This window comes from Bubalus kerabau, chromosome 15, assembly GCF_029407905.1.
Source record: "Bubalus kerabau isolate K-KA32 ecotype Philippines breed swamp buffalo chromosome 15, PCC_UOA_SB_1v2, whole genome shotgun sequence".
In the NCBI taxonomy this organism is placed as follows: domain Eukaryota; kingdom Metazoa; phylum Chordata; class Mammalia; order Artiodactyla; family Bovidae; genus Bubalus; species Bubalus kerabau.
Window position 1 is genome coordinate 80,036,266 of NC_073638.1, and position 72,089 is coordinate 80,108,354.

The 72,089-nt window shown below is 37.5% G+C and overlaps 5 protein-coding genes and 2 pseudogenes across 5 annotated transcripts in view; 2 read left to right on the forward strand and 5 right to left on the reverse strand.

The window, feature by feature from the left end:
• Window positions 1–696, forward strand: part of LOC129627910 (olfactory receptor 5T2-like) — a 1,054-nt gene extending 358 nt beyond the window's left edge. Inside the window, exon 1 of the mRNA XM_055547356.1 lies at window positions 1–696. This exon is cut by the window's left edge and continues 358 nt beyond it. Coding sequence (XP_055403331.1) covers window positions 1–696 — 696 coding nt within the window.
• Window positions 697–8,009: 7,313 nt separating this feature from the next.
• Window positions 8,010–8,968, reverse strand: LOC129628474 (olfactory receptor 5T1-like; annotated as a pseudogene).
• A 14,323-nt stretch (window positions 8,969–23,291) lies between these two features.
• Window positions 23,292–24,263, reverse strand: LOC129628475 (olfactory receptor 5T2-like). The gene has a single exon (XM_055547912.1). It carries the CDS (start codon window positions 24,246–24,248, stop codon window positions 23,292–23,294), a length of 957 nt encoding a protein of 318 aa, XP_055403887.1. The 5' UTR covers window positions 24,249–24,263.
• Window positions 24,264–29,134: 4,871 nt separating this feature from the next.
• Window positions 29,135–30,099, forward strand: LOC129628476 (olfactory receptor 5T3-like). The gene is given in 2 exon segments (XM_055547913.1): window positions 29,135–29,596; window positions 29,599–30,099. Coding segments are annotated over 2 exon segments (963 nt in total).
• Window positions 30,100–41,310: 11,211 nt separating this feature from the next.
• On the reverse strand, window positions 41,311–42,236 carry LOC129627911 (olfactory receptor 8H3-like; annotated as a pseudogene).
• Window positions 42,237–44,747: 2,511 nt separating this feature from the next.
• Window positions 44,748–45,686, reverse strand: LOC129628477 (olfactory receptor 8H1-like). Its single transcript, XM_055547914.1, has one exon. The coding sequence runs from the start codon at window positions 45,684–45,686 to the stop codon at window positions 44,748–44,750; it is 939 nt and encodes a 312-aa protein (XP_055403889.1).
• A 19,391-nt stretch (window positions 45,687–65,077) lies between these two features.
• LOC129628478 (olfactory receptor 8H1-like) lies at window positions 65,078–66,025 on the reverse strand. Its single transcript, XM_055547915.1, has one exon. The coding sequence runs from the start codon at window positions 66,023–66,025 to the stop codon at window positions 65,078–65,080; it is 948 nt and encodes a 315-aa protein (XP_055403890.1).
• Between the last annotated feature and the right edge of the window lie 6,064 nt (window positions 66,026–72,089).

The following is a 72,089-nucleotide window of genomic DNA, read 5'->3' on the forward strand; positions in this document are numbered from 1 at the left end:
GTCATTTCCTTCCTTGAATGTGCAACACAGATGTTTCATGCTGTTACTTTTGGGACCACAGAATGCTTTCTTCTGGCTGCAATGGCATATGATCGTTACGTGGCCATCTACGACCGCTTCCTGTATTCAGTCAGCATGGCTCCCAGAGTCTACGTGCCACTCATCATTGCTTCCTATGTTGGTGGCGTCTTGCATGCTTCTGTACACACAGTGGCTACTTTTAGGTTATCCTTCTGTGAATCCAATGAAATCAGACATGTGTTCTGTGACATCCCTCCCCTCCTCGCTATTTCTTGCTCTGACACTCACACAAACCAGCTTCTGCTCTTCTACTTTGCAGGCTCTATTAAGATAGTCACTGTCTTGATTGTCCTCATCTCCTATGGTTTCATTATGCTGACCGTTCTGAGGATGACATCTGCTGTAGGGAGAAGGAAAGTGTTTTCTACATGTGGTTCTCACTTAACTGGAGTATCCATTTGTCATGGTACTGTTCTCTTCATGTATGTGAGACCAAGTTCCAGCTATGCCACAGATCATGATATGATTGTGTCTATAATTTATAGCATTGTGATTCCAATGCTGAATCCCATCATCTATAGTTTAAGGAACAAAGATGTAAAAGAGGCAATGAAGAGGGTGTTTGTAAAAAAAAAATGCTTTATCAATAAAGTATATTATCAGAGTAAAAATTAACCTAAAAATATCGAGAGTGATGTTATGTATCATAATACCAAGAAGATATGATGAAAATGTTTCATTTTATCTTATTAATATATTTCTCTTCTTCCTGGATATTTTAATATAAACATCATAGCTAACCTTTTATCTATGTTATTTTTATATGCACAAAAATTGTAACATCCATTTGTGCCTTAATATTATCCCATTGATAGAGGTGTCCACACACACACTCAAACACACATGCACACACACCTATAAACGTTTGTATGTAAAAGCATGCTGATGGATATAACACAAACACACGCAGACATATGTGTATGTAAATTTTCTTTAGCATATTATATATTCTTTTCTTCTTTCATCTTGATATAACTTGAAAGTATAGTCCCCAATATTCACAACTGTAATTAACATTATATCTGACTAGCTTGATCAAATGCCAACTAATCAATAGCAAACCCACAGTCCATATGATCCCATACCCTGGAGTCATTGGTATCTGAATTCATTTCAAAGCATTCTGATCTATCCTTAGATTTATTCATTGGCAGCTATCTAATCCCAGTCTGTGGTTTGGGGACCACAGGTAACATGTTCAAATTCCTGGTGTTAACTACCATGCTGATTTGTAAGGATGTATTTCTACCATTTTTGTTATTTCATTCAGAGCTTGAGTGCTAAACAAATCTTTAATTTCTCACAGAAAATAAAGTCCAGGCATTGACATCTATCACGATCACACATTAAAAAAAGACAAACACAATTCAGAGAGTAGTGTATAACTGGCCTGTGTATTCGGTTCTTTCCACAGCTCAGCCCCAATCCACCTTTATGGATTTGACTACAGGTCTGGTGCTGACTCAGATTTTAGCTCTCTTTTTCTTGGATCGTTTCAACTCTGATATGCCTCTGCAGAAACCCCCACTCCTCATGTTCAGGCCCAAGAACCTCATTACAGAAGGGTCCCTCCTACATGCATGTTTAAGCCTTGTTTCCAATAGACCTCATTTTCATTGCGAGGACATGTGTCCTTCAGAGATAACTGTAAGATGTAGTGCTCTCCTTTCCTGCTTTCACTCATTTATATTTATTAATTTTAATCACAATTTTGCAAAAACTCTTTCTCTTCTTAAAGGAGCATCCTTATTTTTAAATCCAAGACAATTTTCTGAGATTTAGAGTCCCACCTAATGATACTTTTCTGAATTGGGATTAAGTTTAAATTATAATTCAACAGTTCTTGTGCAGAATTCCCTTACCTACGTTACCTGTATTTGAAAGTGCTAGTAGCTCAGTCTTCTGCATCTGTGCGGCTCCACGGACTAGAGCCTGCCAGGCCCCTCTGTCCATGCAACTCTAGGCAAGAATACTGGAATGAGTTGCCATTTCCTACTTCAGGGGGTCTTCCTGACCCAGGAATTGAACCTGGGTCTCCTGCATTGCAGGCAGGTTCTTCTTCACTGCTTGAGCCATCAGAGAAGCTGTTATTGTATTTATTCCTATGCAATATATCTGCTCTTATTTCTCCTGTTTGGGATACTCTCCTCACTGCTATTCATATGGTTTCTTCTACTAAATATCAAAACTAAACCATGTTCACATATTAGTTATAGTTGCATATCCAAACTATGCAAACGTGTTGTTGAATAGTGTGTGTGTATGCATGTGTGTGTATCATTCAGCATTGAAGAGATTCTTAAACATAATTCAATATCATAAAAATAAATTTTATGCTTTAAAATTTTAGTTTTAAAGAAAAATAAACACTAATATAGGAAAAAAAAAACTAACCATAAACAGAGAAAATAGATACAGTTATGCATCTGTTAAATTTATAAATAATAGACTAGAAGTACATAGAATTATGGTTCCCCACATGGTGCTATGGTAAAGAATTAGCCTGCCAATGCAGGAGACACTAGAAATGTGGGTTCGATCCCTGGGTCAGGAAGATTCCCTAGAGAAGGCAATGGCAACCCACTCCAGTACTCTTGCCCGGAAACTCCCATGAATGGAGGAGCCTGGTAGGATGCAGTCCGTGGGGTTGCGAAGAGTCAGACACGACTGAGCAACTTCACTTTCCCTTTTCACTTTCATGCATTGGAGAAGGAAATGGCAACCCACTCCAGCATTCTTTCCTGGAGAATCCCAGGGATAGGGGAACCTGGTGGGCTGCCACCTATGGGGTGGCACAGAGTTGGACACAACTGAAGCGACTTAGCAGCAGCAGCAGCAACAAAGGGACATAATCACAATAAAAATGGCTGATCACATTGGATGAACAATATGACATGGTAAACACACAGGAAAAATCATCAGTGCTGTGGTCAGACAGCAGACATGTATAAGGGCCACCAGGAGAAGGCAGATCCGTGGAGAAACCACCACCCGGTAGAGCAGGGGGCTGCAAATAGCCACACAGTGGTCATAGGCCATGGCAGCCAGCATGAAAATCTCAGCCACAACAAAAGCTATGAATCCACTCAGCTGGGCTGCACATGCATAGTAAAATATGGTTTTTTTGTAACCAAGAAGTTAACCAACATTTTGGGGGCAATGACAGAAGAATTGCCCAAATTGATGATAGCCAAGTGCTTAAGGAAAAAGTACATGGGAATTTGAAGCTGAGAGTCCACACTGGTGAGGATGACGATTCCCAGGTTCCCTGTCATGTTCATTTCATAGATGACCAGAAACACCCAGAAAAGAGGAATCTGGAGTTCTGGATGGTCTGAGATCCTCATTAGAATGAATTTAATCACTTGAGTGCAGTTCCCTGCAGCCATCTATATTGCTGATTTCTGCTTAGTGAGGAAAAAAGGCAAGAGAGCTCCAGAAAAAATATCTACTTCTGTTTTATTGAACATGCCAAAGCCTTCGATTGTGTGGATAACATCAAACTGTGGAAATTTTGTAAAGATGGAAATACCAGACCACCTGACCTGCCTTCTGAGAAGTCTGTATGCAGGTCAGGAAGCAACAGTTAGAACTAGACATGGAAAAACAGACTGGTCCCAAATCAAGAAAGGAATATTTCAAGTCTGTATATTGTCACCCTGCGTATTTAACTTTTATGCAGAGTACATCATGAGATATGCTGGACTGGATGAAGCACAAGCTGGAATCAAGATTGCTGGGAGAAATACCAATAACGTCAGATATGCAGATGACACCACCCTTATGGCAGAAAGTGAAGAAGAACTAAAGAGCCTCTTGATGAAAGTGAAAGAGGAGAGTAAAAAGTTGGCTTAAAACTCAATATTCAGAAAACTAAGATCATGGCATCTAGTCTCATCACTTCATGGCAAATAGATGGGAAAACAGTGGAAATAGTGACAGGCTTTATTTTGGGGGGCTCCAAAATCACTGCAGATTGTGACTTCAGCCATGAAATTAAAAGATGTTTATTCCTTGGAAGAAAAGTTATGACCAACATAGATAGCATATTCAAAAGCAGAGACATTACTTTGTCAACAAAGGTCCATCTAGTCAAGGCTATGGTTTTTCCAGTGGTCATGTATGTATGTGAGAGTTGGACTATAAAGAAAGCTGGATGCCAAAGAATTGATGCTTTTGAACTGTGGTGTTGAAGACTCTTGAGAGTCCCTTGGACTGCAAGGAGATCCAACCAGTCCATCCTAAAGGAAATCAGTCCAGAATATTCATTGGAAGGACTGATGCTGAAACTGAAACTCCCATACTTTGGCCATCTGATGCTAAGAACTGATTCATTTGAAAAGACCCTGATGCTGGGAAAGGTTGAAGGTGGGAGGAGAAGGGGTCGACAGAGGATGAGATGGTTGGATGGCATCACTGACTCAATGGATATGAGTTTGTGTAAACTCCGGGAGTTCATGTCAGACAGGGAGGCTTAGCATGCTGCAGTCCATGGTGTCACAGAGTCAGACACCACTGAGGGACTGAACTGATGGGAGCAGATGCCATCAACTTAGTTTTCTGAATGTTGCATTTTAAGCCTGCTTTTTCACTCTCTTCTTTCCACCGCTTTAGTCCCTGCTGGTTTTTTTCATTAGAATAGTATCATCTGCATAGCTGAGGTTGTTGATATTACTCCCTGCCATCTTGACTCCAGCTTGTGAGTTATCCAGCCCTGTATTTAATATGATGTACTCTACATATGAGTTAAATATGCAGGGTGACAATATACAACCTTAATACTCCTTTCTCATATTTGAACCAGTCCAGTGTTTCATGTCCATTTGTAAAATTTTCTTGGCTGCATACAGATTTCTCAGGCAGCAGGTAAGATGGTATGGTATTCCCATCTCTTTAAGAATTTTCCTGATGGCTTAGAGGGTAAAGAGTCTGCTTGCAGTGTAGGAGACCCGGGTTTGATCCCTTGGTCAGGAGGATCCCCTGGAGAAGGAAATAGCAACGCTTTCCAATATTCTGACCTGGAAAATTCCATGGACAGAGGAGTCTTGCAGGGTACAGTACATAGGGTGCAAAAAGCCAGACACAACTGAGCAACTTCACTTTTTTTAAGAACTTGCCACAGTTTGTTGCAATCCAAACAGTCAAAGACTTTAGCAAAGTCAATGAAGCAGAAGTAGATTTTTTTTTAATTCTCTTTTTCTATAATCCAACAGATGTTTGACAAGTTGACTTCTAGTTCCTCTTCATTTTCTATATCCAGGGTGTACATCTTCGGTTCATGCACTGCTGAAGCCTGACTTGAAGGATTTTGAGCATTACCTTGACAGCATGTGAAATGAAAGCAATTGTTTGGTAGCTTGAACATTTTTTGGCATTGTCTTTCTTTGGGAATGGAATGAAAACTGACCTTTTCCAGCCCTGTGGCCACTGCCAAGTTTTCCAAATTTCCAGGCATATTGAATGCAGCACTTTAACAGCATCAGTTTTAGGGTTTGAATTAGTTCAACTGGAATTCCATCACCTCCACTAGCTTTGTTCGTAGTAATGCTACCTAAGGCCACTTGACTTCATCCTCCAAGATGTCTAGCTCTAGGTGAATGAGCACACTGTTGTGGTTATCTGGCTCATTAAGAACTTTTTTGTATAATGTTCTGTGTATTCTTGCCACCTCTTCTTGATCTCTTCTACTGCTGTTAGGTCCTTGACGTTTCTGTTCTTTGCTGAGTCCATCTTTGCATGAAATGTTCCATTAGTATCTCCAATTTTCTTGAAGAGATCTGAAGTCTTTCTCCATTCTATTATTTTTTCTATTTCTTTATATTGCTCTCTTAAGAAGCCTTTCTTACCTTGCTATTCTCTGGAAATCTGCATTCAGTTGGGTATATTTTTCCCTTCATCCTTTGCCCTTTCTCCTTTTGCAAGTTCCTGGTCTATAAGTATTGTGGGATATAGAGTATGTCTAAATAAATTACCTTTGTATTAATAGCTTCTAAAATAAGCCCAAACTCTACTTTTGAACAATAGATGTTCAAAAGTTACTTGCTAACTGACTGACTGAAAGAGATGAATGGTGAATAAGTGAAGGAATGAATGTATACAATATCAATCCTGAAATTCTGAAATAAAGTATGAGATTTTTGTTCCAAGGCCCATAGTTTTATGGTAATATGATTATTTAAATCATTTTGACTTTGATAAAGAAACAGAGACAACCTACATATCATTTTCTAGAATACTCACTACTTTAGTGCAGGGCACAGCTGTTCTTTCTTCATCGACTTAGTCCTAAAATTAATAAAGTTATGGTATATTCTTGGCTCTAAAATTAACAAAATAACAGATAAATTGCGGACCATAGAAAGGAAGTTCCAAAGATTTTTTACCATGAAGTCACTTTTTACAATGATATAAAGTCTTGAATGTTGCACTGTTGCTTCCTCTGGTGTCCTTTGTATCTTGTCTGTCATGTAACCAGTGACACTGTCTGCACCATGCAGAGTTAACAAGACCTTCGTCTGTTCATAGCTCTGCCAACTTCTCCCCTGATTCAGTATTCCTATAACAATGTGGGGCTTTCAGGTGGTTCAGTGGTAAAGAATATGTCTGCCAATGCAGGAGATACAGGAAATGTGGGTTTCATCCCTGGGTCTGGAAGAACCCCAAGAGTAGGAAATGGCAATCCACTCCAGAATTCTTGCTGGGAAATCCCATGGACAGAGGAGCCTGATTGGCTAGAGTTCTTGTTGTCACACAAGTTGTTTCTGTTATCAGAAACAACTGACCACACACACACATAACATTGTTAAGATTCTCTAATTCTTTGTTTCTCAATTTTCCATTCTTACTGATGTGTTATTTTGCAACTTGATCTCTCATTTGAAGCTTATTATTTATTGTACAAGAGGGTTTTTTTTTAATTTCCTAAATCTTCTGTATGCTATATAATAAACATATCTTGGTCAGACAAAACTGTAACACAGTGGATCACTGGATCACAAAATCTCACCTTTCAAAAATATTTGTAAGAAACACACACACAGATACAAATATACAGAAAAATGGCATGAAAGACTCTACATTTCCATTATCCATGTTAAACAGTGGATTTATCTTATAGGATGCACTAATGTAAGGTAACATTTAACAACATATAAGCTAAATTTCCTTGGACTCAACTTCTTACATTCTCACTCATGTGTTTTCTTTTGTCATTTTTGAATGTAAGTATGATCTCTGTAAGTGTTAATGCATAGACTTTATTATCTGTGAGAAATCAAAGGTGGATATAATGCTTGTGCTTTGAAAAAAAATTAAAATAAGGAGGAACGGCTTCCTCAAATCAGTATGGTAGTAACACCAGGAATTTGAACATGTTATCTATGGTCCCCAAACCACAGACTGGGATTAGATGACTGACAATGTATAAATCTAAGAATGGAGGCCAAGTCAAATACCAGTGACTCCAGGTTATGAGGTCATTTCAGCTACGGTTTTGCTATTGATCAAATAGTATTTGATAAAGCTAGTCATTTATATTTATAATACTATTTATAATTGCAAATTGGAGGCTATATACCCAAGTTATATGGGGATAAAATAATAAACATAATAAACTAAAGATTATATATACATATGTCCTTGACTGTGCTAGTGTTCTGTCAGTCAGTACAGCTTCTGCATACATATATACACATATTGGTAGGAACACACTGAGAAGCACATGGGTGATAGCAAATGGGTTTTTCTGCATATAAATATAGTATAGATAGAGGGTTGATCTTTGTTTTAAAACATCCAGGGAGAAAAGAAATGCATTCATAATGTAAAAATATTTTCAGCATATCTTCTTGATACTGAGGCATAGAAGAACCTTACCCTCAATTTTTTTAACTTTAATTTTTACTGTGAAAATATGCTTTACAGCTAAATTAAATTTTCCAGAACATTCTCTTCATTGCCTCTTTTACATCTTTATTCCTTAAACTACAGATGATGGGATTCAGCATGGGAATCACAACTCTGTAAAAGAGGGACACAATCATGTCATGGTCCAAGGCATAGCTGGAACTTGGCCTCACGTACATGAAGAGGATGGTCCCATGAGAAATGCACACTCCAGTTAGGTGAGAGCCACAAGTAGAAAAGACTTTCCTTCTCCCTTCAGCAGACCGCATCCTCAGAATGGCCAACAGAATGAAGCCATAGGAGATCAGGACAATCAGGACAGTGACTATCTCAATGGAGCCCACAAGGTAGAGGAGAAGAAGCTGTTTTGTGTGAGTGTCAGAGCAAGAAATAGCGAGGAGGGGAGGGATGTCACAGAAGATATGCCTGATTTCATTGGAGGCACAGAAGGAGAGGCTGAAAGTAGCCACTGTGTGTACAGTAGCATGCATGATGCCAGCAACATAGGAAGCAATGATGAGTCTCCCACGTAGACTCTAGGAGCCATGCTGGCTGAATACAGGAGGGGATCGTAGATGGCCACGTAGCGATCATATGCCATTGCAGCCAGAAGAAAGCATTCTGTGGTCCCAAAAGTAGTGGAGAGAAACATCTGTGCTGCACATTCAGGCAATAAAATGATTTTGTTTTTTGACATAAAATCTACTAACATTTTTGGTGTGATTACTGAAGAATAGCAGGCATCAACAAATGACAGCACACTCAGAAAATAGTACATGGGGTTGTGGAGCCAGCAATCCCCAATGACCAATACAACCAGTCCTAAATTTCCAATCAAAGTAAAGGGATAAATTGCTAGAAATAGGAAGAATAGGATAAATTGTATTTCAGGATTATCTGTGAGATCTTTCAGTACAAACATAATAACTTCAGTGGTATTCTTCATGGTGACTCCTCATGGAACAAATTTAAACATAAAATTACAATTATTTTAAAATAATAAAAACACTGTGACTCAGTAATGTGGCTTAAAGGATTTTGACATATGCTCTCATATTTATTTTGGGGGATGTCTCATTTCCGAGTTGTTGATCAGAAGACAGTGACAAAGCAGTGAGTAAAGTGTCCATGCTGTTCACTGGAGAATCAAATACCAATATTTATGTGTTCACTTACTTCTTGAATCCATGTAATTTATAAAACCATCAGGCTAACTGGTTAATCTGTCACTGCATTCTATTATCTTTTCTCATACTAAATCACATTAAAACACACCAAATGATTGAATAAAATATAATTTCCCTCTGATATCCAAACACATAAGATAGCGTATCAGTGTACAGATCCCTGGAACAGAATAGTAGCATTCCACAACTTTCAGTTGTTGTGTAAAATGGCTTGCAATTACTATCTAGTCAACTGTAGAATCAGAACATTAGTATTTCTGATAATATTGAAATGATTATTTTTAAATGGGAGTTTGATTCACAAGATGATTAGGCCCATTATGATTCTTAACATCATTTCAATGATATAGTTCATTCAAGACAAATAACACAGGGTTAATAAATGAAAATATTTGTTCACAGGCCAGGCACATGATTAAGAGCCATGAGCAATGTGAATATTGCTCTCTAAAGTTTTCCCTCTTCAAAGTACTAATACATGTACATACTCAAGCAGATAAAATAATACACAGTCACACAGGCTAATTAAATATGCAAAGCAACAAATATAAATATGTAAAACAATTTCCTTTAAATATGTCTTGTTTGGTTACACATTTAAGATGACCATATAATTGAACTTTGATCACCAGATATATATATTTTTAAAACATTAGCAAATGCTGGATTACAAAATTAATACTATAACTAATAATTTTACAATATATGTGATCAGATCCTTGATCCAGATATTTTGTACTTTATCTACTTGTCATGTATTTGTTTTGTGATTTTTAATACATGCCGAAACAATATTCTGCTAGGAAGAAATGCAATGTATCATAATTTGATTTTGATTTTGATTCCCCTATTCACTCTTCATGCCTCTGGTATCTTCTTTAGAGAGTAAGGAAGCTTTGTAAATTTTGTATTCTGGTAATACCAAAACACACACACATATCACATAATTCTATTTTCTATGTTACAGTGAGTTTAAGTTTAGATAGTGAAAGACTTATGATGTTAAATGTGTGTGTGTGTGTGTGTGTGTGTGTGTGTGCTCAGTCATGTCCAACTCTTTGGGATCCTATGGACTGTAGCCTCCCAGGCTTCTCTCTTCATGGGATTTTCCAGGCAAGAATACTGGAGTGGGTTGCCATTTCCATTTCTCTGCAAACAGGCTTTTCTACTGGATGCCAAAATGAAAATCATACTGGGTACAACCGAGTCAATATTAGAATATATTGAAAGGACTCAGAATTTTAAAGAGGAAATGACTATTAGAATATATTGAAAGGACTCAGAATTTTAAAGAGGAAATGACTATGATTCTCAAAGGTTTTAATAATACAGGGTCAACTTCTAAAATAATCTAAAGCTTCTTCTGAAAATACAATGCTAATAGAAGGTAAATATTCCAACTATATTGATCCAGTCTTGAAACACAAAGCTTGCAAAGAAGATGAAAAATAATAACAGCCATGCACCGAGCACATGCAACAGTAATGGGCTTTTGTACATGTTACTTTTTTTCCCCTTTATTGAAGCTCTCATAACTGTCAGAGCCAAGATCCAATCCCAGGTATCCCCCACGATGCATCCACTTTTCATTATTTTTCACAACCTCCTGTAATACCATGGCTTCTTTCTGAAACTGACCTGCCACTTGCTCCTCTCAGTGAAATAAAACTTTCCATTTCTGAGAATTTTATTTATTTTATTATTTAACTTTTTATTTTTTATAAGTTTATAGCCGATTAAAGTTGCTGTGATAGTTTCATGTGAACAGAAAAGGGACTCAGCCATATGCATACATGTATCTGTTCTCCTACAAACTCCCCTCCCATCCAGGCAGTCACATAACATTGAGCTGAATTCCATGTGCTCCACAGTAGGTCCTTTTTGGTTATCCATTTTAAATATTGGTGTGTATACAGGTCCATTCTAAACTCCCTATCTGTCCTTTCCCTTCATTCTTAACCTCTCCAACAAATAAAACATGCTTTTTGATGTGCATTTTTCAAAAAGTGAAGTCGCTCAGTCGTGTTCGACTCTTGGCGACCCCATGGACTGTAGCCTACAATGCTTCTGTGTCCATGGGATTTTCCAGGCAAGAGTACTGGAGTGGGTTGCCATTTCCTTCTCCAGAGGGTCTTCCCAACCCAGGGATCAAACCTGGGTCTCCCACATTGTAGGCAGATGCTTTACCATCTGGGAAGTTCATTTTTCAGAGATTTTTCTAAATGTTAAATCTAGAGAAACATTCTGAAGCAGTAGTAATCTGATGTAGCTTGTACATCACAAAGGCAAAAATAAAAGGATAATTGTTTTCTTCATTATAGCAAAAGATAATCTCTCAGATAGTTTGATAGGACAAATGTTTTTTGAATAAGACATTTTCATGATTGTTTCTGGCTTAAACTGCTCTGTCATCTATCAAGTAAATAAAAGAATACACTCAGGTGGTGCAGCAATAAAGAACCTGACTACCAATGCAGGAGTTGCCAGAGGTGCATGTTTGATCCCTTGTTGGGAAGATCCCTTGGAGGAGGAAATGGCAACCCACTCCAGTACTCTTGCCTAGGAAATTCCGTGGACAGAAGAGCCTGGTAGATTACAGTCCATGGGGTTACAAAGAGTTGGACACAACTGAGCACAAATACACACATCCTTATTTAACTAAAACCATATAATGTCTTCTATTTTCTCTGTTGTATTTATTCACCTATGGGATAGGCAACAACTAACAGGATTGCATGTCATATCTGATACTGATATTATGTCTTATTATTATTCTGCAAATATTAAATTATTCTGCAAATGACCTGAAGTTTCCTCTTACCTGCGGATCAGCAAAGGCAGGTTTAGGTACAGTGTGAATAAAAGTAGCTCGAGGTTTTTTGTATTTCCATACAAACTGTGAAATTATTTGTTCTAGCTCTGTGAAGAATACTGTTGGTAGCTTGATAGGGATTGCATTGACTCTATAAATTGCTTTGGTAAAGTTAAAAAATAAAATAAAATTAAATTAAAAGTAGCTCGAAATGCTTATATCCACTTACTCAATTATTGATGAAACCACAGGAGATTCTCCAAGGGGAATATGTCCTAATTACCTCCTGGATCAAAATAGCAACATGACAATTTACTCAATAAAAAAGAAAACAGTCCTGGAATGATTGAATGCATGCTAATATTTGTTGAATAAATGGAGTCCTTTAGTCCCTGATTTATAACAAAATTTTAGATTTGCATTTCCACGATAATTATCGATGTTAATTATTTTTTCACACTAACCTGTTGTCTGTGTATCTACTTTGAAGAAAACATCTGTTCAAGGGGTTTGCAAATATTTTTCTCCCATTCTGAAGGTGCCTTCTTACTCTGTTTAACTCTTTCCTTTGCTGTATATATTTTTAGTTTTATGTATTCTTAGTTATCTAATTTTGCTTTTGTTGCCTGTGCTTATTGTGTCATATCCATGAAATTATTAATAAATACAGTGTCATGAAGTTTTACCCTTATATATTCTTCTGTGAGTTTTTAAAGTTCAGGTCTTAGGTTTAAGTCTTTTGATTTTCATGCCTGGTGAAAGATGAGGGTTGACCTTTATTCTTTTCCATGTGAATACCCAGTTTTCCCAGCACAATTTGCTAAAGTGACTATCCTTTCCCCTTGGTGTATTGTTGACACTCTTGTCAAATATCAATTGACTATATGTAAATTAATATGCAAGCTTCTTATTCTGTTCTATTGGCCTATACGTCTGTCTTTATACCAATACTATATGTAGTACAAACACACCATTATTTCTCTCTATTCTGTTTTGTAAAGTTACTATAATCTGGATCTCCTTTAATTTATTTTTTAATTTAAATTTATTTATTTTAATTGGAGGCTAATTACTTTGTAATATTGTATTGGTTTTGTCATACACCCGTGGCGGATTCATGTTGGTGTATGGTCTCCTTTAATGTGAAATGTTTGCTTCCATAGTAGTGGGATTCATCTAGTTACCAACTCTGGAATTTTATCTGTGTCACCACAGTTAATGACTTCGTGTGTGTGGTCCCCACAGATCCATGAATGAACTTTTCTGTGATATATTGGGTTAGTAAAAAAGTTTGTTTTTTTCCCATAAGATGACTCTAATACCACTTATTTAATTTCATTTGAAACAATTTGGTTAGATTGTATTCTCAGTTGAGCTCAGTCACTCAGTCCTGTCCGACTATTTCTGACCCCATGGACTGCAGCACAGCAGGCCTCCCTGTCCACCACCAATTCCTGGAGTTTACTCAAACTCATGTCCATTGACTCAGTGATACCATCCAACCATCTCCTCCTCTTTAATGACCATATGTGACCTTTATTCAACGTTGTTGCCTAGACTTTGCTGGTGCTCTAGCTCCTGGTCTTCCCACTGGGTAATCCGGGCTTGACTCAGAGCAGAGTGGAACCATTGCATCTCAGCTGAGAGCTGCTGGGTCATGTGCCCTGTACTTCTCTTCAACTCAAATATTATTTTGAAACCAGGATGCATGATGACTCCAACTTTGGACTTCTTGCACATGATTTATTTGAATATTTGAAGTCTTCCTTGGTACCACATGAAATTTAGGATTTATTTTTTATTTAAAAAAATACCAGTGTTATTTTGATAAGCACTGCATTGAGCCTTTCATTGACCTGGGTAGTACGGACATTTTATCAAATTCAAATCAAAAGTACAATTGCATATAACATCAGAGCTGTTCAGTTCAGTTCAGATACTCAGTCGTGTCTGACTCTTTGCGACCCCATGAACTGCAGCATGCCAGGCCTCCCTGTCCATCACCAACTCCAGGAGTTCACTCAAACTCACGTCCATCGAGTCGGTGATGCCATCTAGCCCATCTCATCCTCTGTCGTCCCCTTCTCCTCCTGCCCTCAACCCCTCCCAGCATCAGAGTCTTTTCCAATGAGTCAACTCTTCGCATGAGGTGGCCAAAGTATTGGAGTTTTAACTTCAGCATCATTCCTTCCAATGAACACCCAGGACTGATCTCCTTTAGAATGGACTGGTTGGATCTCCTTGCAGTCCAAGGGACTCTCAAGAGTCTTCTCCAACACCACAGTTCAAAAGCATCAGTTCTTTGGCGCTCAGCTTTCTTCATAGTCCAACTCTCACATCCATACATGACTACTGGAAAAACCATAGCCTTGACTAGACAAACCTTTGTTGGCAAAGTAATGTCTCTGCTTTTTAATATGCTGTCTAGGTTGGTCATATCTTTCCTTCCAAGGAGTAAGCATCATTCAATTTCATGGCTGCAATCACCATCTGCAGTGATTTTGGAGCCCAACAAAATAAATTCTGACACTGTTTCCACTGTTTCCCCATCTATTTCCCATGAAGTGATGGGACCAGATGCCATGATCTTCGTTTTCTGAATGTTGAGCTTAAGCCAACTTTTTGACTCTCCTCTTTCACTTTCATCAAAAAGCTTTTTAGTTCCTCTTCACTTTCTGCCATAAGGGTGGTGTCATCTGCATATCTGAGGTTATTGATATTTCTCCTGGCAATCTTGATTCCAGCTTGTGCTTCTTCCAGCCCAGCGTTTCTCATGATGTACTCTGCATATAAGTTAAATAAGCAGGGTGACAATATACAGCCTTGACAGACTCCTTTCCTATTTGTAACCATTCTGTTGTACCATGTCCAGTTCTAACTGTTGCTTCCTGACCTGCATAGAGGTTTCTCAAGAGGCAGGTCAGGTGGTCTGGTATTCCCATCTCTTTCAGAATTTTCCACAGTTTATTGTGATCCACACAGTCAGAGGCTTTGGCATAGTCAATAAAGCAGAAATAGATGTTTTTCTGGAACTCTCTTGCTTTTTCGATGATCCATCAGATGTTGGCAGTTTGATCTCTGGTTCCTCTACCTTTTCTAAAACCAGCTTGAGCACCTGGAAGTTCACAGTTCACATATTGCTGAAGCCTGGCTTGGAGAATTTTGAGCATTGTTTTACTCGCGTGTGAGATGAGTGCAATTGTGTGGTAGTTTGAGCATTCTTTGGCATTGCCTTTCTTTGAGATTGGATTGAAAACTGATCTTTTCCAGTCTTGTGGCCACTTCTGAGTTTTCCAAATTTGCTGGCATATTGAGTGCAGCACTTTCACAGCATCATCTTTCAGCATTAAGATAGCTATTATTGAAGAATAAAAAATCAGCAAGTGTTGGCAAAGATATGGAGAAAGAACCCCATAAGCATGGATGATATAAAGGAAATTGGAACAGCCACTGTAGAAAATGTTACAGAGTTTTGTCAAAAAATTAAATCTACTATGTCATTTGCCAGTCATTTCTGGATATTTATACAAAGAAATTGAAATTAGAATCTTGGAGAGATATTGCATTCCCATGTTCACTGCAGCATTATTCACAATAACTAAGATATTAAAACCACTTAAATGTCTATTTATGGAAATATGTATTAAAAAAACTGACATATACAAACAGTGAAACATTACTCAACTTTAATAAAGGAGGAAATCCTGACATTGCAATAATATAGAAGGATTTGGAGGCCATGTGTTAAGTGAAATAATTCAGACACAGAAAGTAAATACTGGATGACCTCACTTATATGAGTTTTCTGTAACAGTCAAAGTCATAGAAGCAAAGAGAGAAGAATGGTGGTTTCTAGGGACTGGGGATGGGAGAAATGGAAAAGTGATCATCGGAACATGCGAAGTTTCAGTTTCAAGTTAAATTAAGTTCAGGAGATCTTCTATACAGTGTAGTCCCTATAGTTAATAATTCTGTTTTGTATACTCAAAGCTGCTAATAAGGTAGATCTTATGTTAAATGTTTTTATTATAAAATTATAATAAAAATAAAAGAGGCAGAGGAAACTTTCAGAAATAAGGATATCTTTATGGCCTTGATAGTGGTCATGCTTTCATGGATGTACTCTTCCCCCAAATCTTCAAGAGGAATGCATTAAATATGCATATAAGTTTACATATGTTATACCTCAATGGTAGGCTTCCCTGGTGGCTCAGTGGTAATGAATCTGCCTGCAATGTAGGATATGCAGGTTAGTATCCTTGGGTCAGGAAGATCCCCTGGAGAAGCGAATGGTATTTTTGCCTGGAGAGTTCCATGGACAGAGAAGCCTTGTTGGCTACAGTCAGTAGGGTTGTACAATAGCTAAATCTCATACTTTTCTCTATCATGAACCCAGTGCCCTATAGTGAAATAGATAAATTTTCTAATGGGACATAAATTGGAATAAAACACACTTTCATTCATAAACTATCAGTTAATTTATATTTTGTGATGGATTCCTTGCTAGACTACCTACTAGTCCATTTTTCAAAATTCATTTGCATATTTGTATTTATTTTCTGTACCTAATTCCTGTTTTTCATCTTACTCTTTATAGTAAACATCTTTGTGTATGTTCCATGGATTTGAGAGAGAAAGAGAAAGCAACAGGAAGAGAAGGAAAGTAGGAGAGAGGTTTGGAGAGAAAAAGAAAATAGAATTTTTAAAGATTAAGGTAATTTTTATGATACTCCAAATTTATTAATACATATTTATACTATTAATTGATGCTTTATAGAGTATTTTATTAATATAACAATTCAAACCTAATGATACCTTATTATTTTTGTCTCTGTGTGTTCTCATGATTATTATGCAAGTTGTATGGATTCATACAGAAATCAAAATTTAATCGTATTTTTTTTTACACTGGTAAACTTATGCCTGTATTGTTGGTTTTTAATCCCTAAGCCGTATCTGACTCTCTGTGACTCCGTGGACTATAGCCTGCCAGGCTCCTCTATCCTTGGGATTTCCCAGGCAAGAATACTGGACTGAGTTGCCATTTCCTTCTCCAGGGGATCTTCCCAAGCCAGGAATTGAACCCAGGTCTCCTGAATTGGCAGGCAGATTCTTTACCACTGACCAACCAGAGAAGCCCTTAAACTCATACTTATCAATCTATTTATTTTATGCATTAGAATCTTCTACATGGATTTATGGAAACATTTCTGGGAAATAAAGATGTGACTTTCTTCCAACAGCAAGCTGAAGCTTTATTCTTCCTGAGGTATGGACAATTAAATTCAGTAAAAATGTAGTATGTTTAACATCATAAACTATTAAATTCAGCCTGACCCTGTATATGGCAGATTTCTCACTACTTTTAAATACTTTTTTAATTTTGGCAAGCTGAAGGAAAAACAAAAGTTAACATGCCAAAAGTCTGCCCCTTAATGTCATGAATCCAGGTTTTAATTTTGTTTCAATAACTAAGATTTCAGTTCAGATACAAGAATGTCTTTAACTTTAAAAAAAGTCATATACTTCCCTTTGTTCCTATACCACCAATTAAGAAATAATGTAATGACATTGGGGTAAAAAATAGAAACTTCATAAACAACTATAATATAATAAAAGAACATCCACAATTTGTTATTGACTTAAATATATTTCAAAAATATTTCCAAGGACTTTGCAGAGATAAGAAAACCATGAATTGAGAAGCACCTCACATGTCACTGAGAAAAAACTTGAAAATCAGTACCCATATGATAAGCTGCAGATGTCAAAATGAACAACTTAGTAACATGTATTCTTAGAAAATAAGAAAAAAAAATCATATTGTTATTTTTTGAAAAAAGAATACATCTCCAAAATACTGTATGCTCTTCAATTAAACAACTGGAAGCTAATGGAATCGGATAATGATATCAAATGATTTTACTTAAACAGGCAGCTCTGCCCAATAACTTGACATAAGTTTAATTTATGCCATTTTCTACTTATCTGGAAGCACTTAAATATTTTTGTATTATTTTCTTATTTAAAGCAAATCAAAATCTTGCTACGTGTGCTTATTTACTTCCATTTTTACAATTGTGAATGTAAAAAGGCACTTCAAGCACCTCTTAGCAAAGCTAGTATGTAGTTGTATACTTTCCACAATAACATTTCAATATTGAAAGAACTACATTTATTCATATCTGTGGACTTTAAAATATGAAAACATGATAAAGAATGTAACAAAAAATAAGCTGTAAAATAAACCACTTTAATTGACATGGTACGTTAACATGATTAATTTAGCCAACAACTAAATGTAATAACTTGTAATCCCATTTTAGGGAAACATTTTCAGCTTAGACTCACTATTTAAGGAGGTAGCCCTATTAAAATTAAAACAATTTTACACCCGCAAAATATTAATGATAATGGAAGGATTGATAGAAGGAAGGAAAAATATAATATTGATACAATTAACTTTGAAAGACATGCCCTTGCAGTGAAAAGGAAGTCTGTTGGAAGCAGGGTTTAATATTAGCACAGTAGGGATGTTTTTTGTACCTTGTTCATTGTCCCCAACACCAAGGAACGGTGGCATCTACCAGGGTTCACAGAGTGGAAAGAGTCAAAAGAAAACAGACAAAGCTGAGTCAGGACCAGGCCTGCAGGGAAAGCCAGGAAGATGTGGTGGAGCTTAGCTTGGGACAAGCTCCATATGCCAGTCAGTCCTACCTAACTCTCTGAATTGTGCTTGTCTTTTGTCATCCTTGAGAATTAAGTGTAATCTTGGTAAATGCTAATGCCTAGTCTCCGTATTCTGTGATGAATTATTGAATGAATTTACTGTCCATAAGTTCAGTTCAGTTTAGTCACTCAGTCGTGTCCAACTCTTTGTGACCCCCTGGACTGCAGCACGCCAGGCTTCCCTGTCCATCACCAATCCCAGCATTTACCCAAACTCATGTCCATTGAGACAGTGATGCCATCCAACCGTCTCATCCTCTGTTGTCCCCTTCTCCACTCATACTCTGGATGAAATGATAAGAGGGAGAGAAATGCACTGACACAAAGAGCATAAAAATAGCAACGGGCATTTTAACACACGTGTGAACCACAGACTGGGAATAGACTGCTGCCAATGCAGAGATCTGAGGCTGGAGCAGAGTGATTAGAACTGGAGTCCAAATCAATGATTCCATGGAACATGATATGGGAGTAAATGAGCTGTGGTTTTCCTATTGATTAGATTATGTTTGCTTAAGCTAGTCAGATATATAATTATCAAATTACTAGTAATTGCAACTACAGTAACATAGCTATTTTGGATTATATGAGAAGAAAGTTGATGCTACATATTTTAAGGTAAAGATTTCATGCCTATGGGACTGTGTGTGTGTGTAAATATACGTAGGATATATACCAATATACATAAATTGAAATCCTAACCCTCTGTACTTCAGAATGTAACTGTTATAGCAATAGGATTTTCATGGAGATAATTAACTTCAAGTCTTTAGTTGTTGTTGCTAAATCACTAAATCACTTCTGACTCTGTTGCAACCCCGTGAACAGAGGAGCTTGATGGACACCATTGACTGTAGACCATACTTCTCTGTCCATGGGCTTTCCCAGGCAAGAATACTGGAGTGTGTTGCCATTTCCTTCTCCAGGGAATCTTCTTGATCCAGGGATTGAAGCCACATCTCTAGTGTCTCCTGCATTGGCAGGCTAATTCTTTACCACAGCACCATCTGAGAAACCATAATTCTAGGTACTTCTTCTGTATGTACATACTATGTACATACTTCTGTATGTAGCCTATGATTTATATATTTAACAGATGCATAACTGTATCTATTTTCTCTTGTTTATGGCTAGTTTTTTCCCTATATTTGTGCTTATTTTTCTTTAAAGCATAAAATTTATTCTTGTGATATTGAATTATGTTTAAGAATCTCTTCAATGTCGAATGATACACACACACACATGCATACACACACACTATTCAACAACACATTTGCATAGTTTGGATTTGCAACTATAACTAATATCAGTGAACATGGTTTAGTTTTGATATTTAGTAGAGGAAACCATATGAAGAGCAGCGAGGAGAGTATCCCAAACAGGAAAAATAAGACCAGAGATATTGCATAGGAATAAATACAATAAGGGCTTCCCTGATGGCTCAAGCAGTGAAGAAGAATCTTCCTGCAATGCAGGAGACCCAGGTTTGATCCCTGGGTCAGGAAGATGCCTTAAAGTAGGAAATGGCAACCCACTCCAGTATTCTTGCTTGGAGAATTCCATGGACAGAGGAGCCTGGTGGACTATAGTCCACGGGTTGCAAAGAGATAGAGACAACTGAGCTACAAGCACTTTCAAATACAGGTAATATAGGTGAGAGAGTTCTGCACAAGAACTGTTGAATTATAATTTAAACTTAATACCAATTCAGAAAAGTATTATTAGGTTGGACCCTAAATCTTAGAAAATTGTCTTAAATTTAAAAATAAGGATGCTCCTTTAAGAAGAAAATGAGTTTTTACAAAATTGTAATTAAAAGTTAATACAAATGGGCGAAAGCAGGTAAGGAGAACACTACATCTTAAAGTTATTTGTATGGAAATACAAAAAACCTAGAATAGCCAAAGCAATCTTGAGAAAGAAGGATCCAAAGCAATCTTGAGAAAGAAGGATGGAACTGGAGGAGTCAACCTACCTGACTTCAGGCTCTACTACAAAGCCACAGTCATCAAGACAGTATGGCACTTGCACAAAGACAGAAATATGGATCAATGGAACAAAATAGAAAGCCCAGAGATAAATCCACTCACCTATGGACACCTTATCTTTGACAAAGGAGGCAAGAATATACAATGGAGAAAAGACAATCTTTTTAACAAGTGGTGCTGGGAAAACTGGTCAACCACATGTAAAAGAATGTAACTAGAGCAGTTTCTAACACCATACACAGAAATAAACTCAAAATGGATTAAAGATCTAAATGTAAGACCAGAAACTATAAAACTCCTAGAGGAGAACATAGGAAAATCACTCTCCGACATACATCACAGCAGGATCCTCTATGATCCACCTCCCAGAATATTGGAAATAAAAGAAAAAATAAACAAATGGGACATAATTAAACTTAAAAGCTTCTGCACAACAAAGGAAACTATAAGCTAGGTGAAAAGACAGCCTTCAGAATGGGAAAAAATAATAGCAAATGAAGCAACTGACAAACAACTAATCTCAAAAATATACAAGCAACACCTACAGCTCAATTCCAGAAAAATAAATGACCCAATCAAAAAATGGGCCAAAGAACTAAATAGACATTTCTCCAAGGAAGACATAAAGATGACTAACAAACACATGAAAAGATGCTCAACATCACTCATTATCAGAGAAAAGCAAATGAAAACCACTATGAGGTACCATTTCATGCCAGTAAGAATGGCTGCAATCCAAAAGTCTACAAGCAATAAATGCTGGAGAGGATGTGGAGAAAAGGGAAGCCTCTTACACTGTTGGTGGGAATGGAAACTAGTACAGCCACTGTGGAGAACAGTGTGGAGATTTTTCTTTAAAAACTGGAAACAGAACTGCCACAGGATTCAGCAATACGACTGCTGGGCATACACACCAAGGAAACCAGAATTGAAAGAGACACATGTACCCCAATGTTCATTGCAACACTGTTTATAATAGCCAGGACATGGAAGCAACCTAGATGTCCATCAGCAGATGAATGGATAAGAAAGCAGTGGTACATATAGACAATGGAGTATTACTCAGCCATTAAAAAGAATACATTTGAATCAGTTCTAATGAGGTGGATGAAACTGGAACTTATTATACAGAGTGAAGTAAGCCAGAAAGAAAAACACCAATACAGTATACTAACACATATATATGGAATTTAGAAAGATGGTAACAATAACCCTGTATATGAGACAGCAAAAGAGACACTGATGTATAGAACAGTCTTTTGGACTGTGGGAGAGGGAGAAGATGGAATGATTTGGGAGAATGGCATTGAAACATGTATAATATCATATATGAAACGAGTCGCCAGTCCAGGTTCGATGCACGATACTGGATGCTTGGGGCTGGTGCACTGGGACGACCCAGAGGGATGGTACAGGGAGGGAGGAGGGAGGAGGCCTAGGATGGGGAACACATGTATACCTGTGGCAGATTCATGTTGATATATGGCAAAACCAATACAATATTGTAAAGTTAAAAAATAAAATAAAAAGTACAAAAATAAAAATAAAAAATAAAGTTATCTCTGAAGAACACATGTCCTCGCAATGAAAATGAGGTCTATTGGAAACAAGGCTTAAACATGCATGTAGGAGGGACCCTTCTGTAATGAGGTTCTTGGGCCTGAACATGAGGAGTGGGGGTTTCTGCAGGGGCATATCAGAGTTGAAAGGATCCAAGGAACAGAGAGCTAAAATCTGAGTCAGCACCAGACCTGTAATCAAATCCATAAAGGTGGATTGGGGCTGAGCTGTGGAAAGAACCGAATACACAGGCCACTTATACATTAATCTCTGAATTGTGTTTGTCTTTTTTTAATGTGTGATCTTGATAGATGTCAATGCCTGGACTTTATTTTCTGTGAGAAATTAAAGATTTGTTTAGCACTCAAGCTCTGAATGAAATAACAAAAATGGAAGAAATACATCCTTACAAATCAGCACGGTAGTTAACACCAGGAATTTGAACATTTGAACATGTTATCTATGGTCCCCAAACCACAAACTGGGATTAGATAGCTGCCAATGAATAAATCTAAGGACAGATCAGAATGCTTTGAAAGGAATTCAGATACCAATGACTCCATGGTATGGAACCATATGAACTATGGTTTTGGTATTGATTAGCTGGTATTTATTTAATCAAGTTAGTCAGATATAATGTTAATAACATTGTGAATATTGGGGACTATACATTCTAGTTATATCAAGATGAAAAAAGAAAAGAGTACATAATATGCTAAAGAAAAGTTACATATACATATGCCTGTGTGTGTTTTTGTTGTATCAATCAACATGCCTTTTACATACAAGCATTTATATGTGTGTGTAAGTGTATGTGTGAGTATGTGTGTGGATACATCTATCAGTAAGAAAATATTAAGTCACAGATGGATGATACAATTTTTTCTGCATATAAAATAACAGATTGAAATTTAAGTATGATCTTTATATTAAAATATCCAGGAAGAAGAGAAATATATCAATAAACTAAAACAAAGCATTTTCATCATGTCTTCTTGATATTATGTACAGAAACTCACTCTCAATTTTTTAATATTTACTGTGAAAATATACTTTATTGATAAGCCAATTTTTCCTAAACACTTTTTTCATTGCCTCTTTTACATCTTTGTTCCTTAAACTATAAATGATGGGATTCAGCATGGGAATTACAATGGTATAAAATATAGACACAATCATATCATGATCTGAGGCATAGCTGGAACTTGGTCTCACATACATGAAGAGAACAGTACCATGAAAAATGGACACTCCAGTTAGGTGAGAACCACATGTAGAAAACACTTTCCTTCTCCCTACAGCAGATGGCATCCTCAGAATGGTCAGCAGAATGAAACCATAGGAGATCAGGACAATCAGGACAGTGACTATCTCAATAGAGCCTGCAAAGTAGAAGAGCAGAAGCTGGTTTGTGTGAGTGTCAGAGCAAGAAATAGCGAGGAGGGGAGGGCTGTCACAGAAGACATGTCTGATTTCATTGGATTCACAGAAGGATAACCTAAAAGTAGCCACTGTGTGTACAGAAGCATGCACGATGCCACCAACATAGGAAGCAATGATGAGTGGCACGTAGACTCTGGGTGCCATGCTGACTGAATACAGGAGGGGGTTGTAGATGGCCATGTAACGATCATATGCCATTGCAGCCAGAAGAAAGCATTCTGTGGTCCCAAAAGTAACAGCAAGAAACATCTGTGTTGCACATTCAAGAAAGGAAATGGCTTTGTTCTTTGACATAAAGTCTGCTAACATTTTGGGGGTAATTACTGAGGAATAGCAGGCATCCACAGATGAAAGCACACTCAGAAAATAGTACATGGGGCTGTGGAGCCGGGGATCCCCAATGACCAATACAACCAGTCCTAAATTTCCAATCAGTGTGAAGAGGTAAACTGCTAGAAACAAGAAGAATAAGATGATTTGCAGTTCAAGATTGTCTGTGAAGCCTTTCAGTAAAAAAGATGCTACTTCAGTGACATTCTTCATCTTGATACCTCATGGAACAAACTTGAAGAAGATTTTCAAAAAATTGCAATTCATTTCCTACCAAAAGAATGAATAACATTGTGATTCAATGGAATGTGATTTGTGTCCTATTTATATTTTGCCAGAGTATAATTTCCCAGTTGTTCAGAACATGGTGACAAGACAGTGGTTTCAAGCATTTATGCCACACACTGAAGACTCAAATGGGAAAATATGTGTATTCATTCACTCACGGGCTGAATTCGTGCCATCTAAATCCATTAGATAAACCAGTTAATTTACCACTGAATTCTCTTAGTTGTTTCCATATTGCTTCTGCTGCTGCTGCTAAGTCGCTTCAGTCATGTCCGACTCTGTGTGACCCCAGAGACGGCAGCCCACCAGGCTCCCCTTCCCTGGGATTCTCCAGGCAAGAACACTGGAGTGGGTTGCCATTTCCTTCTCCAATGCATGAAAGTGAAATGCAAAAGCAAAGTCGTTCAGTCGTGTCCGACTCTTTGCGACCCCATGGACTGCAGCCTACCAGGCTCCTCCATCCATGGGATTCTCCAGGCCAGAGCACTGGAGTGGGGTGCCATTGCCTTCTCCTGTTTACATATTAAATTAGCTTAAAACACCAAATCATTGGTTAAAATCAATTTCCTTCTCCCATACAATAACATGGCCTACTGTATCAGTGTGCAGATAACTTTAATAGGATATCAGCAATCTAGTTATATTCAGTAACTGTGTAAAATGTTTTCTTATAATTTGCTTATCTATAGAATGAAACATTAATATTGATTATACAAGGTGGAGCAAATACTGTACTATTAAATACATTCATATAGCTGAACCTTCAAAATATTGTTAAATAGATAATGCTAAATTAGATTGGTCTTGCAGAATAACCTCTCAGACAGGAACATTTTATGTGGTATTCCCAAATTCTTTCTAATTCTATAGCCCTTATTAGGTGCATCCAAAGGAAATAATCAAGATTTTCAAGATGATGGGACATGATTGAATTAAAAAATTGTATTGGAACTTATAGTTCATTTAAATGTATTTCTGAGATATTTAGCATTATATTGTTTTTTCATTTACTAATAATCATATTTATTATTTTCAGATATCTAAAGTCTTTGATTTTCAATAGTCTCAAGACCTGTGGTGAAAAGGTGAATTTTTCTGAAAACAAATCAATTTTTTAAATTATTATACTTGTCTGCTGCTAAGTTGCTTCAGTCATGTCTGACTCTGTGCGACCCCATAGACGGCAGCCCACCAGGCTCCCCTGTCCCTGGGATTCTCCAGGCAAGAACACTGGAGTGGGGTGTCATTTCCTTCTTCAATACATGAAAGTGAAAACTGAAAGTGAAGTCGCTCAGTCGTGTTGGACTCTTAGCGACCCCGTGGACTGCAGCCCACCAGGCTCCTCCATCCATGGAATTTTCCAGGCAAGAGTACTGGAGTGGGGTGCAATTGCCTTCTCATAGACATTGTTTACTGTGGTTCCAGTGAATTATCAACTAGATAATCCGAGTCACAATTAAAGTCACTTATAAAAATTGTAACTAAATTATGACAATAATAAACAAATATAAACATAAATTTAATCCTTTGTATTTTCTTTGCTATATTTATTCACCTATGTGATATGAAAGAACTATTAATAAAAGGATTACATAGCATATCTGGTCTTGTTAGGTCCAAATTCCTAAAACATTCAGCAAATGTCCTGAAGTTCTCTCTTACCTCAGCCAAAGCAGATTTTGATGTCCTATAAATACAATTAACTCAAGCTGCTTATATCTACATACTCAACTGTTGATGAAACCACAGGAGAGTTCCCAAGGGAAATATGCTCCAATTATGATCTAGTTCAAAATAGCAACCTGGTGACTCACTTAATAAAAAAGAAAATGGTCCTGGAATAATTAATGGCCCACATGAACTCCTGATTACCAAATTCAGACTTAAATTGAAGGATGTAGGGAAAACCACTAGACCATTCAGGTATGACCTAAACCAAATCCCTTATGATTATACAGTGGAAGTGAGAAATAGATTTAAGGGCCTAGATCTGATAGATAGAGTGCCTGATGAACTATGGAATGAGGTTTGTGACATTGTACAGGAGACAGGGATCAAGACCATCCCCATGGAAAAGAAATTCAAAAAAGCAAAATGGCTGTCTGGGGAGGCCTTACAAATAGCTGTGAAAAGAAGAGAAGTGAAAAGCAAAGGAGAAAAGGAAAGATATAAGCATCTGAATACAGAGTTCCAAAGAATAGCAAGAAGAGATAAGAAAGACTTCCTCAACGATCAATGCAAAGAAATAGAGGAAAACAACAGAATGGGAAAGACTAGAGATCTCTTCAAGAAAATTAGAGATACCAAGGCAACATTTCATGTAAAGAAGGGCTCAATAAAGGTCAGAAATGGTATGGATCTAACAGAAGCAGAAGATATTAAGAAGAGGTGGCAAGAATACACAGAAAAACTGTACAAAAAAGATCTTCATGACCCAGATAATCATGATGGTGTGATCACTCACCTAGAGCCAGACATCCTGGAATGTGAAGTCAAGTGGACCTTAGAAAGCATCACTATGAACAAAGCTAGTGGAGGTGATGGAATTCCGGTTGAGCTCTTTCAAATCCTGAAAGATGATGCAGTGAAAGTGCTGCATTCAATATGCCAGCAAATTTGGAAAACTCAGCAGTGACCACAGGACTGGAAAAGGTCCGTTTTCATTCCAATCCCAAAGAAAGGCAATACCAAAGAATGCTCAAACTACCACACAATTGCACTCATCTCACATGCTAGTAAAGTAATGCTCAAAATTCTCCAAGCTAGGCTTCAACAATATGTGAACCATGAATTTCCAGATGTTCAAGCTGGTTTTAGAAAAGGCAAAGAAGCCAGAAGTCAAATTTCCAACATCCGCTGAGTCATAGAAAAAGCAAGAGAGTTCAAGAAAATCATCTATTTCTGCTTTATTGACTATGCCAAAGGCTTTGACTGTGTGGATCACAATAAACTGTGGACAATTCTTCAAGAGATGGGAATACCAGACCACCTGACCTGCCTCTTGAGAAATCTGTATGCAGGTCAGAAAGCAACAGTTAGAACAGAACATATAACAACAGACTGGTTCCCAGTAGGAAAAGGAGTATGTTAAGGCTGTATATTGCCACCCTGCTTATTTAACTTATATGCAGAGTATAGCATGAGAAATGCTGGATTGGAAGAAACACAAGCTGGAATCAAGATTGCCGGGAGAAATATCAATAACCTCAGATATGCAGATGACACCACCCTTATGGCAGAAAGTGAAGAACTAAAAAATCTCTGGATGAAAGTGAAAGTGGAGAGTGAAAAAGTTGGCTTAAAGCTCAACATTCAGAAAACGAAGATCATGGCATCTGGTCCCACCACTTCATGGGAAATAGATGTGGAAACAGTGGAAACAGTGTCAGACTTTATTTTGGGGGGCTCCAAAATCACTGAAGATGGTGACTGCAGCCATGAGATTAAAAGACACTTAGTCCTTGGAAGGAAAGTTATGACCAACCTAGATAGCATATTCAAAAGCAGAGACATTACTTTGCCAACAAAGTTTCGTCTAGTCAAGGCTATGGTTTTTCCTGTGGTCATGTATGGATGTGAGAGTTGGACTGTGCAGAAGGCTGAGCACCAAAGAATTGATGCTTTTGAACTGTGGTATTAGAGAAGACTCTTGAGAGTACCTTGGACTGCAAGGAGATCCAACCAGTCCATTCTGAAGGAGATCAGGCCTGGGATTTCTTCAGAAGAAATGATGCTAAAGCTGAAACTCCAGTACTTTGGCCACCTCATGTGAAGAGTTGACTCATTGGAAAAGACTCTGATGCTGGGAGGGATTGGGGGCAGGAGGAGAAGGGGACGACAGAGGATGAGATGGCTGGATGGCATCACTGACTCGATGGATGTGAGTCTGAGTGAACTCCGGGAGTTGGTGATGGACAGGGACGTCTGGAGTGCTGCGATTCATGGTGTCGCAAAGAGTTGGACACCACTGAGCGACTGATCTGATTTGATAGTAACACCTCACATTGCTACTAAAATAAAATTTGAAAATCAGTAGCAGTATGATAAGCTGCAGAGGCCAACACGAACACCTTAATGACACCTATTTTTAGAAAAAAAAATAACATTAATATTGTTATTCTTTGCAAAATGGGTACATAATCTCTAAAATACTGTCTGCTGTTCAGTGTATCACTGTTCTTGAATGGAATTTAATGGGACAATATAATTGCCAACAAAATGGATATAAAATGATTTTGTTTAAACAAACAGCTCTGCACAAAAGTTTGAAATATAGGTTTCATTTATGTCATTCCTTACTTATCTGGAAACATTTAATATTAAATAATTTTATATTGTTTTCTTATTTAAATCAAACTCAATCTTGTGATGTGTGATTACTTTCATTTTTTACAGTTGTGAACATAAAAAGACACTTTGTGCACCTTATAGCAAAGCTAGCTGTTAATTGTGTACTTTCCACTATAATATTTCATGGTTGTAACAGTCCTTTAGTTATTCATATTTGTTGATTTTAAAGCTATGTAGTATGAAAACAAATGGTAAAGAATATAACAAAAAATAAACTGGAAAATAAATCACTTAAATTGACATGATATTTTAACATGATGAATCTAGTCAACAATTGAACATAATAACTTCTTTTATTAACAGCAAAATGCATCCATTTGAATCCAACATCTTCATCACTGACCATTCCATGACTACAAAGGAAATCATTAGATCCTGCTAAGAAACAAATAGGAAGATGTAGTTGGGTGGATTCTATTTTCACAAAATACTGCCTTTAGAACCTATACAGAAAAACTAAAATGGTGCAGCTCTCATCAGATTTAGATTCATACCAGATCCAGATGAAAAATGTGACTGAAGTAAACATGTTTATACTGATGGGCTTTACAGATGATTTAGAGGTGCAACTCTACCTATTTTTACTTTTTCTGGCAATCTATCTTTTTACACTGGTAGGAAATTTGGGACTGGGTATGATGGTCATTGTGGATTCTCGAATCCAAAACCCAATGTACTATTTTCTGAGTGTCTTATCATTCCTGGATGCCTACTATTCTTCAGTGGTCACTCCAAAAATGTTGATTAATTTCCTGTCAGAGAATAAAACCATTTCCTATCTTGGATGTGCAGCACAAATGCTTCTCTTTGTTACTTTTGGGACCACAGAATGCTTTCTTCTGGCTGCAATGGCATACGATCACTACGTGGCCATCTACGACCCCCTCCTGTATTCAGCCAGCATGGCTCCTAGAGTCTACGTGGGAGACTCATCATTGCTTCCTATGTTGCTGGCATCATGCATGCTACTGTACACACAGTGGCTACTTTCAGCCTCTCCTTCTGTGCCTCCAATGAAATCAGACACGTGTTCTGTGACATCCCTCCCCTCCTCGCTATTTCTTGCTCTGACACTCACACAGACCAGCTTCTACTTTTCTATTTTGTGGGCTCTATTGAGATAGTCACTGTCCTGATTGTCCTGATCTCCTGTGGTTTCATTCTGTTGGCCGTTCTGAGGATGTGTTCTGCTGAAGGGAGAAGTAAAGTCTTTTCTACATGTGGATCTCACCTAACTGGAGTGACTATTTATCATGGAACCATCCTCTTCACATATATGAGACCAACTTCCAGCTATGACTCAAACATGATCGTGTCAACATTTTACACCATTATCATTCCCATGCTGAATCCTATCATCTACAGTTTAAGGAATAAAGATGTAAAAGAGGCAATAAAAAAAATATTCAGAGAAGTTGGTTTATAACCATAGTGTATTTTTAGTACTGGATAAAGCTGCAAAGAACTTAAATGTTGATATCTTGATGCTAAGTAACTAGAGAAGAAATGCTCCATTTCAGTTACTAACGTTTGTGTAACCTAGAATAAAACATTACCAGTCCATCAAAAATAAGACTGGGAGCTGACTGTGGCTCAGATCATAAACTCCATATTGCCCAATTCAGACTTAAATTGAAGAAAGTGGGGAAAACCACTAGACCATTCAGGTATGACCTAAATCAAATCCCTTATGACTATACAGTGGAAGAACAAATAGATTTAAGGGACTAGATCTGATAGACAGAGTGCCTGATGAACTATAAACAGAAGTTCATGACATCGTACAGGAGACAGGGATTAAGACGATCCCAAAGAAAAAGCAAAATGGCTGTCGGAGAAGGTCTTACAAATAATTGTGAAAAGAAGAGAAACGAAAAGCAAAGGAGAAAAGGAAAGATACACCCATCTGAATGCAGAGTTCCAAATAATAGCAAGAAAGATAACAAAACCTTCCTCGGCCATCAATGCAAAGAGATAGAGGAAAACGATATAAAGGGAAAGACTAGAGATCTCTTCAAGAAAATTACAGATACCAAGGGAACATTTCATGCACAGATGGGCTCAATAAAGGACAGAAATGGTATAGACCTAACAAGAGCATAAAATATTAAGAAAAAGTAGCAAGAATACACAGAAGAATTGTACAAAAAAGATCTTCATGACCCAGATAATCATGATGGTGTGATCACTCACCTAGAGCCACACATTCTGGAATGTGAAGTCAAGTGGGCCTTAGAAAGCACCACTAAGAACAAAGCCAGTGGAGGTGATGGAATTCCAGTTAGCTATTTCAAATCCTGAAAGATGATGCTGTGAAAGTGCTGCACTCAATATGCCAGCAAATTTGGAAAACTCAGCAGTGGCCACAGGACTGGAAAAGGTCAGTTTTCATTCCAATCCCAAAGAAAGGCAATGCCAAAGAATGCTCAAACTACCACACAATTGCACTCATCTCATACTCTAGTAAAGTAATGCCCAAGAATCTCAAAGCCAGGATTCAACAATACATGAACAGTGAACTTCCTGATGTTTAACCTGGTGCTAGAAAAGTCAGAGGAACCAGAGATCAAATTGCCGACATCTGCTGGATCTTGCAAAAAGTAAGAGTTCCAGAAAAACATCTATTTCTGCTTTACTGACTATGCCCAAGACTTTGACTGTGTGGATCAGAATAAACTGTGGAACATTCTGAAAGAGATGGGAATAGCAGACCAACTGACCTACCTGTTGAGAAACCTGTATGCAGGTCAGGAAGCAACAGTTAGAACAGAACATGGAACAGACGTGTTCCAAATAAGAAAAGGAGTACATCAAAGCTGTGTATCGTCACCCTGACTATTTAACTTATATGCAGAGTATATCATGAGAAACGGTGGGCTGGAAGAAGCACAAGCTGGCATCAAGATTGCCAGGAGAAATATCAATAACCTCAGATATGCAGATGACACCACCCTTATGGCAGAAAGTGAAGAAGAACTAAAGAGCCTATTCATGAAAGTGAAAGAGGAGAGTGAAAATGTTGCCCTAAATCTCAGCATTTAGAAAACAATCATGGCAAAAGGTCCCATCATCACTTCATGGGAAATAGATGGGGAAACAGTAGAAACAGTGTCAGACCTTATTTTTCTGGTCTCCAAAATCATTGCAGATGGTGATTGCAGCCATGAAATTAAAAGACACTTACTCCTTGGAAGGAAAGTTAAGACCAACCTAGACAGCATATTAAAAAACAGAGCCATTACTTTGTCAACAAAGGTCTGTCTAGTAAAGGCTATTGTTTTTCCAGTAGTCATGACTACTCTCATGTGAGAGTTGTATGTGAGAGTTGTACTATTAAGAAAGCTGAGCACTGAAGAATTTATGCTTTTGAACTGTGGCATTGGAGAAGACTCTTGAGAGTCCCTTGGACTGCAAGGAGATCCAACCAGTCCATCCTAAAGGAGATCAGTCCTGGGTATTCATTGGAAGGACTGATGCTGAAGCTGAAACTCCAATACTTTGGCCACCTGATGGGAAAAGATGAGTCATTTGGAAAGACCGTTATGCTGGGAAAGATTGAGGGCAGGAGGAGAAGGGGACGACAGAGGATGAGATGGTTTGATGGCATAACCAATTCAATGGACATGGATTTGAGTAAACTCCACTAGTTGGTGATAGACAGGGAGGCCTGGCGTACTGCAGTTCATGGGGTTGCAAAGAGTCAGACACGACTGAGCGACTGAACTGAACTGAACTGAGTCCATCAATGTAACACTTTACAAATATAGTTCCTATCATTTATCTGCTGATTATTACATTTAAACTGATCCATATTAAATATTGACTGATGTAAGTATACTGCAGTTGTCATTCATTCTATGATTTGTTTCACACTCTATTGTTATAGCTATAATCTTGGGATTTGGTAGATTGATATTAAGCTAAGTCACTTCAGTCGTGTCCCACTCTGTGCGACCCCATAGACAGCAGCCAACTAGGCTCTGCCGTCCCTAGGATTCTCCAGGCAAGAACACTGGAGTGGGTTGCCATTTCCTTCTCCAATGCATGAAAGAAAAAAGTGAAAGTGAAGTCGCTCCGTCGTGTCCGACTCTTAGAGACCCCATGGACTGCAGCCTACCAGGCTCCTCTGTCCATGGGGTTTTCCAGGCTAGGGTACTGGAGTGGGGTGCCATTGCCTTCTCTGAGATTGATATTAGCTCACATTAATTATAGGAATTCTTCAACACACATCATGAAGTTACTTCTCCATTCTGGAGCCCCTGTGAAGAACCTCCATGTGAGCTCACACAATATGTTCCATCCAGGTATACAGGCATGACTTTTCCAGTTTGGCTCAACATCATATATCTTTATTCCATTATAAAGTATTTTCTGATTACTGTCAAATCATAGAAATAGATTAGGTCCATTTTGAAACTCCAAAAATTATACTGAAGGTAGATGGTAATATTTATTGAGAATATGCTTAAGGTTAAGTCAGTTCAGTTCAGTTGCTCAGTTGTATCCGACTGTTTGTGACCCCATGAACCGCAGCATGCCAGGCCTCCCTATCCATCACCAACTCCCGGAATTTATGCAAACCCATGTCCATTGAGTCAGTTATGCCATCCAACCATCTCATCCTGTCGTCCCCTTCTCCTCCTGCCCTCAATTTTTCCCAGCATCAGGGTCTTTTCCAATGAATCAGCTCTTCCCATCAGGTGGCCAAAGAATTGGAGTTTCAGCTTCAACATCAGTTCTTCCAGTGAACATTCAGGACTGATCTCCTTTAGAATGGACTGGTTGGATCTCCATGCTGTCCGAGGGGCTCTCAAGAGTCTTCTCCAACACCACAGTCCAAAAGCTTCAGTTCTTTGGTGCTCAGCTTTCTTTATAGTCCAACTCTCACATCCATACATGACTACTGGAAAATCCATAGCTTTGACTAGCTGGACCTTTGTTGACAAAGTAATGTCGCTGCTTTTTAATATGCTGTCTAGGTTGGTCATAACTTTTCTTCCAAAGAGCAATCATCTTTTAATTTCATGGCTCCAGTCACGATTTTCAGTGATTTTGGAGACCAGAAAAAGAAAGTCTGACACTCTTTTCATTGTTTCCCCATCTATTGGCCATGAAGTGATGGGATCAATGCCATGATCTTCGTTTTCTGAATGTTAAGATTTAAGCCAACTTTTTCACTTTCCTCTCTCACTTTCATTAAGAGGCTCTTTAGTTCTTCTTCACTTTCTCCCATAAGGGTAGTGTCATCAGCATATCTGAGGTTATTGATATTTCTCTTGGCAATCTTGATTCCAGCTTGTGCTTCATTCAGTCCAGAATTTCTCATGATGTACTCTGCATATAAGTCAAATAAGCAGGGTGACAATACACAGCCTTGACGTACTCCTTTTCCTATTTGGAACCACTCTGTTGTTCCATGTCCAGTTCTGTTGCTTCCTCACCTGCATACAGGTTTCTCAAGAGGCAGGTCAGGTGGTCTAGTATTCCCATCTCTTACAGAAGTTTCCAGAGTTTGTGGTGGTGATCCATACAATCAAAGCCTTTGGAACAGTCAATAAATCAGAAATACATGTATGTCTGGAAATCTCTGGCTTTTTTGACAATCCAACTGATGAGGCAACTTGATCTCTGGTTCCTCTGCCTTTTCTAAAACAAGCTTGAATATCTGGAAATTTAGAGGCTTCTTGTTAAAGCCTGGCTTGGAGAATTTTGAGCGTTACCTTACTAGCATGTGAGATGAGTGCAATCATGAAATGTTTGTCTTACTAAGACAAGTGTGAAATAAAAATCATATTTATGGCTAGATAAGAAAAATGTAAAGAAATTTTAAAGGAATTTATTTTTTAATTGTATAAAAATTAATTTAATAAATAACAAAAATGACTTTAATAAATATTTTAGTACTGATCATTTTTCATTGACTTAGAATACATTATATCCATTCATTAGGAAGTTTAGAACATTTTTTTTTTCTTTTCAGGGGAAAAAAAAAAAACCTTATTTGTACCTTGTGATATGTTCTGTTAATTTGACTTGGTGTTCATCTTTGAACATCTTTGAAGCATGTCTTGCTTTCTTTGTCTATATATTTTTCCCTTGTTCTATTTTCCTGACTTTAATTTAATAAAATTTATTTATTTTTTCCTTAAAAAACTGGAAATAGAACTGTCATACGACCCAGCCATCCCTTGCTGGGCATACACACTGAGGAAACCAGAATTGAAAGAGACACATGTACCCCAATGTTCATTGCAGCACTGTTTACAATAGCCAGGACATGGAATGAACCTAGATGTCCATTAGCAGATGAATGGATAAGAAAGCTGTGGTACATATACACAATGGAGTATTACTCAGCCATTAAAAAGAACACATTTGAATCAGTTCTAATGAGGTGGATGAAACTGGAGCCTATTATACAGAGTGAAGTAAGCCAGAAAGAAAAACACCAATACAGTATACCAACGCATATATATGAAATGTAGAAAGATGGTAATGATAACCCTGTATGTGAGACAGGTAAAGAGACACAGATATATAGAACAGTCTTTTGGACTCTGTGGGAGAGGGAGAGGGTGGGATGATTTGGGAGAATGGCATTGAAATATGTATAATATCATATGTGAAACAATTTGCCAGTCCAAGTTCGATGCATGATACAGGAAGCTTTGGGGCTGGTGCACTGGGATGACCCAGAGGGATGGTATAGGAAGGGAAGTGGGAAGGAGGTTCAGGATGGGGGACACATGTACACCCGTGGTGGATTCATGTTGATGAATGGCAAAACCAATGCAATATTATAAAGTAATTAGCTTCAAATTAGAATAAATAAATTTATATTATAAAAATTCCCATGATCTCTTTTCCATCATCTCATGTAAATAATATTTTGTTGTTCCTCAGTCACAAAGTCATGTTCAACTCTTTGTGACACCATGGACTGCAGCATGCCAGGCTTTTCTGTCCTCCATTAACTTCTGGAGTTTATTCAAACTCATGTCCATTGAGTCCGTGATGCCATCCAACCATCTCATCCTGTCGTCCCCTTCTCCTCCTTCCTTCACTCTTTCCCAGCATCAGAATCTTTTCCAGTGTGTCAGCTCTTCCCATTTGGTGGCCAAAGTAATAGAGCTTCAGCTGCAACACTTCAACATCTGTCCTTCCAATGAATCACTTGATGGTCATTTGAGTTGTTTCTGTTCTTTGGCTTTCATTCATAGTGCTTATGAACATTTTCATCATTTAGTGAATTTAAGTGAATTTATGCTTTCAGTTAACTTTAGATACTGAATATTAGACCAAAACCAGATGGCTCTGTGATGAAATGTACCAAATATTATTTTTTAAAAAAATCAATCATTTAACACTGCAGAAGAGGACAGCATTCGGGAGGTTAATGATCAGCAACATAGAAGAAACTTAGTTTGCAGGATTGGTGTCATTTATTCACTAAATCATGTCAGACTCTTTTTGGTCACATGTACTGTAGCGCACCAGGTTCCTCTGTCCATGGGCTTTTCCAGGAAAGAATGCTAGCCTGGGCCTTCTCCGGGGGATCATACTGACCAGGGCCCATATCTGTTGCTCCTGCATTGGCAGTAGTATTTCTTTACCACTGATTCACCAAGGAAGCCCAGTTTCTAAAATTATGTTCTGAAAAAGACTCATCCACATACCCTAGTCAGCTAAAATCTGGAAGTTTATAACCGAGGATATTTTTTCTTTGCTGAGCCAGTCTTTCTGAATCCCATTTTTACATCAAGCTAGCCTGTACCCTGACTATTATAGATTATCTTCCTAGAACAATGTCATCTTTAGGCAAATTGTTCTTTGCTTAATGGAATTTTCCTCAGTGAATAGGACTGGGCCTGGATGTTTGAAAAGACTTAGCTAGTATATTCCAAATCATGTTGGCTGGTATTAGCATGTTTTAGAGAATGTCTGCCAGTGGTATAAGCCCTTCAACAGCCCCTGGTATTTTATGTAATACTTTCTTTAATATAGTAGTGAATTTTATTTCCTCAGTTCTGGTAATCATAGTACAAATTTGTTGAAAATGCCCAATCAGTGGTAATAAGAAATGTTAACAGTGGAGTCAGACTATCAGTGTTCAAACCTGAGCTTGTTCTTTCACTAGTGAGTGATTATGGGCCAGTTGTTTACTGTGTTCTTTAGTTTCATCCTCTATAAATTGCAAACTTCAGATACATTCATTGAGGATTAGATCTAGGTGCTGGGGAGATGATGTTGAACAAACTAAACAAGAATCCTCATTCATTAAACTTACATGATAGTGTGTGAGGTGCAGCAGACAAGAAGCAAAATACACTAGTAAAATATTATAAAAGGTAAAATGTAGATAACTGCTATGGAAAATAAATGAAACACACAAAGGGGAAGGGAATAGGTACACTTTTGAATGTTTTTATTAAGAATAAAATAGGAAGGAAAGCATGCATTTCTCTGTGAATAGGAAATTTCTGAATGAAAGGGAAAATGGAAAAATTCCAAGAACTGTCAGTATTAGTGTGGACAGAACAGTTAGGGTGTCAGTCGTCAAATCAAAGAATGATTAATAGAATAATAAAAGACAGTATGGTACTGGCACAAAGACAGAAATATAGATCAATGGAACAAAATAGAAAGCCCAGAGATAAATCCACGCACCTATGGACACCTTATCTTTGACAAAGGAGGCAAGAATTTACAATGGATTAAAGACAATCTCTTTAACACGTGGTGCTGGGAAATCTGGTCAACCACTTGTAAAAGAATGAAACTAGAACACTTTCTAACACCATACACAAAAATAAACTCAAAATGGATTAAAGATCTCAACATAAGACCAGAAACTATAAAACTCCTAGAGGAGAACATAGGCAAAACACTCTCCAACATACATCACAGCAGGATCCTCTATGACCCACCTCCCAGAATATTGGAAATAAAAGCAAAAATAAACAAATGGGACCTAATTAACCTTAAAATCTTCTGCACATCAAAGGAAACTATTAGCAAGGTGAAAAGACAGCCTTCAGAATGGGAGAAGATAATAGCAAATGAAGCAACTGACAAACAACTAATCTCAAAAATATACAAGCAACTCCTACAGCTCAACTCCAGAAAAATAAATGACCCAATCAAAAAATGGGCCAAAGAACTAAATAGACATTTCTCCAAAGAAGACATACAGATGGCTAACAAACACATGAAAAGATGCTCAACATCACTTATTATCAGAGAAATGCAAATCAAAATCACTATGAGGTACCATTTCACACCAGTCAGAATGGCTGCGATCCAAAAGTCTACAAGTAATAAATGCTGGAGAGGGTGTGGAGTAAAGGGAACCCTTTTACACTGTTGGTGGGAATGCAAACTAGTACAGCCACTATGGAGAACAGTGTGGAGATTCCTTAAAAAACTGGAAATAGACCTGCCTTATGATCCAGCAATCCCACTGCTGGGCATACACACTGAGGAAACCAGAAGGGAAAGAGACACGTGTACCCCAATGTTCATCGCAGCACTGTTTATAATAGCCAGGACATGGAAGCAACCTAGATGTCCATCAGCAGATGAATGGATAAGCAAGCTGTGGTACATATACACAAGGAGTATTATTCAGCCATTAAAAAGAATACATTTGAATCAGTTCTAATGAGGTGGATGAAATTGGACACTATTATACAGAGTGAAGTAAGCCAGAAAGAAAAACACCAATACAGTATACTAATGCATATATATGGAATTTAGAAAGATGGTAACAATAACCCTGTGTACGAGACAGCAAAAGAGACACTGATGTATAGAACAGTCTTATGGACTCTGTGGGAGAGGGAGAGGGTGGGAAGATTTGGGAGAATGGCATTGAAACATGTAAAATATCATGTATGAAACGAGTTGCCAGTCCAGGTTCGATGCACGATACTGGATGCTTGGGGCTGGTGCACTGGGACGACCCAGAGGGATGGAATGGGGAGGGAGGAGGGAGGAGGGTTCAGGATGGGGAACACATGTATACCTGTGGCGGATTCCTTTTGATATTTGGCAAAACTAATACAGTTATGTAAAGTTTAAAAATAAAATAAAATTAAAAAAAAAAAAGAATGAGTTAATGGAGGTAAGGAGTGGGGACAAGGTCACTGTGGAGCAGTGGGCTATTATGAAGATTATAACACAAAAAGAACAACCACATGACAAAGAAACCCCACTCCTAGGCATATGCCTAGAAAAAACTGTAATTCAAAAAGTGAGTTCATTTCTGAATGAAAGGGAAAATGGAAAAATTCCAAGAACTCTCAGTATTAGTTCTGATAGTGTTCATTGCAACACTATTTACAGAGGCCAGAACATAGAAACAAGCTATATGTCCATTAACAGAGTGAAACTTTTAATTCAAGAATTTATTTTTAATAATCATAACAAACATAGGAATTAGGAGAAAGGCAATGCTATTGTAAAATGCACAGAATTTCAACAACAACAACAAAAGCAGTTTTTGGAAGCTTTTGACACATCACACACATTTATGGGTTTTAAATATTTTCAGATAGCTACTGAAGAAATATCACTGCATGCAGATTTTTAACTTGAATTTGCACACATTTCATGTCCAAAGCATTGCAAAATGAGTCTGGATTTTTCCCATTTGCCAAAAACACATTCACTCTGGATTTCAATAACAGAAGAATAACTAATGGTAAACTTGTAAGAGTACAAAGAAAGCTGCTGAAAACTTCATAGGAAATTAGAGAAATATGACATATATAATGTAATACCATGTACATACATAACTATCCATCTAGAGCATATGTCGTAGTTGTTAGTCCCTAAATGGTGTCCAACTCTTTGCGACTGCATGGACTCTAGCCCACTGGGTTCTTCCATCCATGGGCATTTTCATGGAGTGCGTTTTCATGGTGTGTCCATGGAGTGAGTGTGATTTCCTTCTCCAGGGAATCTTCTGGGACCAGGGCTCAAACTGGTATCTCCTGCATTGACAGGTGGATTCTTTTCCACTGAGCCACCAGGGAAGCCCCCTAGAAGAATATTTATTGCTGCTGTTCAGTTGCTCTGTTGTGTCTGACTCTGTGTGACCACATGGACTGTTGCCCATCAGCCTCCTCTGTCTGTGGGGATTGCCAGGCATGAATACTGGAGTGGGTTGCCATTTCCTTCTCTGGAGGATTTTCCTAAATCAGGGATTGAGCCTGTGTCTCCTTCATTGGCAGGCCAATTTTTTACCACTAAGCCAACAGGAATGCCCAGAAGAACATACATAAAAAAACTTCTTTTTTTTTTCTTCCAATTTTATATTTTCCAAGTTTTTTGAAGAAATATTGAAGCGTTGAGCATTTACTTAGTTTTTGTGTATTTGTCTTTTAAATAAACTAAAGGTAATTTATAAATTAGAATAATATTCTTTAAGAAAAAAATAAAACATTATAAGTTAAAAATAAGCAAGGATGTCAACATTCTAGTGATAATAGCATTTCTTTGTAAGGCCTTAAATGCTTTACGTCAATTGTGTGGTATAATACCTACAATAACACTATAGATCTGGAATTATTACTTACTTGGTGAGGTTGAGGAAACGAGTCCAAAAGTTTCAGTGATTTTTTCAAATGTTACAGAGCCACAAGGGTTGCAATCAAGAGCGGAAATCCTGTAATGGATAGTTCCAAAGCAAGTGCTACTAATCACTCTGTTGTATTGCTTCTCCACAAAGTACATGAAATAATTTCTAAAAGTGTTATAACTGTTCCTAAAATGGGCCTCTTTTCATAATAAAATTATCTAAATTTGTATGATACTGTTTAAAAGCTAATAACCATAAGTCATCATTCTGCAAATCAGTTGTCCTTAAAAGAACACCATGAATTTAGCATGTTTCAATATTTAAAATTATTTTCTTAAGGCATATTCCAGGAAAAGGGCTTCCCATGGCTCAAGGTTAAAATTTGTTGCCAATGCAAGAGATTTAGACGATGCATGGTTCAATCCCTGGGTTGGGAAGATCCCTTGGAGTAGAAAATGGCAACCCATTTCCATATTCTTGCCTGGAATATTCTGTGGACAGAGGAGCATGGTGGGCTATGGTCCGTGGGGTCACAAAGAGTCAAACACGACTGAGCATGACCAAAGTTCCAGGAAATGCCCAAGATCATATTAGATGAAGCAAATAATTACTCAAAAAGAAAGCAAATAAATAAATAGTTCAGTTTGTTTCTGGAAAGAGAAAAAAGGGGAATAAAATACAGATAAGAAAAAAAAAATAAACTGGTGAGCATGAACACTTACCTTCAATGCTATTTTAATTGTTCAGAACATTTTACCTGGGCTTCCCTCATAGCTCAGTTGGTAAGAATAAGCCTGCAATGCAGAAGACTCTGGTTTGATTCCAGGGTCTGGAAGATCCCCTGGAGAAGGGACAGGTTACCCACTCCGGTATTCTTGGGCTTCCCTTGTGGCTTAGCTGGTAAAGAATCTTCCTGAAATGCAGGAGACCCAAATTCGATCTCTGGATTAGGAAGATTCCCTGGAGATGGGAAAGGCTCCCCACTTCAGGCCTGGAGGATTCCATGGACTGTATAGTCCATGGGGTCACAAAGAATTGGACACGACTGAGCGACTTTCATTTCATCTTCTGCATGACTCTACTGAGAGCATTTTTTACTTCCTTGTTTCGAAGACTGTATATGGGTAGATTCAGCATGGGGATGACAATAGTGTAAAAAACAGAAGCTATCTGATCCTTTCCCAAGGAGTAGGATTTACTTGGTTTTAAGTAAGTGAAAATCATAGTGCCATAAAAGATGGTGACCCCCAGAAGATGTGATGCACAGGTAGAGAAAACTTTTTGCTTACTAGAAGTGGAAGTAATTTTGAGGATAGTAGACAGGATAGAGACATAGGACACTGCTATTGTAAGAAGAGACAGCACTAGGCTAGAGCCAGCAAAAGTGGATATGATGATTTCTATGTCATGTGTGTCAGTGCAGGACAAGGTTAAAATTGGGGATAGATCACAGAAAAAGTGAAAGATTATATTGGATTTGCAGAAATGCAATCTGCTCATGCAAAGTCCATTAACAAAAGAGTCCATAAAGCCAATCAAATAACGTCCAAAGACTAGGGACCAGCAGAGTCTGGTGTACATGATAATCGGGTAATGCAGAGGGTTGCAGATAGCTACATAGTGATCATAGGCCATGGAGGAGAGAAGGAAACATTCAGTGGCACCCAAGAATATAAAGCAACTCATCTGGATGAAGCAGTTCGGGTACGAAATGTTCTTGGTGGAATTCAGTAAATTGTCTAAGGTTTTAGGGGTGATGACACTTGAGTAACTGAGGTCAAGAAATGACAAGTGACTGAGGAAAAAAATACATGGGGGTGTGAAGCTGGGAATCCAGGTAGATTAGCAGGATCTTCCCCACATTCCCCAGCACAGTGATCAGGTATATCAGGAGAAAGAAGGTGAAGAGGACCAGCCGGATCTCTTCAGAGTCTGTCAGTCCCATGAGGATGAAGTCAGACACAGATATTCCTTCTGCCCATAGTGTTCAAATGCTCCAAACTGTTGAGAAATCAAAGTTGATATTCAGCAGGAATTACTTCACAAAGAGTCGGGCACTACTGAGTGACTGAACTGAACTGAGCTGAACTGCAAAGGAAAAAGTAATTGGAAATGAAATCTATTGGTTAATCACTAGGCCATATTTTGCACATGTATTAGAGTTTTGTGTTTTTTTTTTTTGATAATCAGAATTTTCAATTAAAATAATATTTTTTGAGTGTTAATATTCACCTTTGTGCCTGCTATGTAGCTTCAGGAATGTCTGACTCTGTGTGACTCCATGGACTGTAGCCTGCCAAGCTCTTTTGTCCACATGATTCTTGAGGCAAGAGGACTGGAGTAGGTTGCCATGCTCTCCTCCAGGGATCTTCCCAACCCAGGGATCAAGCCACATCTCTTATGTCTCTTGCATTGGCAGGCAGGTACTTTACCACAATGCCACCAGGGAAGCCAAAGGAAGAAGTGCAAATACCAAAGCATAATATAAACTTGAATGAAGTAAAATCTTTCATTTTAATGAATTCATTACTGTGCCTTCACCAGCAAGCAAAAATGAAAGAAAATATTTACTTGTATATTGAATAAGTGATACATTTGCTACATGTTGTGGAGAGTAAAACTATGACTAACCAAATTCTTTTCTCAAAGAGCTTACAATATATTTGGTGAGAGAGAAATATTATACACATACATTTTCTTTTAAAAATACCTCTTCAAATTAATCTTCACTTCCTTTCAATAAACATTTACATGTGATTGCCCCAATTCTTTCATTACCACTCAGTGTTTCATGCACAGTGAAAGCGTGGAGAGAGGCTCAGAGTGAGGGAATATATGTCTAATAAGTGATTCACTCTGTTGTACAGCAGAAACTAACACACTGATGTAAAGCTTTTACACTCCAAAATAAAAAATAAAAAATTTAAAAAATAAAATCAATATTTTCAAGGAGTCATCAAAGTTATAACATTTCATGCAGAATGTTAACTTGATGAATTCAATAACACTTCATGTCCAAAGAATGGCAAAATGAGCAGCTTTCCAACATACAACCACAGTCATCTTAGATTTCAATGATAAAAAGAATATTCAAGTTTATACATGTAAGTGTTGCAGAAAGTCTCAAAAAATATAGGAAATGTCAGAAATATCACGCATGTCCATAATATACACACACATAACCTACATAATTATCAATCTAGAAGAACACATACTAAACACATAATAACTTCTAGCATAATTCTATTTCCTTAAATTTTCAATATTTTCCAAATTTTTACAATATTAACATATCCCACTCAAAATGAAAAATTGTGAGGTGGTGAGTGTTTCCTTAGCTGTTTTTGTGTTTGCCTTTTAAATCAACCCAAAATAACTTATAAAAACACAACTAAATATTCATTACAAAGAAGTCACTGTGTGTTAAAAATACTGGAGCGATATCAATATTCTTATGATAATGGCCAACATTTATTAGTACTTAAATGCTTTGCATACATGAATTGATTTAATCTTTATAGTAACTATGTGTGTGAGTGCCGTATGCTGAGTCACTCAGTCCTGTCAGACTCTTTGCAAACCCATGTACTATAGCCCACCAGGCTTCTCTGTCCATGGAATTTTCTAGAACACTGGAGTGGGTTGTCATTTCCTTCTCCAGGGACCGAACATATGTCTCTTGCATTGACAGATGGATTGTTTACCACTGAGCCCCTGGGAAGCCCCTTATAGTAACTCTATGGCCCTGGAATTATTATTTATCTAGTGAAGTTGGGGAAACTTGAGGCTTGAATTTTCAGTGATTTATGGATTATATAAATACTAGAGCAACAGTCCTAGAATCTAAATTTTGGAATGTTTGGTTCCCAAGCAAGTGCTCATAATCACTTTGCTATAACGCTTCTCTATAAAGTAAAGGAAATGATTTCTGAAATTGGTATCATTGTTCCCAAAACTGACCCTTTTCCATCATAACATTCTCTGAAGTTTGATTATGTTTTGGAATATATATGACATATTTTAAAAGCTGACAACTATACTTTCTCATTTAGGAAATCAGTTTCACTTAAAAAATGTGTTTTGTTAGACCATGATTTTTTTAAATTTTATTTTATTTTTAAACTTTACATAATTGTATTAGTTTTGCCAAATATCAAAATGAATCTGCCACAGGTATACATGTGTTCCCCATCCTGAACCCTCCTCCCTCCTCCCTCCCCATTCCATCCCTCTGGGTCGTCCCAGTGCACCAGCCCCAAGCATCCAGTATCGAAACCATGATTTAACACTGTTCTGGTTTCCAATTATAATGTAGATTTCCAAAGGCATATTCTTAAAAATACCCAAGATTATATCTAGTTAGGCAAATGACGGCTCAGCAAAATAAATAAACAAACAAATAATTCTATTTGTGTCTGAAGAGACAGCAAGGAAATGCACTACAGGAATGAAAAGAAAAATGACTTTGAAGTTTAACATCACTGTTACTTTAATTATTTGGAGTCCTTTCTCTTCTTCATGACCCTATTGACTGCATTTTTTACTTCTTTGTTTCTAAGACTGTATATAAGGGGATTCAGCATGGGGATGACAATAGTATAAAAAACAGAAGCCACTTGATCCTTTCCCAAGGAGTAGGACTTACTTGGTTTTAAGTAAGTGAAAATCATAGTGCCATAAAAGATGGTGACTGCCAGGAGATGGGAGGCACAGGTAGAGAAGGCTTTCTGCTTCCCTGAAGTGGAAGTCATTTTCAGGATAGTAGACAGGATGGACACATAGGACACAGATATTGTGATAAGAGACACCAGTAGGGTGGAGCCAGCAGAAATGAATATGATGATTTCAATGTCATGTGTGTCAGTGCAGGACAGCGCTAAAATTGCTGGTCCATCACAGAAAAAGTGATAAATTATCTTTGAGTTGCAGAAATGCAATTTACTCAAGCACAGAACATTGACAGAGGTGTCCATAAAGCCAATCAAATAGGATCCAAAGACAAGAGAGCAGCATCGCCTGGTGGACATAACCACCTGGTAATGCAGAGGGTTGCAGATGGCTCCATAGCGATCATAGGCCATGGAGGAGAGAAGGAAACATTCAGTGGCGCCCAAGAAGACAAAGAAATACATCTGAGTGAAGCAGTTCAGGTATGAAGTATTCTTCTTGGAAGTTAGTAAGTTGTCTAAGGTTTTAGGGGTGATGACACTTGAGTAACTGAGGTCAAGAAATGACAAGTGACTGAGGAAAAAGTACATGGGGGTGTGAAGCTGGGGGTCCAGGCGGATTATCAGTATCATCCCCACATTTCCCAGCACAGTGATCAGGTATATCAGGAGAAAGAGGGTGAAGAGGACCAGCCGGATCTCTTCAGAATCTGTCAGTCCCATGAGGATGAAGTCAGACACCTGTGTGATATTCCTTCTGCCCATAGTGTTCAAGTGCTCCAAATGGTTGAGATCAAAGTTGATACTTGACATGAATTACTTCAAAAAGCTTGGGGTTTTATAAACAACATGATATACTTATATTTGATGTTATAGTTTGATGTTTCTAAAGAGTGAGAAGAGGGTTGTAGAGAGTATGAAAAGAAAACTCTTAATTTAACTATCAAATATAGAGACAAGGGTAACTATATTGGGATATAATGTAGCAAAACCTAGTACAATTGAATAGATAGAATGACTAATACTGTTTTAAGGCTTGTCATTATTAATGCATTTAGTTACCATGAGATTATTATACCATAGTTAGTACCATTTGACACATTCTTCATATGAGAAAAAAAGCACTGTGAATTTAGTTAACCCAACCAGAGTCAGAGCTATTAAATATTGGATCTGATATTCTATCAAGGTAGATTGACCGCAAAAGGAATACCCATAATACTATATTGTTATGTATGATTGATTCAACACACCTGCAAAATTTTTAGATATATAATAACAAAAATTGTTTGAGGTATATATAATTGATAATTTTATTTATATATATATATATAAATTGATACATAGATAATAGTTTGATATATATAGTTTAATGGATCATGCACTGTTCTTTATTTCCCAATATATTTACTATTATACTAATAGTAATATTAGTATACATTATTATACTAATGAAATATTCATTTCATCTTTAGTGAACTTCAGCAGCATATGCTAAATTATAGACCATATATTAGTATTAATCTTCAAACAATAGGATGCTTGTACAACTTGATAACTCAAAATTAAATTTCTTCCAAAATTATATTTCTAAATATGCACATTGATTGCAGGCCCTGATTACATCAACTCTGTATTTCTGGTTCTACAAATCTTGGCATTACTTAGGGAAAGCTTTAAATGATATCAGTGTACATATTCTGAAAATATCTCCATTTTATTTGATTCTACCTAAAACCTTCTACCTTTGAGAATAATACTTACTGGAGGCCAAGGTTGGTAAAATACACTTCTTTCAATATTATCTGTCTATGAAGTATGTTGGCCACAAATTTTGCTCACAAATAAAACACAAAGATCATGTAAGTTGAAAATTTCTGTAATAAACATGGTTCTTTTTTGAGATAAATTATTTTTAAATTTTAATGCAGTCATTTTGTTTTCTTCAGTAGGGAAAAATAAATCAAACTAGAAATTTCATTCAGCTCCTGAGTAAATGTAAAATTCGCCAGGAAGTTGTGCCTGAAAAGAATTTCAGGGCTCCACTCTATAGGTACATCAACAGAGAAGAGTGTGCTTTTCATCTCATCCTAATATTTACAGGGTAGCTCGTATACTGGGAATTGTTGATAATGAAACGTTTGCTCATCCCTGTGGAACAATTATCAAGAAAGATTGCTCTGCCTGTCTCCAGGGACAAAAGTGCAAGGACCAAAAGCAGCTATGATAGGATTTGAGAATTTAGTTGTCTTTCCCTTGCTGCTAAGTCATATCAGTCGTGTCCGACTCTGTGCGACCCCATAGACGGCAGCCCACCAGGCTCCCCCGTCCCTGGGATTCTCCAGGCAAGAACACTGGAGTGGGTTGCCATTTCCTTCTCCAGTGCATGAAAGTGAAAAGGGAAAGTGAAGTCGCTCAGTCGCATTCGACTCTTCGCGACCCCATGGACTGCAGCCCACCAGGCTCCTCCGTCCATGGGAGTTTCCAGGCAAGAGTACTGGAGTGGGTTGCCAGTGCCTTCTCCCTTAGGAGCCACAAAATGAAGAGTGTAATGGTTTGGTCTACCTTTGTGATGCTCTAAATTTATGCCCAGGGTGGTAGAGAAACTATTTCTAGTGAAATATCTACTCCATGACTAAAATCATCAGGGGCAGAATGATACACTTTTGACAATAAAAGTTTTATATTTAAATATGTAATACTATTTAGGGAGTAAATATGTTTGTTAAAAAGAAAACTAGAATATAACAAAATCCAAAGAATGATATGAAAAAAAAAAACAAAAAAACACTGTTGTAACAATTTAATGAATTGCTCCCAATTATTTTTATCATGGAGTACTTATCTGTATGCCTCTAGATTTGCATAATCACTATCATAATGTATAGTCAGTATCCACTCTCATTTTATAACTAAGTGAAAGTAAAGTCATTCAGTCGTATCCGACTCTTTGCGACCCCCTGGACTGTAGCCCACCAGGCTCCTCCGTCCATGGGATTCTCCAGGCAAGAATACTGGAGTGGGTTGCCATTTCCTTCCCCAGGGTATCTTCCCAACCCAGGGATCGAACACAGGTCTCCTGCATTGCAGGCAGATGCTTTAACCTCTGAGCCACCAGGGAAGCCCTAAAGCCACCTCAAAAACCATGATAAATGCAAAACTATGAGGAGAAAGTTTTTCTTACTTAATATTTTCTAACACTGAAACTCATTTTGTTCATTTTAGTGCTTTTCCTGATTTCAAACTATTCTTATACCGTTCATTGTGTCATGTCAGAAACCAAAGCATGATCTGAGATTTTTTAAATCTCTCTTAATTTAATGATGGTATAGCTTCATTCCCTAATTCATTACAGTTTTAACTATGCTATATATATATATATATATATATATACACACACACACACAAACATACATATGGGCTTCCCTGGCGGCTCAGAGGGTAAAGAATCTATCTGAAAAACTGGAGAATAGGGTTTGATTCCTGGGGTGGGAAGATCCCCTGGAGAAGGGAATGGTTATCCACGCCAGCCTTCTTGCTTGGAGAATTCAATGGACAGGGAGGCTGGAGGGCTACATTTCATGGTGTTGCAAAAAGTCAGACATGACTGAGTGCCTAACACTGTCACTTCCATATACATACGGATAGATAGAAAGATCACACACACACATATATACACACACACACACACACATATTCCTTTTTCCTTAATCTAGAAAGATTGAAAGTACACCAGGGATAAATACAAGGACATTTGGAAAAAAAAAAAAATATATATATATGGACATTTAATCATAACTCTGAACAAATAAAATATATTTCTGCTTCTTATGCTTAACAAGAAAAGCGTGGCATGTTTTTCTCTTAGAAAGGGAATCAGATGAGACCAGATCAGTCTCTCAGTAGTGTCTGACTCTTTGCGACCCCATGAATCACAGCACGCCAGGCCTCCCTGTCAATCGCCAACTCCCTGAGTTCACTGAGACTCACGTCCATTGAATCAGTGATGCCATCCAGCCATCTCATCCTCTGTCGTCCCCTTCTCCTCTTGCCCCCAATCCCTCCCAGCATCAGAGTCTTTTCCAAAGAGTCAACTATTCGCATGAGGTGGCCAAAGTACTGGAGTTTCAGCTTTAGCATCATTCCTTCCAAAGACATCCCAGGGCTGATCTCCTTCAGCATGGACTGGTTGGATTTCCTTGCAGTCCAAGGAACTCGCAAGAGTCTTCTCCAACACCACAGTTCAAAAGCATCAATTCTTCAGTGCTCAGCCTTCTTCACAGTCCAAATCTCACATCCATACATGACCACAGAAAAAACCATAGCCTTGACTAGACAGACCTTTGTTGGCAAGGTATTGTCTCTGCTTTTGAATATGCTATCTATGTTGGTCATAACTTTCCTTCCAAGGAGTAAGCGTCTTTTAATTTCATGGCTGCAGTCACCATCTGTAGTGATTTTGGAGACCAGAAAAATAAAGTCTGACACTGTTTTCACTGTTTCCTCATCTATTTCCCATGAAGTGATGGGACCGGAAGCCATGATCTTCGTTTTCTGAATGTTGAGCTTTAAGCCAACTTTTTCACTCTCCACTTTCACTTTCATCAAGAGGCTTTTTAGTTTCTCTTCATTTTCTGCCATAAGGGTGGTGTCATCTGCATATCTGAGGTTATTGATATTTCTCCCGGCAATCTTGATTCCAGCTTGTGTTTCTTCCAGTCCAGCATTTCTCATGATGTACTCTGCATATAAGTTAAATAAACAGGGTGACAATATACAGCCTTGACATACTCCTTTCCCTATTTGGAACCAGTATGTTGTTCCATGTCCAGTTCTAGCTGTTTCTTCCTTACCTGCATACAAATTTCTCAAGAGGCAGATCGGGTGGTCTGGTATTCCCATCTCTTTCAAAATTTTCTACAGTTTATTGTGATCCACACAGTCAAAGGCTTTGGCATAGCCAAATAAAGCAGAAATAGATGCTTTTCTGGAACTCTCTTGCTTTTTCCATGATCCAGCAGATGTTGGCAATTTGATCTCTGGTTCCTCTGCCTTTTCTAAAACCAGCTTGAACATTAGGAAGTTCACAGTTCACATATTGCTGAAGCCTGGCTTGGAGAAATTTGAGCATTACTTTACTAGTGTGTGAGATGAGTGCAACTGTGTGGTAGTTTGAGCATTCTTTGGCATTGCCTTTCTTTGGGATTGGAATGAAAACTGACCTTTTCCAGTCCTGTGGCCACTGCTGAGTTTTCCAAATTTGCTGCCATATTGAGTGCAGCACTTTCACAGCATCATCTTTCAGGATTTTGAATAGCTCAACTGGAATTCCATCAGCTCCACTAGCTTTGTTCATAGTGATGCTTTCTAAGGCCCACTTGACTTCACATTCCAGGATGTCTGGCTCTAGGTCAATGATCACACCATCATGATTATCTGGGTCGTGAACATCTTTTTTGTACAGTTCTTCTGTGTATTCTTGCCACCTCTTCTAAATATCTTCTGCTTCTGTTAGGTCCATACCATTTCTGTCTTTATCGAGCCCATCTTTGAATGAAATGTTCCTTTGATATCTCTGATTTTCTTGTAGAGATCCCTAGTCTTTCCCATTCTGTTGTTTTCCTCTATTTCTTTGCATTGATCACTGAATAAGGCTTTCCTATCTCTTCTTGCTATTCTTTGGAATTCTGCATTCATCTGTTTATATCTTTCCTTTTCTCCTTTGCTTTTTGCTTCTCTTCTTTTCACAGCTTTTAGTAAGGCCTCCCCAGACAGCCATTTTGCTTTTTTGCATTTCTTTTCCATGGGGATGGTCTTGATCCCTGTCTCCTGTACAATGTCACAAACTCATTCCATAGTTCATCAGGCACTCTATCTATCAGATCTAGGCCCTTAAATCTATTTCTCACTTCCACTGTATAATCATGAGGGATTTGATTTAGGTCATACCTGAATGGTCTAATGGTTTTCCCTACTTTCTGAAATTTCAGTCTGAATTTGGCAATAAGGAGTTCATGGTCTGAGCCACAGTCAGCCCCTGGTCTTGTTTTTGCTGACTCTATAGAGCCTCTCCATCTTTGGCTGTAAAGAATATAATCAATCTGATTTCAGTGTTGACCATCTGTTTTGTCCATATATAGAGTCTTCTCTGAAAGAGAATAGCAAGGCAATATTAAAGCACAGAAATAAAAATTAGATACCTGATTTTATTAGCATTAAATGAATACAAAATCTTGAAATTATCTACAGAACAATATATATTCAATACAAGTGAAAATTAAAATATATATACAATTAGAACCACAGCAAATGTAAGGAAGTTTCAACAGTGAGGATGTTTCATACAATTATCAAAATCTGAGCATTGTAGTTATGATGCATGGATGAAAATCCCTGGTCAAGAAAGAAGGGGAAATATAATCAATTTACTAATTTTCAATAATGATAATGAAATATCTTGAAGGCAACTAATCTGACTCAGACACTGTGCTTAGAAGAAAAAAAATTGATGTTAAATTAATAAAGGGAATGAGTGATGAGTTAAGACAGTATCCTCAATAAGTCCCTAAAGTAATGCATAGTATGTTTCATCAGTTGTCACTTACAATACATTATAATGTAAAATATTTTATTGTAACATGAAGTTTGCTGGCATCAGGCACCAGTAATACGTATCTGAGAAGAAAATTAAAAATTTAAACCAAACATATATATGTGTACTCACAGATCCCTTCACATGAATTGTCTTCAGTTATCCAAAAACTGAAGAGCAATTATCACTACAGGAAGTTTCTTTTTGATGTATGATACAAAAGAAGTCCTAAAAACTTGACTCCAATGATTTAAAATCATACGAACAAATACAGATCTACGTACATTCATTTCCATATCCTAACCACTAAAGGAAAAAATCGTTTAAAAAAGTCTATTACTCCCTATGCCATGTTTAATATACCAGCAAGCAATGTTTTTGAAAGGATACTAGATAGAATTTTCAACTAAACTAATGTTTTGGAGTTCTAATATGCAGAGGATGGTCCAAATTCCAAGGCAAGTTATAAACATGATTAAGGAAGAATCACTGATCTTAATAAATCCATTACTTTGTTTCCAAAAGCCAAAAAAGCAAAGAAAACATTTACTTAGGAGGTGGTCCTAAGATGGCGGAGACCACTTTTTCCCACACCAATTCATCAAAAGAACATTTAAAAGCCAAGTAAAATCCACAAAACAACTTCTGAATGCCGGCTGAGGACATCAGGCACCTAGAAAAGCAGCCCACTGTCTTCAAAAGCAGGTAGGAAAAATATAAAAGATAAAAAGAGAGACAAAAGAGGTAGGGATGGAGATCCATTCCAAGAAGGGAGTCTTAAAAAGAGAGACGTTTCCAAACACCAGGAAACACTCTCACTGCCGAGTCTGTGCTGAGCCTTGGAAGCATAGAAGGCAACATAATAGGGAGGAAAAATAAGTAAATAATTAAAACCCACAGATTAGGAGCCCAACCATAACTCCCCCAGCAGAGAAGCAGCCAGATGCCTGTGCCTGCCAGTAGCAAGCAGGGGCTGGACAGGGATGCGCGGGCTCCATTGCTTAGAGTAAGGATCAGGCCAGAATGCCCCCGAGGGTAATCAGAGCGAACTAATTTGGGCTAGCAAACCAGACTGTGGGATAGCTACCACGTGGAAGGCCCTAAGACACTGCCAGGCCCTCTCACAGAACAAAAGGCAGAACAGAACTAGCTGGCTGCAGACCATCCCCCTCTGGTGACAGGCAGCCAGAGCCGGAAGAGCGCAATCGCAGCCCCAGAGAGACATTATCTGCCAAACTGCAAGCAGGCTTCTTTGCTCACTAAGACTTCCTGGGGTTCTGGGCAGTCATCTGCCTGAGAAGGTGCACTAGTTGTACACCTAGAAAACCAAGTGGCAGGGATGGGAGAGGCATAAGTCTCAGTGACCGCGCTTGCCAAACAACTCATCACCCGAGCTGTTCAGAGCTGGGAAGGGTGCAAAACGCAGGCCCAACGGAGTCTGTGCCTCTGAGGACTACCCGAGTGCCTGAATATGAGCGGCTTAGACCTGGGAGGTGCATGCAGCCCAGGGCCAGCCTTGGACGGTTCCCGGCGGAGCAACCTAGAGCCTGAGCTGTGTGGGCAGGAGGGTGCACTCGCCGTGAGTGGGGGAAGGCCCAGTGTGGCTGAGGCACTGCAGCACATGCCAGTGTTATTTGTTTGCAGCCTCTCTCCCTCCCCACAGCGCGACTGAACAAGTGAGCCTAAAAAAGTGTCCACCACCGCCCCCTTGTGTCAGGGCGGAAATCAGACAGTGAAGACACCAGCAAACAGAAGCTAAAACTGAGGGAACCGTCTTGGAAGTGACAGGTGCAATAGATTAATACCCTGTAGTTAGTACCGACTACATAGGAAGGGGCCTATAGATCTTGAGAAATATAAGCCGGACCAAGAAACTATCCGAAAATGGAAAGGTTGTTGTTGAATCACGTGAAGACACCAGGATTCTTGGCCCCCAGAGGAGAAGAATTCAATCTGGGGCCAGAGACGAGGCTTGATTGCTCAGAGCTTTTGTGTAATAAAGTTTTATTAAAGTATAAAGGAGATAGAGAAAGCTTCTGACATAGGCATCAGAAGGGGGCAGAAAGAGTATCCGCTTGCTAGTGTTAACAATGAAGTTATATACTCTCCATTGAATCCAAAGAATGTCTGGAGGTTGTAAAGACCTCACCAGACTTACTCCCATAATTTACATTTTAAGATAACAGAATTAGCCAGAAGGTTTAATCCAAAGACTGTCCTCAGGCAGGATACATCCTTGTAAAGACCAGGTCTACTCCCATAAGTTATATTTTAAGATAACAGAAGGTTTAATCCAGCTGTTGCTGCTGCTAAGTCGCTTCAGTTGTGTCCAACTCTGTGCGACCCCATAGACGGCGGCCTATCAGGCTCCCCCGTTTCTGGGATTCTCCAGGCAAGAACACTGGAGTGGGTTGCCATTTCTTTCTCCAATGCATGAAAGTGAAAAGTGAAAGAGAAGTCGCTCTGTCGTGCCCAACTCTTAGCAACCCCATGGACTGCAGTTTTCCAGGCTCCTCCATCCATGGGATTTTCCAGGCAAGAGTACTGGAGTGGGGTGCCATTGCCTTCTCCGACTGTCCTTAATCCAGAGACTGTCCCCAGGCAGGATACATTATTGTTATATAATCCTAAGGAATGTAGAGAAAGAAAAAAAAAAGTTTGCTTTTCTTCCTCCAGACCCCTCTCTCCTTGGGGACCCCTAGACTCCTTATCAACCTGCCTAAGAACTGACTCTCTCAAAATGAACTGACCCCACAGTGCCCACAACAACATCAGAGAAAGTCCTAGATATATTTTTACTATTTTTAAGATCATTCTTTCCTTTTTTTCTTCTTCTTTTTTTTCTTTTCTTTTTTCTTTTTTTAAACTTTTTTAAAATTTTAAGTCCTCTATTACTCCTTTAATTTTCATTTTTATAACCTACTATTACTTTAAAAAAAAAGACTATTTTTAAAGCAAACTTCATATATATATATAACTTTTGTGACTTTTTTCCCCTTCTTCTTCTTTTCTTTAATATTGTATTTTTGAAAATCCCACCTCTACTCTAGAATTTTAATCTTTGCTTTTTGGCATTTGTTATCAATTTTGTACCTTTATGAACCCAATCTTCAGTACCTACTTTTACTTGGGAGCTAGATTACTGGCTTAACTGCTCTCTCCCTCTTTGGACTCTCATTTGTCTCCACTAGGTCGCCTCTGTCTCCTCCCTCCCCCTTCTCTTCTCTACCCAACTCTCTGAATCTCTGTGTATTCCAGACAGTGGAGGACACTTAGGGAACTGATTACTGGATGGATCTGTCTCTCTCCTTTTCATTCCTCCCTTTTATCCTCCTGGCCACCTCTGTCTCCTGCCTCCCTCTTCTCTTCTCTGTATAAATCCATGAACATCTCTGAGTGGTCAAGACTGTGGAGTGCACATAAGGAAGTGATTACTGGCTAGCTTGCTCTCTCCTCTTTTGATTCCACCTCATCTCATTTGGTCACCTCTAACTCCTTCCTCCCTCTTCTCTTCTCCATGTAACTCTGTGAACCTCTCTGGGTGTCCCTCACTGTAGAGAAACTTTTCATCTTTAACCTAGATGTTTTATCAATGGTGCTGTATAGAAGGAGAAGTCTTGAGACTACTGTAAAAATAAGACTGACAACCAGAAGCAGGAGGCTTAAGTCCAAATCCTGAGCACATCATATCATAGAACACCTGACTCCAGGGAACATTAAGAGATAGGAGCTCATCAAATGCCTCCATACCTACACTGAAACCAAGCACCACTCAAGGGCCAACAAGTTCCAGAGCAAGACATACCATGCAAATTCTCCAGCAACACAGGAACACAGCCCTGAGCTTCAATATACAGGCTGCCCAAAGTTACTCCAAACCCACTGACATCTCATAACTCGTTACTAGACACTTCATTGCACTCGAGAGAGAAGAAATCCAGCTCCACCCACCAGAACATTACACAAGCTTCCCTAGCCAAGAAACCTTGACAAGCCACAGATATAACCCCACCCACAGTAAGGAAACTCCATAATAAAGAGAACTCCACAAACTGCCAGAATACAGAAAGGCCACCCCAAACTCAGCAATATAAACAAGATGAAGAGACAGAGGAATACCCAGCGGGTAAAGGAACAGGATAAATGCCCACCAAACCAAACAAAAGAGGAAGAGATAGGGAATCTACCTGATAAATAATTCCAAATAATGATAGTGAAAATGATCCAAAATATTGAAATAAAAATGGAATCACAGATAATTAGCCTGGAGGCAAGGATTGAGAAAATAAAAGAAAGGTTTAACAAGGACCTAGAAGAAATAAAAAAGAGTCTGTATATAAAGAATAATGCAATAAATGAGATCAAAAACACTCTGGAGGCAACAACTAGTAGAATAATGGAGGCAGAAGATAGGATTAGTTAAATAGAAGATAGAATGGTAGAAATAAGTGAATCAGAGAGGACAAAAGAAAAACGAATTAAAAGAAATGAGGACAATCTCAGAGACCTCCAGGACAATATTAAACGCCACAAAATTTGAATCATAGGAGTCCCAGAAGAAGAAGACAAAAAGAAAGACCATGAGAAAATACTTGAGGAGATAATCGTTGAAAACTTCCCTAAAATGGGGAAGGAAATAATCACCCAAGTTCAAGAAACCCAGAGAGTCCCAAACAGGATAAACCCAAGGCAAAGCACCCAAAGACAGATATTAATCAAATTAAGATCAAACACAACAAACAAATATTAAAAGCAGCAAGGGAAAAACCACAAATAACACACAAGGGGATTCCCATAAGGATAACAGCTGATCTTTCAATAGAAACTCTTCAGGCCAGGAGGGAATGGCAAGACATACTTAAAGTGATGAAAGAAAATAATGTACAGTCCGGATTACTGTACCCAGAAAGGATCTAATTCAAATATGAAGGATACATCAAAAGCTTTACAGACAAGCAAAAGCTGAGAGAATTCAGCACCACCAAACCAGCTCTCCAACAAATGCTAAAGGATATTATCTAGACAGGAGACACAAACATGGTGTATAAACTTGAATCCAAAACAATAAATTAAACGGCAATGGGTCATACTTATCAATAATTACCTTAAACGTAAATGGGTTGAATGCCCCAACCAAAAGACAAAGACTGGCTGAATGGATACAAAAACAAAGCCCCTATATCTATTGTCTACAAGAGAGCCACATGAAAACAGGGGACACAAACAGACTGAAAGTGAAGGGCTGGAAAAATATATTCCATGCAAATAGAGATCAAAAGAAAGCAAGAGTAGCAATACTCATATCAGATAAAATAGACTTTAAAACAAAGGCTGTAAAAAGAGACAAAGAAGGACACTACATAATGATCAAAGGATCAATCCAAGAAGAAGATATAACAATTATAAATATATATGCACCCAACATAGGAGCACCACAATATGTAAGAAAAATGCTAACAAGTATGAAAGGGGAAATTAACAATAACACAATAATAGTGGGAGACTTTAATACCCCACTCACACCTATGGTTAGATCAACTAAACAGAAAATTAACAAGGAAACACAAACTTTAAATGATACAATAGACCAGTTAGACCTAATTGATATCTATAGGACGTTTCACCCCAAAACAATGAATTTCACCTTTTTCTCAAGCACACGTGGAACCTTCTCCAGGATAGATCACATCCTGGGCCATAAATCTAGCCTTGGTAAATTCAAAAAAATTGAAATCTTTCCAAGCATCTTTTCTGACCACAATGCAGTAAAATTAGATCTCAATTACAGGAGAAAAACTATTAAAAATTCCAACATATGGAGGCTGAACAACATGCTGCTGAATAACCAACAAATCACAGAAGAAATAAAAAAAAAGAAATCAAAATATGCATAGAAATGAATGTAAATGAAAACACAACAACCCAAAACCTATGGGACACTGTAAAAGCAGTAATAAGGGGAAAGTTCATAGCAATACAGGAATACCTCAAGAAACAAGAAAAAAGTCAAATAAATTATCTGACTCTATGCCTAAAGCAACTAGACAAGGAAGAAATGAAGAACCTCAGGGTTAGTAGAAGGAAAGAAATCTTAAAAATTAGGGCAGAAATAAATGCAAAAGAAACAAAGGAGACCATAGCAAAAATCAACAAAGCCAAAAGCTGGTTCTTTGAAAGGATAAATATAATTGACAAACCACTAGCCAGACTCATCAAGAAACAAAGGGAGAAAAATCAAATCAATAATTTTATAAATGAAAATGGAGAGATCACAACAGACAACACAGAAATACAAAGGATCATAAAAGACTACTATCAACAATTATATGCCAATAAAATGGACAACGTGGAAGAAATGGACAAATTCTAAGAAAAGTACAATTTTCCAAAACTGAACCAGGAAGAAATAGAAAATCTTAACAGACCCATCACAGGCACAGAAACTGAAACTGTAATCAGAAATCTTCCAGCAAATAAAAGCCCAGGTCCAGATGGCTTCACATCTGAATTCTCCCAAATGTTTAAAGAAGAGCTGATGCCTATCCTACTCAAACTCTTCCAGAAAGTTGCAGAGGAAGATAAACTTCCAAACTCATTCTATGAGGACGTCATCACCCTAATACCAAAACCTGACAAAGATGCCACAAAAAAAAGAATACAGGCCAATATCACTGATGAACATAGATGCAAAATCCTTAATAAAATTCTAGCAATCAGAATCCAACAACACATTAAAAAGATCATACACCATGACCAAGTGGGCTTTACCCCAGGGATGCAAGAATTCTTCAATATCCACGAATCAATCAGTGTAATACACCACATTAACAAATTGAAAAATAAAAGCCATATGATTATCTCAATAGATGCAGAGAAAGCCTTTGACAAAATTCAACATCCATTTATGATAAAAACTCTCCAGAAAGCAGGAATAGAAGGAACATACCTCAACATAATAAAAGCTATATATGACAAACTCACAGCAAACATTATCCTCAATGGTGAAAAATTGAAAGCATTTCCCTTAAAGTCAGGAACAAGACAAGGGGCCCACTCTCACCACTACTATTGAACATAGCTTTGGAAGTTTTGGCCACAGCAATCAGAGCAGAAAAAGAAATAAAAGGAATCCAAATTGGAAAAGAAGAAGTAAAGCTCTCACTCTTTGCAGATGACATGATCCTCTACATAGAAAACCCTAAAGACTCCACCAGAAAATTACTAGAATTAGTCAATGATTATAGTAAAGTTGCAGGATATAAAATCAGCACACAGAAATCCCTTGCATTCCTATACACTAATAATGAGAAAATAGAAAGAGAAATTAAGGAAACAATTCTGTTCAACATTGCAAGAAAAAGAATAAAATACTTAGGAATGTATCTACCTAAAGAAACTAAAGACCTATATATAGAAAACTATAAAACACTGATGAAAGAAATCAAAGAGGACACTAATAGATGGAGAAATATATCATGTTCATGGATTGGAAGAATCAATATAGTGAAAATGAGTATACTACCCAAAGCAATCTATAGATTCAATGCAATCCCTATCAAGCCACCAACCGTATTTTTCACAGAGCTAGAACAAATAATTTCACAATTTGTGTGGAAATACAAAAAACCTCGAATAGCCAAAGCAATCTTGAGAAAGAAGAATGGAACTGGAGGCATCGACCTGCCTGACTTCAGGCTCTATTACAAAGCCACAGTTATCAAGACAGTATGGTACTGGCACAAAGAGAGAAATGAAGATCATTGGAACAAAATAGAAAGCCCAGAGATAAACCCAGGCACCTATACACAGCTTATCTTTGACAAAGGAGGCAAGAATATACAATGGAGAAAAGACCATCTCTTTAACAAGTGGTGCTGGGGAAACTGGTCAACCACTTGTAAAAGAATGAAACTAGAACACTTTCTAACACCATACACAAAAATAAACTCAAAATGGATTAAAGATCTCAACATAAGACCAGAAACTATAAAACTCCTAGAGGAGAACATAGGCAAAACACTCTCTGACATACATCACAGCAGGATCCTCTATGACCCACTTCCCAGAATATTGGAAATAAAAGCAAAAATAAACAAATGGGATCTAATTAAAATTAAAAGCTTCTGAACAACAAAAGAAACTATAAGCAAGGTGAAAAGACAGCCTTCAGAATGGGAGAAAATAATAGCAAATGAAGCAACTGACAAAGAACTAATCTGAAAAATATACAAGCAACTCCTACAGCTCAATTTCAGAAAAATAAACGACCCAATCAAAAAATGGGCCAAAGATTTAAACAGACATTTCTCCAAAGAAGACATACAGATGGCTCACAAACACATGAAAAGATGCTCAACATCACTCATTATCAGATAAATGCAAATCAAAACCACTATGAGTACCATTTCACGCCAGTCAGAATGGCTGTGATCCAAAAGTCTATGAGCAATAAATGCTGGAGAGGATGTGGAGAAAGGGAACCCTCTTACACCGTTGGCGGGAATGCAAACTAGTACAGCCACTATGGAGAACAGTGTGGAGATTCCTTAAAAAACTGGAAATAGAACTGCCATATGACCCAGAAATCCCACTGCTGGGCATACACACTGGGGAAACCCGAATTGAAAGAGACACGTGTACCCCAATGTTCATCGCAGCACTGTTTATAATAGCCAGGACATGGAAGCAACCTAGATGTCCATCAGCAGATGAATGGATAAGAAAGCTGTGGTACATATACACAATGGAGTATTACTCAGCCATTAAAAAGAATACATTTGAATCAGTTCTAATAAGGTGGATGAAACTGGAGCCTATTATACAGAGTGAAGTAAGCCAGAAAGAAAAACACCAATACAGTATACTAACACACACACACACACACACACACACACACATATATATATATATATATATATATATATATATATATATGGCATTTAGAAAGATGGTAATGACAACCCTGTATGCGAGACAGGTAAAGAGACACAGATGTATATAACAGTCTTTTGGGCTCTGTGGGAGAGGGAGGGGGGCATGATTTGGGAGAATGACATTAAAACATGTATAGTATCATATAAGAAACGAATCGCCAGTCCAGGTTGGATGCAGGATACAGGAAGCTTGGGGCTGGTGCCCTGGGATGACCCAGAGGGATGGGATGGGGAGGGAAGTGGGAGGGGGGTTCAGGATGGGGAACACATGTACACCCATGGCAGATGCATGTTGATGTATGGCAAAACCAATACAATATTGTAAAGTAAAAAAATAATAAAGTATAAAAATAATTTTAAAAAGAAAAAAGAAACATTTACTTATTGTAAATATCATAAATATTATATATGTGTTTGTTCCATGCTGTGGAGAGCAATAGTCAAACTATGACTAAATAGACTCTTCTCTCAAAAACTTAGAATCTTGTCTGAGAGATAGAAATATAAGCAGACATATTTTCTCCTAAAAGTACTTTATGGATTATCTTCAGTTCTTTTCAATAAACATTTAAATAGGGGGAACACATGTATACCTGTGGTGGATTCATGTTGATGTATGGCAAAACCAATACAATATTGTAAAGTAATTAACCTCCAATTAAAATAAATAAATTTATATTAGAAAATAAGATTACTCAACTTTCATTACTTCTCAGTGATTCATGCACAGTGAAGGCAGTACTGAGGATTTCATCTTTTCCAGGGGCCATTTTGTATCAATGCTGGGGAGAGTACATTAAACAAAGTTTATGTTCAAGTCTCTTGTCAAGGAAAAATAAAAGGAAAACCCAGTTTCTCTTTTTAATACTATAGATTTAATGAAATTTTTATGCCCAATCTGTAGAAATGAGTCTCTAAATATGCTTCGCAAATGTTGCAGTGATATTTTATGCCTAGTACTTCATGATTATACACATACACACAAACATGCATATCGTTGTTGTTGTTCAGTTGCTAAGTCGTGTCTGACTCTTTGTGACTGTGTGGATGGTAATAAAGCAGCTTCCCTGTCTTCACTATCTCCTTGAGTTTGCTCAAACTCAAGTCCACTGAGTTGGTGGTGCCATCCAACCATCTCATCCTCTATCATCCCCTTCTCATCTTCCATCTTTCCCAGCATAAGGGTCTTTTCTAACAAGTTGGTTCTTCACATCAGGTGGCCAAAGTGTTGGAGCTTCAGCTTCAGCATCAGTCCTTCCAACAAATATTCAGAGTTGGTTTCCTTTAGGAGTGACTGGTTTGATCTCCTTGCTGCCCAGGGGACTCTCAAGAGTTTTCTCCAGCACCACAGTTTGAAAACATAATTTCTTCAATGCTCATCATTCTTTATGGTTCAACTCTCACATCCATGCATGACTACTGGAAAAGCCATAGATTTGAACCTGTGTCCATATATGAACCTGTGTCCACAAAGTGATGTCTCTGCTTTTTAATATGACGTCTATACTCTTGTTTTCCTTCAGTTCATATAAATCTTTCACCTTCTAATATGCTGACTATGTTTGTCATAGATTTTCTTCCATGTCATAACTTTTCTTCCATGGAGCAAGTGTCTTTTAATTTCATGGCTGCAGTCACCATCCACAGTGATTTTGGAGCCCAAGAGAATAAAATCTGTTACTGTTTAAATTTCCCCCCATCTATTTGCCATGAAGTGATGGGACCAGATGCCATGATCTTAGTTTTTTGAATGTTGAGTTTTAATCCAGGCTTTTCACTCTCTTCTTTCAACTTCATCAAGAGGGTCTTAAGTTATTTTTCACTTTCTATTTTTAAGGTAGTAGCATCTGCACACCTGAAGTTGTTGATACTTCTCCCGGCAATCTTGATTCCAGCTTCTGCTTCATCCAGCTGTGCATTTCACATGATGTCCTCTTCATAAATGTTAATAAGCAGGGTGAAAATATAAAACCTTGACATACTCCTTTCCCAGGTTTGAAGCAATCCGTCGTTCCATGGCTGGTTCTAACCATTGCTTCTTGACCTGCATACAGGTTTTTCAGGAGCTAGGTAAGGTGGTCTGGTATTCCCATCTCTTGAAGAATTTTCCAGTTTGTTGTGATCCACACAAAATTTTTAGCATAGTCAATGAAGCAGTAGTAGATTTTTTCCTTGGAATTCTCTTGCTTTTTCTCTGATACAATGGATACAGGCAATTTGATCTCCAGTTCCTTTGCCTTTTCTAAATCCAGCTGGTACATTTGGAAGTTCTCAGCTCGCATGTTGTTGAAGCCTATCTCGAAGGATTCTGAGTATTACCTTGCTAGCATGTGAAATGAGAGCAACTGTGCTGTAGCTTGAACTTTCTTTGGCATTGCCCTTCTTTGGCATTGAAATGAAAACTGACCTTTTCCAGTCCTGTGGCCACTGCTGAGTTTTCCAATTTGCTGACATATTGAGTGCAACCCTTTAACAGCATCATCTTTTAGGATTTTAAATGGCTCAGGTGGAATTCCATCACCTCTAATAGCTTTGTTCATAGTGATGCTTCTGAAGGCCCACTTGACTTCACATTCCAGGATATCTGGCTCTAGGTGAATGGCTATGCCATTGTGGTTATCTGGGTCTTTAAGACCTTTTTTGCACAGTTCTTCTGTGTACCACCTTTTCTTGCTCTCTTTTGCTTTTGTTAGGTCCTTGCTGTTTCTGTCTATTGTGCCCATTTTGCATGAAATGCTCCCTGGTTATTTCTAATCTTTAAAAGTTATCAATTCTTTGAACTTAGAGAGACACATTATAGGGATTAAAAAATTAAATTTTGCTGTTTTATGCTATACCTCACTGCATAACTTGGACAAATTCTGGGAGATGGTGAGGGCCACAGGAGCCTGATGTGCTGCAGTCTATAAGGTCTCAAAGAGTTGGACACAAATTGGCAACTGAACAACAACCCCTGCAAAAATGCATCCCTTTACCTTGATATCAAAGTAAAGTCATAGTTTGTCAAATAGACTAGAAAAATAAAAAATGTCCATAAAAATAAAACGAGGTAATATGCTTTGAAAGAGGAGAGAAGAGCCAAAAAGTTATTCTTAAACAAATGGAAGTGAAAGCAAATAACAATAGCTGTAAATATAAAGTCTAGAAAACATGAATATCAGAACAAAAATAAGTCAATAATTTCATGGTAATCAAATATGAAAGGGAATTTTTAAAATAAAGTAGGGGAAAATAATGCAAGACAAATAAATTTGTCTAGAGTTTTGAATTAGCAAAAATAATTTAAACTTTCTTTTCCTAAAAGAGAGTTTGAATTTTAACATTTAAATAGTACTTTGTAAAAAAATTAAAAAACACCATTTTAGATAGAAACCAATATAAATTAAAAAAATGTTTATAATCATTATTATTTGAATACAATGATCTATTTAATTACAAAAGTATAGAAAATTATGAAATATTTGGAAAATTTAAAATATATTCTTATGCTTTATGTAGAAAAATTAAAGGTAATGTATAAAATTTTTAAATAAAGGAAATTTTAGCATTCTATCTGATTAAGCTAATAGGTTGCTGCAACGTCTGATTTCATTGTAATTTAGTAGCTTTACAACTTGTATTTGGTAAAAATATTAATACAAATTAGACAAGCATTTAAGTAAAAAAAAAATTTAATAATCATGCCAAACCTATAGAAATCAGCAGAAAAGCAATGAGGTCTTAAAATATATAGAATTTCAATGAAGAAGCAGTGTACTGCAGCTTATTAATATGTCACAGAAGTAAGCCTTTTAAAATGTTTTCTTTGGGGGGAGGTTCAATCCAAGAGGGGGGGGATGTGTGTATATCTAATTGATTCAGTTCATTGTAATGCAGAAAATAACCAAATCAGTCAAAAGTAATTCATAAAAAAGTGAATATTCAATAAGAAAAAGCTGTTGTACATATAAAATACTGCAGGATTGTGAGTGTTCAAACAATAATGGCCAGCATTTATTAGTATGTCCTTAAATGCCATCATTATCTGAGTTAATCCTTACAGAATATTTATGGACCTGGAATTATTATTGAGCAAGATAAATTACTATTTTCCTTGAGGAAACTTGAAACTTAAATGTTCAGCAATGCTTTAAAGGATTATATAAGTAAAAGTGAAGCAGATCTAGAATCTAAATTCTGGAATGGTTGGTTGGGTCTGGGCAAGTGCTCATAATCAGTCTGCTATGTTGATTCTCCACAAGGCAAAGGAAATAATTTCAAAAATAATTTATTATTCCCAAAACTGAGCTATTTTCCATCATAAAGTTCTGGGAAGTTGGACTATGCATGTGAACTTTTATTATGCATGTGAACTTGTATGATATAATTTAAAAGATGAAAACTATAATCTTTCATTTTGCAAACAAGTTGCCTTTAAAAATGAATATATATAGACCATGATTTAACATGGTTCATGATTTCCAATTACAGTGTAGATTTCCATAGGCATATTCTTAGAAATATTTGACATTATATTTAGTAAGCAGGATGGTTCAACAACAACATAAATACGTAAATAATAAATATAAATAATTCTATTTGTTTTTGTATAGAAATCAAGGAAATATGAGCTTTAAAATTTATCATCACTGTTATTTTAATTGTTTGGGGCCTTTTCTCTTCTGCATGACTCTTTTGAGAGCGTTTTTCACTTCTTTGTTTTGAAGACTATATATGAGTGGATTCAGCATGGGGATGACAATAGTATAAAACACAGAAGCCACGTGGTCCTTCCCCAAAGAGTAGGACTTACTTGGTTTTACATAAGTAAAAATTGTAGTACCATAAAAGATGGTGACCACCAAGAGATGGGAGGCACAAGTGGAGAATGCTTTTTGCTTCCCTGAAGTGGAAGTAATTTTCAGGATTGTAGACAAGATGGCCACATAGGATGCAGACACCATGATAAGAGACACCAGTAGAGTGGAGCCAGCAAAAATGGATATAATGATTTCAATGTCATGTATGTCAGTGCATGACAGGGCTAAAATTGGGGGTGCTTCGCAGAAAAAGTGATAGATTACATTAGAGCCACAGAAATGCAATCTGCTCATGCAAAGCACATTGACAAAGGAGTCCATAAAACCAATCAAATAAGATCCAAAAAGTAGGGAGCAGCAGTGTCTGGTGGACATAACAACCAGGTAACGCAGAGGGTTGCAGACAGCTACATAGCGATCATAGGCCATGGAGGAGAGAAGGAAACATTCAGTGACGGCCAAGAAAACAAAGCAATTCATCTGGATGAAGCAGTTCAGGTATGAAACATACTTGTTGGAAGTCAGTAAATTGTCTAAGGTTTTAGGGGTGATGACACTTGAGTAACTGAGGTCAAGAAATGACAAGTGACTGAGGAAAAAATACATGGGTGTGTGAAGCTGGGAATCCAAGGAGATTGTCAGGATCATCCCCACATTCCCCAGCACAGTGATCAGGTATATCAGGAGAAAGAGGGTGAAGAGGACCAGCCGAATCTCTTCAGAGTCTGTCAGTCCCATGAGGATGAAGTCAGACACCTGTGTGATATTCCTTCTGCCCATAGTGTTCAAATGCTCCAAACTGTTGAGATCAAAGTTGATACTCAGGAAAAATTTCTTCAAAAAGTTTGCATTTTCATTAATGACATGACAGATTTAAGTTAGTTTAGAGTTTCTAGGATGTGATAATTGTGTACAGAGTGTGAAGAGAAACATCTTAATTTGATTGCCAAATATATAAATGTAGAAACAGGTATAAACTGACATTTTAATATAATATAATAAATGCTAATATACCAAAAACAATTGGGATATCCCTAACACCATTTCCCTTTGTTAAAATATTTAATTCTCATTAGAAGATTTCATTATAGGTATTACTATTCCTCACATATTTTAGGTGATAAAAAGTGCACAGAGAATTTAGGTAATTTTTTCAGTCAGGGCTATTTCATGTTTTCTCTGTAATTCTACCAATATAGATTGATCCCAGAGAGTATGCTCATGATACTCTATCCCTATTTATAATTAATTTCAGTAAACCTGAAAATAAATGCTAGATATAAAAGGAACAGTGGTAGAATTGTTTTAATGTTATCATGTACTGTTCCCTGTATTCAAATATTCTTTAATACTAATGAAAAATAAATATCAACCTCCTGACTTTTTAGTTGTAAAGAGTATTAAAATTATAGCTGCATATTCATATTAATTTCCAAAATATGCATTTTCCTAATTTGACTATTCAAAATCAAATTTCTTCTAAAATTAAAAATTACCTTGAACAACTTGATTACATCAGTTTTATATTTTGGGGTCCATAAGTCCTGGGACTTCTTAGGGTAAGAAGAAGTGATAGAGTAATCATTCAAAAGAAATGATATAGAAATAATTTAAATGGTATCTGTAAGAAATGATACAGATTTCATTTAAAAAATGGTACCTGTATGCAGAGACTTCTGATAATTCCTTATTATATTTGAACCTAACAAAAGTCTTCTAATTTTGAGAATAGTATTTACCAGGAGGCAAAGTTAGTGAAAAATCATTTTCTTCTAATATTATCTATCTAGATGTATGTCAACCTCAAATTTTGCTCACAAATGAAATATGAAGATCTTTTCAGCCAAAAATTTCTGTAATATAATATTTGTTTTCTTTGAGATAAGTTCTTTTGACTTCTTAGTGCATACTTTTTTTTTTTCTTTTTTAATTCTGAGAGAAAAGTTAATCAACATAAAATTCTGTTCAGCTGCTGATCATGTGCAAATTTGGTCTGGAATTTGTGTCTAAAAAGAACATCAGGGCTCTACCATGTAAGTAAACAGAGCAGAGTATGCCTTGCCTCTTATATTAATAATTTCAAGGTACCTCACATACTGGGGATTGATGTTAATGCAAAATTTCATCATCCCTGTGGACTAGTTTCAAGCAATATTATTTTGTATGTCTCCAAGGACAAGATTTCTTAAACTAAGTGTAGCTATGCTAAGGTTTTCAAAAGCTAGTTATCTTTTCCCTTAGGAGTCAGACAGTTAAGAGCATGATGGTTTAATCTTCCTTTGTGATGCTCTAGATTTGTGCATGTGGTGATAGAGAAGCTATTTCTAAAAATATGCTTGATTACTTTATGACTGGAACCATTAGGGACAAAATGATGCATTTTCCACAATGAAACTTTTATATTTAAATGTGTAACACTGTTATAGGAGGTATTATGTTTATTAGAAACAAAATGAAATCTGAAAATGTGAAGGGAATTCTAGGCAAGGTAAAAACTATTTTTTTTAAGTTTTATTGAAATATAATTGAAACATAAAGATTGGCACTCATTTACTAGTACATATTAATAAGTTTTGACTTCTGTATATATCCATGATGCCATCACCACAATCAAAGCTCTAAACCTATCCAAAAATCTCCAAAAATGTCCTTGTGTTCTTTTTTGCATATGTATAATTTATGATAACAACTGATTTTTCTAAAATAACTGTTGCATGCTAAAACATATCAGGAAAAATAAAGATACAAAATGAGAATATAATAAAATTCAGAAATGAGATGAAAATAATCAACCTCTTGTAATATTTGATAAAGATTTCTCAATTTTTCTGGTTCATAAATGCTTATTTGGGTGCCTCTAGATTTGGAAAAGGAAATGGCAACCCACTCCAGTATTCTTGCCTGGAGAATCCCAGGGATGGGGGAGCCTGGTGGGCTTCCATCTGCAATGATTTTGGAGACCAGAAAAATAAAGTCTGACACTGTTTCCCCATCTATTTGCCATGAAGTGATGGGACTGGATGCCATGATCTTAGTTTTTGAATGATGAGCTTTAAGCCAACTTTTTCACTCTCCTTTTTCACTTTCATCAAGAGGCTTTTAGTTCCTCTTCACTTTCTGCCATAAGGGTGGTGTCATCTGCATATCTGAGGTTATTGATATTTCTCCCGGCAATCTTGATTCCAGCTTGTGCTTCTTCCAGCCCAGCGTTTCTCACGATGTACTCTGCACAGAAGTTAAATAAGCAGGGTGACAATATACAGCCTTGAGGTACTCCTTTTCCTATTTGGAACCAGTCTGTTGTTCCACGTCCAGTTCTAATTGCTGCTTCCTGACCTGCATATAGGTTTCTCAAGAGGCAGATCAGGTGGTCTGGTATTCCCATTTCTTTCAGAATTTTCCAGTTTATTGTGATCCACACAGTCAAAGGCTAGCTTTTGCCAAAAGCAGGGAAAGGACTCAGAATTTCCTTCCATTCAGTCCTTCATGACCCTCAGTCAGAATCCCCAGCTTTGATGGACTCATGCCGCATGTGTCTTTCTGTTAACCTCCCTATCTCCTTTTGCCCTCTGTCTCTCTCCATCAGATTACCTAGACTACCCCAGCTCAATCTGTCATATACATATGATCTCTAGGAAAGGATTCTGAGGTTCCCTTTGGTCCAGGTCTTTCTTCTATATTCAAAAGCCTTAGGGATCAAAAACTCTCCTCTATGCTTCAAAACCAGTTCATTTTGCATATGCAATTAAAAACAACTAGTTTTTTAAAAAGCCTGCCTAAGGGAAAGCTTGAAGTTAGCCTATTCCATGTCCATGAAATACACAGCCCACTTTGCCTGAGACCTCTGCTACTGCTGCTAAGTCACTTCTGTTGTGTCTGACTCTGTGCGACACCATAGGTGGCAGCCCACCAGGCTCCCCTGTCCCTGGGATTCTCCAGGCAAGAACACTGGGGTGGGTTGCCATTTCCTTCTCCAATGCATGGAAGTGAAAATTGAAAGTGAAGTTGCTCAGTCATATCCGACTCTTAGCGACCCCATAGACTGTAGCCTACCAGGCTCCTCTGTCCATGGGATTTGCCAGGAAAGAGTACTGGAGTGGGTTGCCATTTCCTTCTCAGCCTTGGGCAAATTAGAACTTCAAAAGAAAAAAAAAAAAAAAAAAAAGAGGGGGGGTTCAAAGAGACATTTTAAATATCAAGTGGAAAACTATGAGATCTCTGTCTGTCTGTCTGGGTTTATGCATATCTCAGTGTGTGTCTTTTCATTTTTCTTTCTATCTTTCTATCTTTCTTTTTTTTTTTTAATAATATTGCCGAAATTGTAAGTGAGTTCTAATTTAATTGGCCTAAAGAAAAGTAAGTGCTCACAAATCAGACAATTCTAAATATAAGAGAAATTAACCTAAATGAATTTCAGATTCATGTGAACTGGGAAATATTCACTATTAAATATCTAGCATTAATGTTTGTTTGCTAATCTAATATAGACATGTCTAAGAACCTAGAGAGCATATTGAAAATCAGAGACATTACTTTGCCAACAAAGGTCCGTCTAGTCAAGGCTATGGTTTTTCCAGTGGTCATGTATGGATGTGAGAGTTGGACTATGAAGAAAGATGAGTGCCAAAGAATTGATGCTTTTGAACTATGGGGTTGGAGAAGATTCTTGAGAGTCCCCTGGACTGCAAAGAGATCCAACCAGTCCATTCTAAAGGAGATCAGTCCTGGGTGTTCTTTGGAAGAAATGATGCTAAAGCTGAAACTCCAGTACTTTGGCCACCTCATGTGAAGAGTTGACTCATTGGAAAAGACTCTGATCCTGGGAGGGATTAGGGGCAGGTGGAGAAGGGGACGACATAGGATGAGATGGCTGGATGGCATTACTGACTCGATGGACATGATTCTGAGTGAACTCTGGGAGTTGGTGATGGATAGGGAGGCCTGGTGTGCTGCGATTCATGGGGTCACAAAGAGTCAGACATGTCTGAGCAACTGAACTGAACTGAACTGAAGAGCCATTAACATTAAGCATAATATTTTCATTGTGCCTAGGTTTACTATAAATTAGCTATTGTTATATTTCTATATCTGTTACAAGTTTGTCAGAAAGGAAAGTACCTCAAGTGAAGAAACTTCAAAAAAACGTAAATGAGATATGAGCTTTTAGGTAAACTCTATTAAGAATAATTATACTTTAAAAACGTCTGTCTAAAACAGTCTCTCTAGATTTTGGTAACCTGAATTTCTAGGGTTGTGCTAAACTAAGTGACAGAAGTTTATTGAATAGCTAGGTCATTTCCAAATAAAATAAGACTCTGAAAAAGTCATAACTTAACTCTAACTTCCTCTTACACACAAACTAAAGAGATTTTGGACTATTAATGAATAATGTTTGGTGCCACCCTGAGATGTTCTCTGTAAGAAAGCAAATTTTTAAAGAAATTATCACTGGTATTTATGTTCACCAATCTATAGAATGCTAATATAAAGGTCAGTTCTTGGTTGCTTAAGGAAAGTAGGATGTGTGTTTTCAGTAAAGAAGGTTTGAGGAATGAAATTACATTTTATGAAAGGAAAGGAAAGGAAGTAGGCCTGGCTTACAGGTGGCTGTTTCAGGATGGGAGAGCAAATGGGCACAGAAAGTGATAAGAAGGTTTTATGGAAAGAGGACCCCAACAGAAGAGTTTTGTGCATAAATACCAGTGTTCTTGAAATATTGAACTGCCTTTGATAATGGATTTTAAGTTTCTTTACCTCTGAAGTGATCTGTTCTATGTTTACCTTTGAAATCTTCTTTGTTACTTTGGCTAAGTGAATATATTGTTTCACAGTGATACATGTGATGCTATCTGATTGAGTGTTATAAATCCTTTTGATATTCATTGACAAAACTTCCTAAATAACTTGACTTCTAGCTAACTTTGGGATGCTTCAGAGGGCCCCTGAGACATCCAAAAGGACTATTAAACTACCTGAGTTCATTTGACATGTTAAATTACATGGGAAGTATTGTTGGAGGAGTGATGGAATCTTCTCAGGTTATATTGTATATTGATGTTACTTATATAAATATCCTGGAAATTATGTGAAATTCATAAAAATCTGATATGTCCTGGTAAAATGTTTTCAGTTATAATTCTAGCTATCATGTTAAAGTGTTACAAGTCATAGCAATGACCAGGCTACTTTGTCAATTGCACTTTAATTAGATTTTAAATATGTCTTCTATGGTTTCACACTCATGCCTTTAGAAAAATACTGCTAGTTTTTCAAGGTGTATGGAAAAGACTTCTCTAAGATTAACTGATAAACAACTTTTGTTTGTTATCTGGTAAACTGGTAACAGACTGGAATTTAGTCTACTCTCTATGTTAAGAGAGCAAAGTTTTCTTAGAATGAAGCTTTCAAGAACAGATTATGAATTTCTTTGCCTCTAAATGATTTATATTTGTTTTTAAATTTTTTTGTGACTTTGGTAAAGTAAATAAGCATTATTTAAGATTATGGTACATGTAAAAGCTCATTCTGCTTCTACAAAAACTAACCCCTCACTGTTAGATTTTTGCTATCCTGATGTCCTTAAAACATGGCAACAGTCTACTCCTAAATCAGGCAATTAAAAATGGGTGAACAATAGCTTTAAATCAAAGAATCAGGGCTATGGGAAATCCAAGATGGCTCCTTGGCTTTACCCGGCTTCCTGACAAACCTCATTTTAATTTGATTGGTTAAAGCCTTCTCTGGTGCCAGGGTTAATACCTTCATAATGAAAAAATCATGTTTCACTGAATATTAAGTTTTGCTAATTGTTAAACTAAGTTTCTAGTTTTGTTTACTAAGACTC

Coding starts and splice junctions, on each gene's coding strand:
- LOC129628477 (XM_055547914.1), bottom strand. CDS start 45,686: ATGGGCAGAAGGAATATCACACAGGTGTCTGACTTCATCCTCATGGGA.
- LOC129628475 (XM_055547912.1), bottom strand. CDS start 24,248: ATGAAGAATGTCACTGAAGTAGCATCTTTTTTACTGAAAGGCTTCACA.
- LOC129628478 (XM_055547915.1), bottom strand. CDS start 66,025: ATGGGCAGAAGGAATATCACACAGGTGTCTGACTTCATCCTCATGGGA.